The 72,089-nt window shown below is 29.5% G+C and overlaps 9 protein-coding genes and 1 non-coding gene across 13 annotated transcripts in view; 3 read left to right on the forward strand and 7 right to left on the reverse strand.

Moving 5' to 3' along the window:
* Positions 1–1,411: 1,411 nt before the first annotated feature.
* On the reverse strand, positions 1,412–5,453 carry Bma-hpr-17 (Uncharacterized protein; the record flags this gene model as incomplete). Of its 2 annotated transcripts, XM_043078354.1 has the most annotated exons (11): positions 1,412–1,595; positions 1,863–1,983; positions 2,159–2,206; positions 2,475–2,628; positions 2,775–2,913; positions 3,174–3,309; positions 3,644–3,915; positions 4,224–4,330; positions 4,654–4,893; positions 5,086–5,274; positions 5,379–5,453. In XM_043078354.1, the coding sequence occupies 11 exons, from the start codon at positions 5,451–5,453 to the stop codon at positions 1,412–1,414; spliced, it is 1,665 nt and encodes a 554-aa protein (XP_042934288.1). The 2 variants fall into 2 exon arrangements, with proteins under 2 accessions (XP_042934288.1, XP_001895538.2); XM_001895503.2 differs by lacking the exons at positions 1,412–1,595; positions 1,863–1,983; positions 2,159–2,206; ... (3 more) ...; positions 5,086–5,274; positions 5,379–5,453 and having other exon boundaries at positions 2,760–2,913; positions 3,644–3,845.
* Positions 5,022–5,072, forward strand: Bm16886. Its single transcript, XR_006228127.1, has one exon. It is a non-coding gene; the product is annotated as a small nucleolar RNA Bm16886 (small nucleolar RNA).
* A 2,017-nt stretch (positions 5,454–7,470) lies between the features above and the next one.
* On the reverse strand, positions 7,471–14,464 carry Bm11290 (Uncharacterized protein; the record flags this gene model as incomplete). Its single annotated transcript, XM_043078355.1, has 13 exons — positions 7,471–7,590; positions 8,060–8,232; positions 8,963–9,681; positions 10,119–10,210; positions 10,565–10,665; positions 10,906–11,115; positions 11,324–12,338; positions 12,452–12,766; positions 13,086–13,169; positions 13,390–13,506; positions 13,606–13,717; positions 14,016–14,084; positions 14,388–14,464. The coding sequence occupies 13 exons, from the start codon at positions 14,462–14,464 to the stop codon at positions 7,471–7,473; spliced, it is 3,204 nt and encodes a 1,067-aa protein (XP_042934289.1).
* A 6,580-nt stretch (positions 14,465–21,044) lies between these two features.
* On the reverse strand, positions 21,045–29,165 carry Bma-mnk-1 (Protein kinase domain containing protein; the record flags this gene model as incomplete). 3 transcript variants are annotated; one of them, XM_043078357.1, is made up of 15 exons in its annotated part: positions 21,045–21,101; positions 21,286–21,564; positions 21,723–21,890; positions 22,113–22,459; positions 22,882–22,976; positions 23,066–23,172; positions 23,261–23,385; positions 23,556–23,700; positions 23,860–24,050; positions 24,293–24,449; positions 24,716–24,918; positions 25,155–25,330; positions 25,442–25,523; positions 25,903–26,067; positions 29,126–29,165. In XM_043078357.1, 15 exons carry the CDS (start codon positions 29,163–29,165, stop codon positions 21,045–21,047), a joined length of 2,337 nt encoding a protein of 778 aa, XP_042934291.1. The 3 variants fall into 3 exon arrangements, with proteins under 3 accessions (XP_042934291.1, XP_042934290.1, XP_042934292.1); XM_043078356.1 differs by having other exon boundaries at positions 22,867–22,976; XM_043078358.1 differs by lacking the exons at positions 25,442–25,523; positions 25,903–26,067; positions 29,126–29,165 and having other exon boundaries at positions 22,867–22,976; positions 25,155–25,221.
* Positions 29,166–40,287: 11,122 nt separating this feature from the next.
* Bma-tph-1 (Uncharacterized protein) lies at positions 40,288–44,521 on the forward strand (the record flags this gene model as incomplete). The annotated part of the gene is made up of 12 exons (XM_043078359.1): positions 40,288–40,336; positions 40,635–40,695; positions 40,841–40,893; positions 41,345–41,457; positions 41,606–41,673; positions 42,079–42,129; positions 42,331–42,476; positions 43,019–43,154; positions 43,239–43,365; positions 43,484–43,600; positions 43,677–43,810; positions 44,431–44,521. The coding sequence occupies 12 exons, from the start codon at positions 40,288–40,290 to the stop codon at positions 44,519–44,521; spliced, it is 1,146 nt and encodes a 381-aa protein (XP_042934293.1).
* A 979-nt stretch (positions 44,522–45,500) lies between these two features.
* Bm8653 (Uncharacterized protein) lies at positions 45,501–48,752 on the forward strand (the record flags this gene model as incomplete). The annotated part of the gene is made up of 9 exons (XM_043078360.1): positions 45,501–45,564; positions 46,098–46,232; positions 46,471–46,546; positions 46,885–46,972; positions 47,100–47,177; positions 47,358–47,503; positions 48,028–48,198; positions 48,316–48,409; positions 48,567–48,752. 9 exons carry the CDS (start codon positions 45,501–45,503, stop codon positions 48,750–48,752), a joined length of 1,038 nt encoding a protein of 345 aa, XP_042934294.1.
* Positions 48,753–49,374: 622 nt separating this feature from the next.
* On the reverse strand, positions 49,375–53,258 carry Bma-lact-5 (beta-lactamase family protein; the record flags this gene model as incomplete). The annotated part of the gene is made up of 8 exons (XM_001896415.2): positions 49,375–49,475; positions 49,773–50,001; positions 50,248–50,484; positions 50,854–51,056; positions 51,274–51,499; positions 51,606–51,743; positions 51,903–52,059; positions 53,188–53,258. 8 exons carry the CDS (start codon positions 53,256–53,258, stop codon positions 49,375–49,377), a joined length of 1,362 nt encoding a protein of 453 aa, XP_001896450.1.
* A 6,485-nt stretch (positions 53,259–59,743) lies between these two features.
* Bma-ehs-1 (EF hand family protein) lies at positions 59,744–64,917 on the reverse strand (the record flags this gene model as incomplete). The annotated part of the gene is made up of 16 exons (XM_001896414.2): positions 59,744–59,837; positions 59,975–60,182; positions 60,314–60,374; positions 60,610–60,780; positions 61,070–61,195; positions 61,478–61,678; positions 61,951–62,100; positions 62,327–62,453; positions 62,543–62,694; positions 62,867–62,938; positions 63,018–63,148; positions 63,257–63,419; positions 63,704–63,781; positions 64,061–64,357; positions 64,517–64,606; positions 64,852–64,917. The coding sequence occupies 16 exons, from the start codon at positions 64,915–64,917 to the stop codon at positions 59,744–59,746; spliced, it is 2,187 nt and encodes a 728-aa protein (XP_001896449.1).
* Positions 64,918–66,652: 1,735 nt separating this feature from the next.
* Bm14126 (Uncharacterized protein) lies at positions 66,653–68,656 on the reverse strand (the record flags this gene model as incomplete). The annotated part of the gene is made up of 5 exons (XM_043078361.1): positions 66,653–66,769; positions 67,017–67,076; positions 67,196–67,305; positions 67,374–67,455; positions 68,549–68,656. 5 exons carry the CDS (start codon positions 68,654–68,656, stop codon positions 66,653–66,655), a joined length of 477 nt encoding a protein of 158 aa, XP_042934295.1.
* Positions 68,657–71,748: 3,092 nt separating this feature from the next.
* Positions 71,749–72,089, reverse strand: part of Bma-lec-2 (galectin, putative) — a gene marked incomplete at both ends in the record, with an annotated part of 4,602 nt that continues 4,261 nt past the window's right edge. Inside the window, one exon of the mRNA XM_001896413.2 lies at positions 71,749–71,862. Within this exon, the coding sequence (XP_001896448.1) occupies positions 71,749–71,862 (114 nt within the window). The remainder of the gene's footprint in view (positions 71,863–72,089) is intronic.

Consider the following 72,089-nt stretch of genomic DNA (forward strand, 5'->3'; position numbering starts at 1 on the left):
TGATCTTCAGTTTTCAAATAAATACTTTCTTTAGCTAAAGTAGTAGAAGATTCAACAGTTTGTTGTTGTAATTCCACTAACACTGAAATACCTTTATCTGTCTATCTTTTTTTTTTATGATATTGTAAAATTTTAAGGTTTATATTAGGAAAAAAACAAATATAAATAAATGTTAAATTGTGGTAACAGACTTCACTATCCATCTTTCTATTGAGTTGTTGCTTTTATGTTGAAATGTTCAATTGTTAAATTGCAGTCAAATCGACTATCTCGAATATCTTCGTACTCCGTTCATTGATTTTTTTTTTTAAATTTTAAGGCTTCTCCTCTTTTGGCAGTAAATTCCATCTTTCGAACAGCTTCTTTTACTGACTAAACGAACATATTACTGTAGTTTTACATGATTTTCTTTTTCTTTTTTGGTCAACGTTGCAATCAAAGCGTACCTGCAAAACATATTTACCCTCTCGACTTGTTGACGACCCCTTTAAAATTATTCACCAATTTGATCCCTTTAACATTTCTATACACAAATAATTACAATTTTTTAGCTTCGTGAATTTTTCAGCTTTCATGAGCACAATAAGCTGTGTCTGGCAATTCTAATTTATTCTAATAAAATTTTCATTTTATTCAAAAAAATTGAAATCTAATAATTGCAACTTATATGTAGCAATAAATGACTTACAGTGAATGAATCATATGCGAATTCATAAATGACAAAAAGAAGAAAAAAAACTTTGTCTTTCCCTTGAATCGATTTTTCTGAAATTGAAGTTGCTTTTTCTTTTGAAATGTTGTGTAACTTCTTGGATCTAATATTTTATTAAACTGATAGTGCTTGTTGAATATGAGTTTGATTTATATGTTTATTTTCAATTAGTTCATTCTTTCCTGATGTTTCTTTTTGAGAGTCTTCTGTGAAAATTCCAAGCATATTAACTTATATATATGAAAAAAGATGAATCTGCGGAAAGTTAAACACCTTGGAAAACTTTACAAAGTTATACAGGGAAGTGGGTAAGATACGTAGAAAAGGGACAAATTAGACGTATGAAACTCCCAATCACATTTTTGTTCTTTTACTGATGCGAACAGATGACATGTATGAATTTGATGAGTTTATAATAAAGTAAGTAACATTGCGGTGAAATACTTGATAGAACTGATTGTTATCTATTTGATAATCTAGCCAAGCGCATTTCAAGTTTCAAAGTTTTACATCAGTGATTTTTCTTATGGATTCTAATCAACTGAAAATGCTCTATTATTGTCCATAATAGGCTTTGATTTCTTCATTTTATCATCTTACTACTATGACATATATGAAATATGGAGGCATCTATAAAATAATAACAAGTATGAAGTAAGAACAATGGAAATTGATTCTAATGCAAGGGAAAGAGAAAAATTATGAAAGATCAATTTCTTCAATATCAAACTGATTTTCTTCATCATCTGTTACAGAATTCTTATTTGCTGGAGACTGATTTACAGTAAAATTCGTACATAGTGCAGAATTCATTGATACAAGCACTTGATACTGATAATTATTCAGCCTTCGTGGTTGTATAAGTCTAATTAATGGAAGTGTCCTGCAATCATCTGTAACTCTCTTTCTTTTCACTAAGAACCCAAAACTCATCTCTTCATCAGATTAATAATGGCAACTTATTTTTCATTGAAAATCATTCCAAATTATTAAACAGCAAATTTTTGAATATAACAATATGGAACAAGAATTTATAAATTTTTCATTGAAAATTATTTCTGATAAAGTTGAAATATTTAAAATCATATAAATTTTTATGCAAAGCCATGGACAAGATCCATTTTTTGAGAATATGAAAAAGATTTCTTACAGAGTTAAAACCTCTCCATAGATATGTGGAGGAAAAGCAGCATAAATTTCTTTTTCTTTACTGAATGCTTGAAAACCATTTTCAAAACAATGGGGTTTATAAAAGCGATACAATCCTCTACCTACAACAGAATACGTTTAATAATCAGAAATTTCAGTTCTTGAGAACTTAGAGAATGAAACGTGAGTCAGTGAGAGGAACTCAAAGCTGAATTAGCAAAGCAGTTTGTATTTTTCTCTACTTTGAACTTTTATTGAAAGAATCAACACTATTTGCAAATTGATCTGGAATCTCACCTTGCCTAGTCCTGCATCCGAAATTATAAAAAATGGTAGATCGAGCTGCTACCTGAAGTAAAACCAATTACTTCGTTAACAATGAAATTAGTAACTTTTTACTTTTCCTTGCTACAATTTTTCTGCTTCATAACAGAATATCAAACAACAGACTAACTATTGATGTTTTTTAGGGTTAAATGCGAATTTAGAAGTTCATTTTTAGAAAGACCGCTCTATTCTGCAAAATTTTCTGAATTTGAAACTAGTATACCTGATTCAAATGTGATTTAAAAATAGAAACCTCAGAAATTAAGAATTCGTAAATGAATTACACCTACTTCGCCTATATAAGAGCTTAGGACAGAATCCATTCGAACTTCCCAACGACTAAGCGCTGAATCGAAAAGACTTATATTATTGAGAATGCCCAAATATGATGACAAAGATGGAGCAAAATTCGGCTCATGTTCATGCAAGAACATCACCAGCTACAAAATACTTGAAAATTGAAGTTTATTAAAATTAACCACTTGACTTCCTCAAAAAGAAATGTTCCCAAATTACCTTAAAAAATTAAAATAGGACACATATCAATATTCAAATGCCTTTAAATGAAAATCTATAAGTCAGTAACCTTATCAGCATTCATACCACTTTTGTCAAGCACTTCACTGACATCATCCTTGGGAGGAAAATCTCTGGAGTAAATTTTTCTTAATGCAATTTTCAACTTTCCTTCAGCTTTCTTCCAGTCGCTATCAGCTTTGTCACACCTTCATGTATTAAACTTGAACAATTTTTTGCAACCATCAATTAAAGCAAAGATGGCAGTACAAGTACGACTACACTAATCCCTTAATAAGACGAAATCTTAATGTTTTTAACAATACCTGCTGACCTTTCCAACTTCTGCAGAGTTTTTCGTAATTCAATTTTTAACTTTCCTTAGGCTTTATTCCAGCCGCATTTCTGCATCTCTCAAGAAAACTCCAAAAGACTAAATATTATGTGAAAGAGAATTTTACAGAAATACCTTTTCGCATAAAGAAGCTTTCCTAAACTATGATATGGATCAACTAATGTTGAGGAGTGAAGAGGACAGATTTCATTAAATTTTTTGCGACCATCGATACATAACTGCAGATTGTGAATTGCTGTTCTTATGTCACCTGCAGTGAAATACATACATAAACCGGTTGCATGCAACTATATTTACTGCTTAATTACAGAGAGAAAAAATTAGAGATGAGAAGGCAAAGAAATGTCGAAAATTGAACATAAAGTACTAAAAATCTACTGAAAAAAAAAAAAATTTACATCTTAAATAAAATATCCTTCAATAAAAAGTTTCAATTTTATAAAAGGACCTTACGCAAAACGAAAACCTGAATATAAAGTGCAATATTTGTACGTTGTAACCTATTTCAAATTTGAATCCAGTTAGATCAACTGATAAATGTTATTAATCAAGACAAGTATAATAAAGCACACTTAGATACCAACCATTGGAATTCTCGGCAATTTTTTTAATTTGTGACGGTGATGCGTTAACCTTCAACAGCGAAGCAATCCTTCGTAATGCTTTCGATAAGAAAATGGTTGCAGAAGCATTGAAAGATAATTCATCAAAGCCTAGTTGAAAACGAATATTTGCAGGTAAAATACGTTTTGGACTTAAATACCAACAGGAATCAACATCACTCATGATAAATATATACATACAAACTGTGTTCTTGATGGTCTTCCCTAGTGTTGCATGCAGTATCGATGGATCTCTGTAATTTAAAAAAAAAAAAAAAAAAACATGAAATATATCTGTAGAGATTACCATAAATAAGAATAATGAATCATGCATCACTAATTCTCTTCACTGAAAAAAGAGACTTGCATTTAAAGTCATATTCCTTTTTTTATCTGACATCGAATTAAATTTGACTCTGAACTTTATTTAGAAAAAGCAATTAAAATAAGTCCGACTAAATGCAAATAAGTAAAAAAAAAAGCACGACATTGCTATAAACCTAAATAGAAAAAATCTAACAACATCCATAGTTCAGCACATTTTCTTTAGCAAAAGTATTACTGATAAAAAACATTCGGCAGTTGCTCGACAAGTATAACTTTCTGTGAAACTGATTTTTCAATAGATCCACGATCCGATGACTTCAAAAATTCAGTAAATTTCCTAACCTAAAAACAAATGAAGTATTATAACATTGAAGATGAAATTTAAAACTGCTGAACAACCTGAGCAATGATTTTAAAAAGAAGATTTTAAAAATTCCTATTTAGAACAAATTGTTATTACTTTGGGACAGTTTTCTTTCGAGCTCATCAAAATATATTTTAGACAACTGCATCATAATAGCTAAAAGGTAAACAACAAAATGCTAAAATTACAGTGTAAAAAAATTATGAGTTGGTTTTCATTCAACAGCTGTATTCTGTAAATTGTTGGATTATTTCACCACTTTTCACAAATACTTTTTACAGAAACTGCTAAACTCACTAACAATAAGTTCAGCAACATAAAAAATATGACTTGCCTGATTTTCCTCATAAACAATTTCTTCTCCTTCCGGATCATAAAACACATCGTAGGATTCGGAACAGTTCCATTCAATTAATTCAAGTTTCAGCTCGCGACATAATATTTTCACAGCTGTTGTTTTACCACTACCAGTGGGTCCGGTAAGCAGAAGTAATTTGCATGTACGACATCGTCCTTCTTTCTTTTGCATCCATCGTCTCAGCTAAAAAGCAACAGTAACAAACAGATATATACTATTGGGATGGAAAATATTCTGAAATTACAAAATACCGATTGTAATCATGTATGTAGCTTAATTCAATCATTATTGCTTATCTGATCAGATGTAAAAATTCTATTATCTTCAGCACCTGAGCAGAAGCAAAATTGATTGCAAAATATAAAATAAGAATACCTCATCAATCTTTTTCGGATTTACAGCTAATTGTTCAACATTTTGTAGAGGAAATCGATCGATTAGTGAACGAGTAGAGTCATCTTGATGTGAACTGCAAAGTGCTACTTCAGGATGCACCTTGATTTCTCCACAATTTACGGTCACGTTATCAACAGAAATACGTGAAGCACACTTTTTATTCTGAAGCTAAAATAAAATAGGCTTCGAATGAGCACGTTATCTTCCGCAATTTATTTCACGTTGAATAATCATAGTATTCCCATCAGTATTAAGTAGTAATTCTTGATTACCCTGTGATCCTTTATTGTTTGATTTGAATTGCTCGACGATTCAAACGATGAACAAAACCAAGTGACTGACATCATTTGTCTCTTCCCAAAATCTGCAATATGCGTATTTTCCCTCTTTACAAATTCTAAGCAAAAGTACTAAACTAAGATATCAAAACCTTTTTTCCTTTTTCTAATTTTTTTACTCTCCCCTAAAAAAAAAAAAAAAAAAAAAAAAAAAAAGTTAGAAATATAAGTCAAAGTTGAGCAGATATTCTAAAATTCCCACTTTCATTTCTATGCGCTTCACAAGCCACAACATATGAATTTGAGAGAAAGAGAAAGGAGCAAAGGAAATTCTATTCAAAATATGCATTTCTTTACAAATCTAATGTTACTAGATAGTAATAGATCAAAAAAAAAAAAAACAATAGACTAATTATGAAATACTTACAATTTTCAAAATATTTTAAATCGTTTCACAATCATAGTATACTATTCTGAGGTTTGCTACCAGCCAATATATATTTGAAAACACTGCAACACGAAACAACGAATTTCCTTTTTTTTTCTTTGTTACTTGTTCTCTATTAATCTCGTTTGTTGAAAATTTTAAATATAAGCAGAATAAATGGAAAGTAAGAGGTAAAAATTTGTGCATATCTTTTCAAAGAAATATCTATTATGCAATTTCATACGCTACCATTTGCAACTAACAATTACGAATAAATGAGGTAATAGGTTGATTAATTGATTACATTGTAACCTGAGTATGTATATCACATGTAAGCCTATGATTAAAGTGAAAATGTGCATGCATGAATGCATATTTTGGTATTTTAACTGATAAAATTTGTAATCTGATAAAATTTTGAAATAATATATGCCTAGCATATTTGAATGGAATTAGCAAAAACAATAAATACATACAAATAGCTCCTGTGAACATTAACATAACAACGTATAGAAAATCAAATCATTGAAATAAATGTGAAAATGCAAAAATAGAGTTAAACATCCTGGAGCCGTACATTTGCTCGTATCTTTTTTCAATATAAAATACCAGAGTTTTTGAAAAGGGAAAATGGTAATCAAAATGATCAATATAGAAATGAATCACAGCATGAATGTAACAAAATTCCTGGATTCTATAATGAACAATTCTTATAGAAATGATCATTTCTAATTCCATAATGGAAAGAAATTTAAAGCCTAAATCGTGAAGCTATAGAAAAGTGGAATATGCACTGAATTAAAACAAATTGCAAAAGATCTAAACTATTCATATTAGGGATTAGAGAAAAGAAATCCAGGAATTGTTAAAACAACAATCAAAACATCCTAATTTACGATTAAACTATGCTCTAAATATCATCATAATACTAAAACAATTTAAAAGATTTCACAAAAAAAAAAAAAAAAATGCCAGACTAGGCATTATCACAGTTTCGATAGCAAATAGTGGGACCGTTTGATGTTTGGCAAAATTCAATGCCATAATTAAGACATTTTTCATAATTAAGTAAAACTATAAGAAGTATCATTACCATATATACAAAAAAAGTTTCAGTCAACTGAAAATGTAATACCAATACAAAATCAGTGATAAAAAAGAATATTCATCGAATCACCGATATAAAAAACCTGTTGATTTTTCCCCTATCACTCTCACTTATGTGCTGACTTATTCAGAATAACTTTGAAAGGGGAGAGAGAAAAAAAAGACAAATTCATAAATTTGATGCCCAAGTTCAGAAGGTTAGAAGAGTTGGAAAGTTTGCCTATTCTTTCTTTTTTTACGAAAAGTAAAGTGGATGCAATTTAAACTAACTTAGAAATTTTAATTTGGACTGGATAAAAAAATAACATGACCTGCAAGATTGCGAATTTATAATTCATCAAAGGCCAGATATGTTTAGGAGATGAATAACAAATATAGATTAAACAACAAACGAGACCTAAGCAGAACTTGATATCATAACTAAATAACCCTTTGCAAATACCACTGAAATTGAAAATGCAAAAAGAAAAGAAAAAAAAAGAGAGAGAGAAGGGACATCAAAAACTGTTGCATGTAACAAACCATATATAGGAAGAAAATCGTTGCATATTATCAGCTTGTTTTGTTTAATTCCCTACAACCACAATTGAAATCATCAGAATTACCAACTGTTACACCATGTTCTGTTACACATTCCATATGATACCATCGGCAGCAATAATCACATTGCACCTATAGAATTATACCATCATTGTTGCAATACAACTAAATCAAATAAAATCGATCAACTGCAATTAAAATTTTCGATAAAAATTTTTTAAATTGATTTTTCGAAATGGTTAAAAGAAAAAAAAAACCACTAAATCTCCATTAACTATAACAGCAATATCTAAATATGATTGTTTAGTTCATAAAGCAGGACACGAAATGTTACTTTTAGTAAATCTTTTGATAACTAAAAATTCTTTGTAATGCTTTATGTTGCTTTTTTCTAGACTTTTAAATTACTCCCCGGCTCTGTGAATATAAATCCTTCACGTTATCTGGTAAGTGCTAATTCTGATTAAAATTCATTCAAATTTTGGTATGAATCAATTTTGGTAAATGTTCAAAGTTTAATTTTAAATATTGGAGGCAAATTCACACAAAATTACATATTAGAAATACAAATAATTTAATAAACTTAATAATTAATACATACCCAAACAACACTTTCACTTTGTGGTTTTTTACAACCTGACCTAGCATCACACTGTTTTTCTGGATCATGATATGTCCATTCATCAAATACTATTGGAGCATGTGCTGCTGGTAATGGAGTAACCACTGGTTTCATCTTTTCCCACTCAACACTACTCGTTTCCAATGACAATTCTGCAACAAGCAAACATTTCCTCTTTAAATAGGAATTGTTAGAAATTAGAATGAATCCAACCTGATTAATAAAATTAGAAATTACCTCAGTGACCCAATCTTCTGACATTAAAGAACTTCGTAACACAGACCTTTTTAAAAATTCCCCCCCCCCCCCCCCAAAAAAAAAAACCAAGCATTGATGATTTCGTTCCCATATGATATAAGCTTTTTTTTTTTAATAAATTCGAAACAAATATTTCGAAATAAAGACTTTCAAATCATTCAAATTTCGAAAAAAAAGTGGTAAATAATGAAAGAAAACAAAATTATGTGATTTGAACAAAAAAGAAATATGATTTAATTGAAAGCAATCATTTTGGTGCTTGACCTGGTTAACAGATTTGAACAAGTAAAGAAAACCCGAAGATAAAGTGTTTTATTTGTTTCTTTATTAAGTGCAGAAAAGAAAAAGAAAACAACACAACAATCGGCGACACGTACACCAATGGTATATCCATTATCCTATCGTAAATGTCAGTTTCAGATTTTCAAAAAAAAAAACACTTCCAGTTAGATTTAAAATTGCAACTATCATTTTACAATTTTAAAGCAAATCGTTACTAGTGAAAAAGAAATAAAATAAAATTCACCAATAATAAAAAGAGATGGATATTTGGATACACCACTGAAACACACAATCAATCACACATATAACTAAAAAAAAAAAATCACCCGCACTGTGACTTACCACTTTCGCTGGATGATGATCGCTTTTTCTTTTTACGTCCTTTCTTTCGAATATTTGCAGAAGAGGTAGCAATTCCTTTATGTGATTGCTTCCGTGGTATTTTGCTTAATGAACGTGATTGACGATTTGTTTTATTCATTTTTTTCTTGCTTACACCACCACCATCACCGGAAGTGTGTCCAATTTTGCGTTGTGATGTGGCACCCCACGTTCTTCGGATTGGAGAAGATGATGAAGAACTCATAAATGATGAATTGCTACTTTCATTATCAAACTCTGGTAATGCCTGTCTCTTCTTCATCATATTAAGAGCTCTTTCGATCTTTTCAGCTGCTGATATACCTGGTTGATCTTTTGGTAGAATTTGTAGTTTCTTTAAATCTTTTCTCCTTTCTTTTTTATCATTTTCAGAATCAGAACTACTGTTATCGCTACTAGAAGACTTCTTTTTCTTCTTTTTTACTGTTACTTTCTTCTTTGTAGTGGTTATATTTTCCGAACTTAGATAATCTTTTTTTGGTCGACCACGTTTCCGTCCAATACCACTATCAGAATCAATTGCTTTCGAAGAAGTTACGCTTTTTGTTAACGAAGCGTTCTTTGCTTTCGTAATATTCTTTTGTTGTTGCTTCTTTTTTGTAGGTTTTTCTGAGCCACTTGAATCACTTTTACAGCTTCTATTATCAATATCATCATCTTCATCATGTGTGTATACCTTCCTGAAATTAACACTTATATCTTCCTCTATTTCTTCATATATTCTTTTTATTAATCATATTATCCTAATCATTTCGAAATTTAATATATTGTAGTGAAAGTTAAGTCTCTTATGCACAATACAGTAACTGTGCTAAGAGGACTGATATTAGTTAAGTCAGACACACCATTAATTTTAATAATTTAATACCAGCAGAGGTAAGTTTTGACTGAAGTCGAAAGATTAATAAGGAGATTCAAAACATTTTTCGCCTTTATAATCCAATGTTATTAAGAAGAATCCTTAGAAGTCCATGCAAAGAGCAAAATTTTTTCTTTCTTTTTGGCTACAAAACTTAAATAGAAATCTGACATTCCCTGTTCAAGTAAATTGAAAAAGAAGCAAGATTATTTCAATGAACTGAATAAACCATATTTTTTATTAATTATTAAAAATGACCTTGTTTGTGTTGGCATTGTGATTTTGTTAGTACTCTTCCTTGCAAGATGATGCCATGCCACTTCAGTTAAATCATTCAATAACATAGCTACCTAAACAAAAAGAAAATGAAATGATTTATGGTTAGGAATTTCTTGCAAACAAATAATCTGTACAAGTTTTCTTGTCATATATTTTTCAGCCTCAAAATATAAATCATTCTCTCAGTTATAATTTACAAATTATTATCACTTTCACTCGGTATATCAAATGCACCTCTTTATGCTAAATATTCGGAATACATTTAATGATGAAATAAAAAAAAATACCAGTCAATTTATAATCTTAACTTTCTATTTGACTTTAAAACAATGCATCCACTAATCGTTACTGTGGATAGTTCTTTGTCATATTCATAATATGTAACATGAAAAATTCATCTATCATATCAATGGAAATATAGATACCTCATTATTTTTGCGTCGTCTTTTCGGTGCAACTTTTTGTTCCAATACAACAGGTGTTTGAGTGGGTGAACAGGATGAATCCGAATGACCATGCCCACGTCCTACAAACATTACTGTGACATGAACACATTAATATTTTACTAAAAGTATAAAATGAAATTCCGGAAAGAAAACATTTTACTTATATATATATATTAATTAAATCACGTGAATACCTAATCGAATAAGACTATTCCATCCCAAAAAAAAAAAAAAAGCATAACATACAGGTTTCAGCAGAAAATTTAATAATAAAAAAAATGTGAAGTTTTAGAGAAAAATAAATGAAGATGGTCACAAACTTTTTGGTGATTGATGGGGTGGTGAACATAATGTTTCAGATAGCTTTGGTTCCTCTGCAGTAAGAATGTCTTGCTTAACGGTTGATGCAGTGGGTAATTCAGAAGAACTGGATGCTGGTGTAGATACACGCCTTGGTGGGCCACAATCTTCTAACAAATCTTCCGTTAACTCTTCCAAACCAGACAATCGACTATTCCGTTCAGCATTTTCTAGAAGTCAGTTTAGTAATTAAAAATATGATAAAGCTATCCATATGTAGCCATTCAAAAAAAAAAAAAAAGAACATAATGTTGGATGGACATATCACATTTAAAATGTGGCGAATTATATCATACAAAAAAAAAATATTTGAAATTTCGTATTTTTAAAAAAAACAAGTTACTAGAGAATATTGATAAAAACCAATTACAAATGTACCTCTTTGTAACACTTCCATGGGTTTTTCTTGTGTCATAACTGAAGATGCTATAGGTGACACCGGCATTTGAGAAAGTGCAGTAGATGGTACAGATCCAGCTGCTGTTGAAGTTACTGCACCCATGTTCATAGCGGTCATGGAAGTTGGTGCGACATTTGAAACTGTGAAAATACCACTACAGGTGCTTACTGCAGCAGAAATTCTATTATTATTAAACCTTCTTTCGCTACCTGGTACTGCCGTTGCTGTTGATTTTGTTAGAGTTGGACCTTGAACTTGCGTTGCAGTTTGCGCCTGAATTTGGGTTGCAGTTTGAGCCTGAACTTGAGTTGGAGCATGAATAGCTGTTATTGATGATTGTGATAGTTGGGATGATACTGCTGCTGCTGCTGTTGTTGCTGCTCGTTGAATACCAACGGTTGATACAGCAGCACCAAACATAGCTGCTGCTGTTTGTTGTTGTTGATTTTTTGGTGGACTTGGCACCGAACTATCACATTCCATACGTTTTACACAATCAATAGCTGATGGAGTAGCAATTACCTGAGCCGGAGAACAATCTGTCGTTAATCTTGAAGTCCTTTGCGCATCGATTATTCGAGAATTTGTTGAATAATGATGTTGACGTGTAGCTGTTGTACCACTATTTCGAGTAGTCGGAATGTTTCCTGTAGCAGAAGCTGGAACTCTAGCTGAACGTGATACCGGTGCATGATGCGCTAAAGACTGTAATAATTGATTGCTCTGTGCATTGATATTTTGGTTAACAACTCCAGCTGATTGATCAATGATTGGCGCAATTGTGGTTGTCGATCGTTGAGAGCATGAACCTGTAACAGCAGCAGAAGCCGCCATTTGAAATGTAATGTTCGAAGTTATCCTTGGCGAAGATACTCTCTCTGATACAACAGCACGCAGTCGATTATCACCAGTTGTTCCCATAAAAGATGAATTGTCAGCAGTAATTTGCGCATTTGCACCCATCCATGCCGCATTGGTCAATTGACCATACTGCTGGAAAACATCTACTCTACATGATTTAATATATGAAAATATTTCAGTTACTTAAAATTCTACTGTTTTAAAAGTATTTGCTGAATATTAAATTTTAAAAATGATAAACTTACGGCAGCAGTAGCTGCAACAGCTTCTACTTGTTTCTGTTGTTCTAGTTGATGATGCTGAAAATGCTGAGCAGCTGTGGATGATTGCGATGGCCAAGGATTTTGAGGCCACAGTGAGTGTAAATATGCGGAACTGAGCTGAGGAAAAGCTGCTTGATAATAACCAGGAAACCTTTGCAAATTATAAAACGGAGCTGCTGCTGCTGCAGCACTAGCTGTAGCCGGATTCTGCCATGAAGTGGCCAATTCCATTGCTGGATTAGCCAAAGGTAATCGAGATGTTGCTGTATGCAAATTCTTTCCATCACCAACAAACATCTATAATGATGTAGAAGATGAAGATATCATTATTTCAGAAAAGAGTGAGGTAAACATGAAAAATTTGAATATAGAATATTTTACAATTTTAAAAAATTTCTTAGTATCTATTCCACTTAAACTTATGCACTTTAACCATAAAATAATTTTCATAAACATTGCCATCCATCTATAACTAACTATTTAAATCATCAACCACTTTATAGTAAATATCCATTGATGATAAAACTGATCTAAATTGAGCTTCTTTCTCTTCTACCTATGCTCTTTTCCACTAGACAAAAAGGAAATTGAGCAAAAGTAAATAGAAATAACTTACCTGGGATAAATCCTGTCGTGCATTGCCCATAATTGTTATAGGACGTCTACGATCATTCAATCGATGAGCTGGCGCTTCTTCAAACTAAAATCAGAAAACTCTAAAACTTTGAGCATAACATTTTAAGATAATTAGCATTTTGAAAAAATTATATCTCATCATTTTCCATTTACTGCAATATTTTTTTTCAAGATGATACGACATGATTTGCTAGTCTTAGAGCTTATTTTTAATTCATTAATTTTTCGTAAACAACACAATCAACTCATCATATTTGCTGAAATTAAAAAAGCAATAAACAAACAACAAATGTAAATTCTGCAGAAGTCTGCGGTCCATAGCAACCGGGTTTAATAGCTGCACCATTTACATGTCCAAATTTGATTACATCACCCTGCTGCAACTCAGCTTCACCTGATACCTGAAGATTTTTGAAATGAGCAAATAAAGTGTGATCTAATTATAATTATAAAAAAATAAATATCAATAAGAAATTACTACAATTATAAAAATTACTAACCCTAAAATCATTGACATAAGTGCCATTAAGGGAATGATCTTTTATAAAACATGCATAACGATCACGTTTTGCTTTTACAAATATTGTTGTATGTTCTCTTGAGATCATATTACTGAAAAATATATATTAATGCATTATCTATCTATATAAAATATTGTTGAAATATCTATAGTAAAGAACTCTTGTTAAAAGATTGAAATATGAATAAATTAACAACAATATTTTTAAGTCATAGAGTGATATGTCGGCATAAGAATCGGAATTATGTGATAAACAAAACTGATTCAGCATTAGTGAAATTTAAATTAGTTAATTTCCTAGGCTTTCTAAGAATGCTTTCTTAATTCAATTTTTTTTTTTTTGAAGCCTGAACAAACTATATTTTTTAAAAAATCTGAGTATTTGGATACCTATGCACTTGTGAAATTAGGACAACGTCAACTAAATCAGGATTCCTCCCAATTTTCGTCGTTTGGTACCTGAAATATTTGATATAAACACCTGATAAGTAGAAAATTGAAACAATCAAAGTGATATAGTGACAAACGACATTTTTTAAGTAATAATAATACAGTAAGAATATTAATAATGAAATAAAATTGTCACATAAGCTTTTTATCTCAATGTCATCGACTCGAAATCTGAGCTAAGACCATATCTAAATCATAAGTGCTTCATTTTATTTCTTCAAAAGAGAATGAAGCAATAAGTAGCGTTCTAGGTTCTAGATCAGAATTCATTCATAACAGCTTAAATACAAATGCAATGAAATTAAAACTTACAAAAGTACCGTATCATCTGGTAACAACGACTGCGAACTTTGACTGACATGTAAACGACGCAGTTGATAGATTGTCATTTTTACATAATTCTTCGATGGGATAATAGGAAATTATCTTACAAGGTAGTCCGATAAATTTCCTTTTTGCTAAAAAAAGATTCAAAATATTCAGAACACTTTCTTGCAATTCCAATACAATTCTTTTTTTTTTTTTGTAAATCAAATTCTTTATAATTTACAGTTATTTAGTGCAAGAATAATAATAATATATAATGAAGAATAATTGAAATAAAAATAATTGAATTTTTTCATTCCTATGCAATTAGCAGAAATAATTTTACCTCTAAAATTTTAAACAATATATCAGCCTATTTTGCACTTTCTATCTTCAAAAAGAAGAAAATATATCGCACTAGAAAAAAAAAAACAAAAACTTTAGAAATTTTGTGAACATTATAAGAATAATTCCTAGAAAAAAAAAAAAAAAAAAAACAGCAAAAAAATAAAAATATAATTTAAAAAAAGGTAAAATAACTTACTGCAAAAAAAAATGATGAGCTTTTATATTGTTTGCTGTTGAATCAGTTGACACAATAATGACAAAAAATAAAAATAAAATATACACTAGTAAGAGACGGTGCAAAATTATGTTGATAAATGAAACAATAAATGATGAAGGCGCATCACCAAATGCAAGCGCCCCACGTTATTGTTGTCGTCTTTTTCTTTTTTCCATTCGATGTACAAACAAATAAAGTGCTAACTGCTAACTGCTGCTGCTGCTGCTGCTGTTAGTCTGGAATTATTTTTCTTTTCTTTTTTTTATTTTTTTTAAATAATATATTTTACTTATATGAAAAAATGGACGAAATGATATATCAACAATGAAATATAGATGAGAACTGTCACTATCAAAATGAACCATTTATATATTATCGAAAGTCTTTCTAGTTATCAGCTTAGATAGTGTAAAAAACAAGTATTTCTTTGCAATACTTAAAAAAGAATAAATCTTTATTATTTTATATCTCAAACTTTTTATCATTTCTCATTTTATAATTTAACTCATTCATTCAACAATATACTTATGCTAATTCTCTTTTTTTTTTCATAATTAATTAATTAATTAATTTAAACTAATGAAGCAAATATAGAAGTGTTGCAGTAGGTACAATAAATTTCTAATCAATAACAGCTGTAAGTTAAGAGAAAGAAACCGTATATGAAAACAATGCTGATTTGAGCAAAGACCAATTTCATGATTTAAGTATCAACAATATGTATCAAATTATGCTCTTTTCCAATTATATAGATGTATGTAGCAAAAAAAAAAAAAAGAAAAAAATTTGATTTTAAGATTGAAAATTACATTTCTGGTTTAATTTTAAAATCAATTCAATTACAATAGTTTTCTCATTCATATCTTATTCGATCTAAAACCGAGAATGGTAGAAGGAGCGTTCCGAAATGACACTAACAACAATTCCAATTTTACACATTTAAGAGAATTAGCAAAAAAGAAAAATCAATTTTTAACACTTCCGCATTGTTAATTTTTTTTTCTTTGTTTTTAAAAGTAAAGGAAAAAATGTTAAAATAAATGAAAGTAAATTGAATTACAAAGTTACAAAATTCATTCAGTCAAATTTTATATGAATTGAAAAATTACAAGACAAATCAAAGAAGCATTTCAAGCAAAAAAAGCAAATGATATACTGAAAATTCAGGAACGATTGATATTTTCCCTATTGTTATGCTTTATTATCGTTTATAGCATGCGGTACCATTCATCATTCACTGTCTCTTCTAATAAATTGAATTTCATCTAATTTGAATTTCACCTATCCTACAAATACCACATGGTACCATATATCATTAGCAATTCCCAAGTACCACAATTACTGGAATGTAAAGTAGCGCATAGCTTACTTTAAGCAAATAAGAATTAAATGAGTAAGAAAAGAAGCACATGGCAATATAGGATTTGATTAATTATGTGCATTCAAACAAATTAAATAAAATGTAAATTGTTGACCTGTTATCTCTCACTCTTCCCGTTCAATTGTAAGCAAACAAAAAAAGATTGAAATTAGTGAAATTGTTAGTATTGTTCACTAATTTTAGACAGTATTATCAGTAGTAATTTAGCAATTTGTTTCGCTTTGCATTGCAAAAATTATAAACCGTTTTCAGAATGATCTAAAAATTGAATTCATTCCCAACAATCAATAAATTTTAGTTGCAATCAATAAATTTCAGCTGCATTATTGTTTTCTTTTTTTTATCAAATGAAAAAGTAAAATATAAATTGAAACAAAAAAAAAAAAAGCCAAGCAGAATAATACCTCCTCCCAATGATCGAGTGTATTCAAAAATGAAACTATAAAGTGACTGAAGAAATGAATAGCAATTTTGGTTTCATTAGCAGAAGTTATCATCAATAAGTAAGCAAATAAAATTATTGGGAAAAGTTTAAGTAATGAAATAATCAATTAGTATACTCATATACTCAAGAATGATATGATGAATAAGTATGGGTAAATGTAGGTGGGTAAATGTAAAGTGGGTAACAACAGTATCTGTAATGAAGGTCCTTTAAATTCATCCTATTTTCTTCCAAACCAACATTGAAATGCTGCTGTTGCTACCGCTGCAACGTTGAAAAATAATCAATACTTCAATGTGTCTCCTTGCTCTGTTTCACCTTCCCTTCTCTCCTTCTCTCCTTCTCCCTTTCTCTCTCTCTCTCCCTTTCAGAGTACAATTATCGGAAAAATGTTGAAGTGTTGGGTCGATCAATGCTCATAGATCACCGAGAATCGCAAATGTATACAATGCCGAAGTTATTTATTTGTTTATTTACTCTTTTATCAATTTATCTTGAAATTTCAAATTTTAAAATGGTAGGACAAAAGACAGAGATGGAACTCTTTCTTTCTTTCTTTCTCTCTCTCTCTCTCTCTCTCTCTCTCTTTCTGTATTTCTCTTCTTCCACTATACCTGAAGAATTGACGGAAAATGTGATAAGGTATACTGATTGCAGAAATTAAAAAAGTGATAGATGCGATAATTAGCATTCATCCTACTTCCATTCCCATAGCTATTCTTATTATCATATCATATCATGTAACCTTATCAGCACAAGATCATATGCATGTGACAACACTGCCACCCAGTATGTGACATGGATGTGTGTCCTTAGGCCAAGAGCAGATAATTTCTTGAATGTATGTGTTCTGACCATGTCATAGCTGGGAGATATGCTTCGACGAAGATTGAATGTAAATAGAAGTTAAAAAAAAAAATGAAATATTTTCTTATCGAAAATAAATTGTAAAACGAATGAAAATATTTTTTTAATTAAATTCAGTTATCATTTGTGAAAATTTCAGCAATACTTTTATGTAATAATGCAGAATAGATAATGAATTTTAGAAAATAACAGTTATTATTTTAGGAATTTTTATTTGATGCTTTAAATTTTCATCTTTATTGATCATATATTTTTCAAATCTGATTTTATGCATTCAATAGTTTAATTTCTTCAAATACAAATCTAACTTATTCGACTAATGAGTACATTAAATTAAACGTTCTAATATTCCACTAATCAAATAACCTAAATTTCCATTATACTGAATAAAGTACGCAAATGTATCTAATTATGAAGAACAAAGAAAAATTTTACTAAAGGTCAGGAAGAGAGGTCAAAAATTAGATAAACATACCGGATTCTAATTTGCTTATACAAAAATATTTTGGGTAGAAAGTTAATCTCTTCTTCTCTCGAATTTACCCTGTCCAATATTTGTTTAGAATTACTGAATCATCATCCATTTATTCATTCGCATACTGTTCATATTTCAGTTCAAATTCCTAAAAATTGTTCAATTCTGGATTGTGATGTTTTTATTCAGTGACAAGTGACAATTTTTAGCTTTCTTAAATTAAAATCTCTGTTTACATCTCCGACAGTATTTACTTACCTTTTTCCACTGTTCAAAAAAAAAAATTTTTGTCCAAATTATGCGTCCTTCGCCTCAAAAGAAAAAACTTTTTTACCCAAATTATGCACTTTGTTTATTCAAATTTTATTCCCGTTTTGTTTATCCAAATATGCACTCAATCAGCACTAACTTTAAATAACTTTTAAAAATTTTAACTGCACCAATTTGAGTCTGAAACATTATTTTCGTTTTCTATTTTTTCAATTTATTTTGCACTTCTTGTCTTTCCTTTTAAAAAAAAAAAACACAAGCAAATGAATATCGAGGATAAATCTAATCCAAGGCATATTTCAATTTCTCAAATCAATTCCCATGTACCTGAATGATGTTGCAAGTATGAATTAACAGGATTCTTTATCTATCCTGTCCCCTAATTCAGTTCTGAAAAATGAATGCAAAAAAAGTGTGAATGAAGCGATGCGATTTTCACATTCCTCTTCATTAATCTTTACTGCTTTTGCTTTAGTAAGGTCATATTAATACTTTTAATTTTTTAAAACACATGAAAACTTAGACACAAGACACCAAGAAATAAAATCCATTTATAAAATAACATAGAGACATAATATAGAGGAAACAAACCAAAGAAATAAAACAAATTACTAACAACCTAAACAAAAAAAAATGAATTAAAACACGCTGCGTCAATAGCTATAAATAAATATATAACAGAATGCAAGTTTTAAATTCATAAAAGACCGGAATCAAAAAAGAACACAAATTAAAAATAGTGATTTTGAAATCCACAAATACGAAAATGTGCGTTCTCCCATAGAAGAAGCAGTATTTTCTTTTCTTGCAAATACTTACAATCTAAATTGTTTGAAATTGTGCAAAATTTTCATAATAAAAACCAAAATTGATACTCAAGCGGGGCCCATAACATAGTAACCTACTTAAGTTTCAAAGCAGGATACAGATGAAACCACAAATTGAAGAGCTTCAAATAAACCCATAATGGATCAAATTAAAGCACCTAAAAAAAAGACATTCTCACCAAACAAAAATAATTATCAAATAAAAACAAAGTATTAATGGACTGTAGAGGTGACTACATTTACAAAGTCTTAACTTCATGGTAATGAAAGGAATCAAAAGAGTTAGAAAAAACCTGTGATGGAAAACATTTATTAACACTTCAGAGAAATATACTAACTTTAGAATAAAATATGATCCAGCAGTGATTGTCCCTATCATAAACCATCAGTAGTTAACAAAGCAAAACATACTCGAAAATAGCAAATGTAAAAATAGCATTGACAGGTTTTTTTTTCTTTTTGAATGAGAAATTATACATTTAACCATCAAGCGTTTTACATATATCACGAAAACATAATCTTTAATCTATTTACATAATATGATGCCTCTTCAATTATATAACATTGCTTGGGTTTATGTACACTAACAGTAATCAGATAACAAAAGAAATGTAACAATATATACAAGGAAGCTTGAAGCTTAAAATTGCTTTCCAAGTCAAGTATCTTTTTATCATAGCATTTGTAAATAAGAATATTAGATTAACATTTTTAAAGGAAAAATAATTTGCACGAAATATTTCGAAGAACTCTGAGTTCATAAATTTAATTTTTTTTTTTTTTAATTTTACAAGGAAAACGTCGATGCTCCCGTAAAAAAAAAAGAAATCTTATGTGGTAAAAAACAAAGAAGGAAAAAAACAATGGTAGGAAAAAGATTTCATTAAAAAATAATCTATATAGCACTGTTATGAACAAATCTGAACTCAATCACGTACCATCCCCTAAATACTTCAAAAAATAATACAATAATCAAAATCAAATGTCATATAAGAAGAGGAAAAGAAAGAAGGATATCTACTATTAAATAGAAACAAGTTAGTCAAACTTACCTTCACCCGTATTAAATTCACTTTCAAGGTAATAATAATGAATTTTACCATAAAAGCGATTTCAAAACGACTCTTCCAATTTCAAAAACGAAATTTAAAACGATTGTAAGAAATCAATAATTTTGTATCGTATTTCATCCACCAACCAATGGAAAATTGCTTCAAACAAACCCAACTTAAAAAAATGAATAAGATATGCACAAAATATGTAACATTCAATAACATTTTGTATACTTAAAGAGAGAAATTGTAACAAAAAAGGCCAATACATCAAGGCTAATAGTAAAAAAAAAAAAAAAAAAAAAAGTTCTTTCAGAATCATACAATCTTATCTACCACAATCCTTGTTTAACACCTATTTCCACAATTCTTAGTTTATCTAACAATAAAGAACATCTACCGAAGACAAGTGAATGTGAACTGAATTTTAAAAGGTCAAACAGTTATTTAAAAAAAGTCTAAATGAAATGAACCAAAATTAATTCTAGCAATTGCAGAGAAAATAATAAATATACAAATAATACAAAGTGTAGAATGAACAACAAGCAATGCAAAGGGATCGAATACTTACTCCAGCTTTAGTTTTGGTGCTCTCATCTCAATTCGAATGTGGGTTTTCTAAAGCTACAACGGTACGATATTTCATTGTCCTTGCGATTTACCGGACCGTTCTGAGTGGCAACTTGCGATCAACTTTCAAAAAAAAAAAAAAAAACTATTTAAAATGAACTGGAGAAGTACTACTGCCGGTCAATATTGAGTAATTCCCACAATCATCCCATTAGACATTGACCTGGGTTTCACGTGCCTGACACTGACGTAAGTCCGTTTTTGAATCCTAAACAAATGACACGTATGAAGTACAAATTTATCAAATCAATTCACAGATTCAATTTCGGTTCAGTAAATTAAATTTTTTGGAATTTCCAATTTCTAAAGAAGATTCCTTCAGTTTCTCAACTCGTTGATTTAAACTGCAATTATCCTAAAATTATTTCCTCTTCCCAATTATAAAAATATACCTGCTTGACCATAGCACCTTGACAAGTTTCCAGGTGTTCAGGTGGATGATTATCGCAGCAAGATGATCCAGACAGATTTGCAGCAGAACGTACAGTTACCATCATTCGTCTTACTTGCCCACCCATTGGCTGCTGTTGCTGAGTTCTTGTCATTATTCCGTTACACTGTAACTTTGATCTTCTGTCTACTTTATCGAAGATATTACTGCCACAAGTCGCCTGATATGGTGCCATACGAACATTGGCATTGGGAACATATGACGAAGAAACGACATGAAACTGGAAAATTTCTTTTTAGAAGTTTGACTAACTTATACAAATCTACAAAGAAGCTACATCAATTAATTATTTTGAACCTTAAACTTCGGCTTAATTCCAATGAATACGAGCACAAGCTTAATAACCTAACTCAGATGAAAGAAGTAGAAAAGCCATACCATTTGTTGTGGAGGATAGATCGGTTGGGGAAGCATGCGTGGATACAGAGCCATTCCATTCATGTTGACAATTTGACCTGGCGGTAGATGGAAAGGTGGTGGTATAACATGTGGAGTTTGTAATAACGGTACTCTATCTGTATACCGTAATGGGGAAGGTAATGGTATCTGAAAGTTTTTCGAAAACTAATTACTTTGTCTTGTTCTCAATTAAATTTCTAGAATCAAAATTAGGCAAATAAGTAGTTTCCTCAATCACAACAGTTACTTTAATCAGAAAAGAATTTTTAATATACGATGAAAAAAAGATGCAACTTTTTCCAGAACTATCAAATGACAACTTCTCATTTTTATGACACAGAAAAATCCATCTATCAGCAATGAACATACCTCCGATACGTGTAATGGATACTGATTACCACTGTTACTGACTCCATTCATGAAATGCATTACTGGAGCGGCACACTGTACGACACTATGCCCATAGCTCGGAGCTTTACGAATCACTAGTTTTTTGATATTATTCTGCTTCTCAACATTTCTTTTCGCTGTTTTTGGTACACTACCATTTGGACTTGATGATTGTTCCCGGAACGTTGCTTCAACTTTCGTTGTAACTACGTTGTATGGCTGCTTCGGGTATACCGATCTCGCTGGACTTTTATCTGCCGTAATATCTTCGAATATTTTATACTCTGGCGATCGTTTTAAGACTGCTCGCCCATCGATTGATTGATCTAAAATGACCACATTACTTCTTTAATAAGGTACATACATTAATAACATAAAAATAACAATAATTTCAGCATAACGTAAAATACCACTAACTTAATAAGCAAACGATTTAATATTCAAAAAACGTTGAAAATGTATATTTAGATTTAAGAGGAATATTAAATATTGATCTTGGAAAAAAATTGTCAACAGACGATATTCACGCAATACTAGATTTGAATTTATACAATTTAAACTAATGAATAATTAAACTGACATATATAATTAAACTAATGAATAAATACATTGTCTTGACCTCGAAAGGGAACGGGTAAAAATGAAAATCCATCAATTACAAGTATGATGGTTTCCTAGATCCGCTTTTCATTGCACTCAAAACAACCATAATCCTCTGACAGCAAAAATTTACCGGAATCATGTTCACCTTGTTCCATTCGAGCACTTAATCGTGCTGCAACGATACGATTCATCACATTGAAATGCTCCTGCATTTGATGAACATCACGAGTGCTGTCATTACTGAAACAAAAACCCACAGTTTGTATATAGTAGGTAAAAGAAAACTTTGGGATTTAAGAAATTCCGAAAAATCAAAGACAAAACCACACCGGAATAAATTTCCTGGAGTTTGCAGTTTGGTTTCCGGTGCACCGTTTTTCACCCATGGATGTTTTAATACTTCATCGGCAGTGAAACGCTGACGAACGTTTTTAACCTAAATAAAAAGGAATAACTGAAAACTTTGCGAAAAGAAATTTTGAATGATTAATATAAGAGTGACTATTCTTGTCCAAAAAGTCTACCAGTAAATGGCAAATGAGATCCTTCGCTTCCTCACTCACATTCTCCCATTCCGGAGCCGGAAAATCGAACTGCCCTTGTTGAATGCGTTTAAACAAATTTTCCTGACAGTCGTTACATGTTAGGCCTGAAATCAGCCATAATGTCAGTGGCCGAATTACAGCTGGCTATAACCTTGAAATCGATTGAAAATTTGAGATTATTCCTTGTCATTACATAAAATTATGGCTTTCCGATATTTTACCGGATCCGCAGAAAGTTTGAGACAAAATTTTAATAAATCCACATAAATCCAACCCTGATCCCAACCACAGTTTTCACGCCAGCATTCACCATAAAATGGCGGATAACCACATATCATGATGTAAACAATAACACCAAGTGACCACATATCACAACGCTTATCGTATTTAAGTGCATCGCCAACGAAAGCATCCACCACCTAAAATCAGAAAACTAATTTTTTCTAGATTCAGGAGTTACGAATAATTTCAGAAGAGTGATAAATAGAATTAATGTGAAAAATAGCTACTTAAAATTTCGAAATGATGACAGTAAAGTTTTTTGAGATTCCAAAATTCCAATAAAAACGTAATCAAACCTCCGGAGCCATAAATTCTGCACTTCCTACAGGGCTTGCTAAATCTGGCTCACTGTTGACATTGGTTAATCGTGGTGAAGACGGAGGACTCGCCTTACTTGCAAGGTCGAGATCACATAGTTTCACCGGGCTTACGCGATCGATATCTGAACATAACACATTTTCTGGCTTCACGTCGCGATGTGCAATTCCTAAAATCAAAACCAAACTTTAATTAGACGTTAAGATTGAAAATCAATAAAGCTAAAACTAGCCATATGCATCCCTCTAAAAGTTCTAGTTTAAGATTTAAGAAAATGTTTTTCATACGTTTTGTTACCACATATGCAACTCATCCCTATGTCAACCAGGATTTTATTAGCTCTACAAATAGGATCCGAAAACAAAGTCCATTATTTTGACCCTTAGATTAAACTGAAACTTGCAAATTTACCACGATCATGTAAAAATTTGAGCGCTGTGGCAATGTCTTTTGTTACTTTGCTTGCTTCTTGTTCGGTAAAAAATTTTTTGCGTTGGATATGATCGAGTAGAGGACCACCGCGCATTTTTTCGAACACCAAATAAAATCGGTCATGGTCTTCGAACCACTAAAAAATTTGAACATATGGGAGTTTAAAATTGGGTTATGTGAATTCAATATGAAGGAGCTTTGCATTAAATAAACTAGCAAGACATACAAATTGCACCGTTATGTCAAATAAATTGACATATTGAAACGGTATAAAAAATTCAACAAGGTATAAAAAATTTCGAATAACTAGTGACAATATTCTCAACTCTTTTTACATTTTTTAGTATTAAATTTCGTAGAAGCAATTTAATTCTTATCAACAGAGTCATAAAATCACAATACCTCATGTAGCTGCACGATATTTGGGTGATTTTTGCATAGATTAAATGTTTCAACTTCATGTATAACGCGTGAGCGTGTATGACCCGCTTTATGTTTATCAATCAGTTTAATAGCGAATTCTTTACCAGTTGCAAGTGAAATACCCGTTCTAACACTTGCATATGCTCCTGACCCAAGATGATCATCCACTAGCTTATAGAAATCTGAAACTATTGATTTTGGTTCTACTGATTATATTAAACATATAAAGGAACTCTGGCAAACTCTTTCATTTCCTTTTTTCTTTAAATAGGAGCAGAATGTGAAACATTAATAATCTATACGAAGTTTATTTTTGATTTTTGAAAATTTTTTCGACTGAACTAATGCTGAAAATTGTATTTTTTATATGATGTAATAAAGTGCCAAGAATTTTATTAAAAAAATAAGTGCAAAAAACCTGCAAAATGGCTTCGAGCCTTTTTATGATAACGTGATTTGCAACCGGATAAGCTGTAGGTACGCATGCCTAATGGAACGAGTTCAGCAGGCTGTTCTTCGGATTCTGATTCTCCATCACTTAGACCATCAAATTCACCCTCTATAGGATTATCCGAAAATCGACCCGAAATAAAGCTAAAAAAATTTATAAAAATGAAAACTGTGCTAAAATATTAACATAAAAAACTATGCAAATATGTTCTATTATCATTATGATTTCGAATTATAAAAAAATTTAGAATTTACTCGCGAGGCGAACTTCCTGTCGTTGTTTCCGAAGAACAACGACCACCGCCATAGCTTTCTGTGGATAATGTCGTTGTAGAACCTGAAAAAAGTTTCTATCAATAACTGCAATGTTGAACTTCATATTCTTTATATCTTCAAGGCTAAATAAGAAATGATCCGACGAAATACCTACAAATTCAATGCTTACAACATGATTAATAAAAAAAAAAAATGGATAAGTCTTCTCCAACCAACAAAAAAGCATCGCTCATTTTTATGCTTATGTTACTTTCTAACATTAGAAGGCATCAACTTCTCCAACTGCTCTATGTAATTGTAAAAAAAAAATATGAAGCGCAATTTAGGAAGACAATTTATTCAATATAATCGTATTCTGCTTCTAAAAGTTCTATACTTATAGAATGTAATGAAAAAAATCTTTTCAATCAGAAATTCTTCTACACTCTCTTTAATCTTACCAGAATTCTTTGCTCGCTGCCACTCTTTGCTATTTTGTGCACTCCCGTCAGTCGGTTTTTGCGCTTTAATCCTACTTTCAGTTTGCTCTTCCCGCCGCGGATTCTGCTTATGAGGTGCTTCGCCCACTCGATGTTCCTCCTCGTTATCTGATGCTAATGGAGCGTCTGAAACAAAAAATTAGTAAAAACTGATAGTTCTTTGCTAAATATGCCTACCAATTATAGTAGAAAAATTTTTATCTGAACTGCAAAAGTATGTTTTATTAGTAGAAAAAAAAAAAGCTTGGGATTTTCTTTCAGTTTTCATCTCAAGAAAAATCCAATATTTTGATTTCTAAAGAAGTCTTTGTTTCCCATTCTTTATCATTTTAAATGAAATAATCAGACAAAGTACTGCTTCAGAATAAATGCAGCATTATCAATAAATATACAAGGAAAATTGCCTAAATCAAAATTAATTTCGGAAGCTAAACTGGCTTTCAGTCATCAATAAATAACTAAACAAACAAAACATCGAGAATTATTTTTTAAAAAATTTTTTAAAGATATAAAAAGTTGATAAATGATTTTTTTTTTTAATCTAACCTTGTCTACTTTACCTCAAAATCGTTAACCAATTCTCTTCTTCAGAAGTTTTCCTCAAAAACACGTTATAACTTGCTGTTAAAAATGTTCAAAGTCAACTCCACCTATTCCTAATTTCCTCCTTCTACTTTTTATAGACCATATTAAGAAATCACATCCTGTAACAATTTACGCAAAAATTGCTTTGATCAATCAATAGAAAGGAAAAAAAAAAATTCTAAACAGGAATAAAACATAACGTGCAACATTTGATGACTGAAAGTGTCTGATTATAAACGCAGCAGTATAGAAAGGCGAGATAAAAGAAATTGCTGAATTGGTAAAAATGACGATTATCTGTACTAACCGTCACTAACATCATAAACATTTCAACGACAACCAGCTCGATCATTTCTCATAATGGCATCTTTTTCACTGTTCACACTCAACAATACTTTCCATAAATAATATCTCTGCCCTATTTTCTGTAGTTATTGATCCTTCTTTTTCACCATCACGAATTATCAAGAAGCAACAATCTGCACTGGATTTAAACAGTAAAAAGTTCATGCATTATCGTTTAATGATTAGACGAATGAATACATGAAATTTCAAGTTGAAATCATCATAAACTTTTTAAGTACTTTTATGTTGAAATAAAACTTTCAAATTTAGAAGAATGAAGTATTTTAAGCAAGTTTCACAAAAACAAAAGCTACACAGATGAAGTAAATTGAAGAAGACGCAGTGAACTGAAGATATTATTAGAGAGACAAGGGTGTAAAATATATTACTGTCAGTAAAATGAAAAAAAAAATTATGCCCTGGTACCTCTCTCCTACTGCAAATACTACTGTTGAAGTAACAGTATTATTTTACACATGATTCTTACAACCAGCTCCAAATGATCTAGTTTCACATTTGTCGCCATCTATAACTGTCATATGTACTACGTATGACATTTTTTTTAAGTTTATTCCATTAAACTTTTAAATTCAGGTCTTCACCCTATTATCTCTTAACTTCGCCATATATAAATATAATAATCTGATATATCATGCAGTTTTACGCATCTACGTTTTTTGCAAGTTTTTCTCGATAACTTTGTTGTAAATATAATCAATGTCTAAGGGAAAATGCGCAGTTTCTTAAATTCCAGAAAAAAAATTTTAACTCTGTAATGAGACAATTCTAAATGAGAGTTGTCTTTTCTTAAAACATTTTCATTCACCACCTTAAATGAAAATAAGTTCAAAGACCAGTACCTTGCAACCTGAAAGATTACGAAAATCCAAATATTCTATTACTATTCTCATTAACTTTCAAATACTTCCAGTAGTAGCCTACCTGAATGCTGAAGGTAAATAATCAATTATAATCTGTTTTCAATGAATCAGAACTTCAGAAATCTTTACTGACTTTAGCCAAAAATTGTGCCATTGAACTTTAAGACCGAAAGAACTTACATGATATAATTTTATGGTGGCAGAAAAATGATGAATGTAGCAGGAAGCTGCAGATAATACTGACACCAAAAGCGCTACATTCACTTTTTGACAATGAATTACGAGACGTTTTCGCATTTCTGTGGAAAAAGAAAACAGAGATTTTCAGCTACTCTCTCAACAAGAATTTTTGATGTGAGAACACGAAAGATTTTGTGTAAGTCTATAAAAAAATATTAGAACGGTTTGGGAAAAATAAAGCTTAAAATCGAATGAAACTGCAAAGCATCTACAGAGATTTTGTACAGAACAGCTCACCATATTATCTCCTTACAATAAAACTATTCTCACAAAAGTCAGCGATTATAAATTGGAATGCCGAAAAGAGTATAAAGATTGATAGGGCATCAGAAATTACAAAATGACACAAGAAAAATTCAACACAAATAGTTTCCGGACTGAGGAGTTTTCTAACAATATTTTCCTCCGATATTCCTGAATGCAAGACGACATGCAGTTACGATTCACCCGTTCAGCAGTATCATTAAATCTACCCACTATTCTCGGTCCTTTCTATTTCTCATTTTCTTTTATAAATATTCTCAAACGCTATGCTTGAAGTTGCTATCCTAATTACACGATATTCATGAGAGTTCTCTTCTTTTTCTCGCAGAATAGCATGAAGCGGCTACTCAGTCTTCTTAGAAACACTGCTCTTTCCCATTTCCCTCTTCGCTACCCTTTCTCTCTCCCCACTGCTTTAGACAATGATATATACATATATATATGTGTGTCATGTATGTGTGTGTGTAATTTTTTTTTTTTTGCTCGGTAGAGTTTGATGTTTGTATTAAAGATTAAGATACTACTTAAAGGTTGCAAAAATTATGTACAAATCTGTATGAAATCTGGCTGGCTGGGTGTAACTGATGATGAATATGCAAATAATGGTACAGAATATAGAATGCTAAGTAATACGTTGCTTTTGAGTTAAAAGGAAAAGGACACTGTATCGAATACGCTAATTAAAGAAATAATTGGATTCTTCTTAACAATTATTTACATACAAATAAGGCCATCAAATACTTCTGCCATAAAAGAAACATACAGTAACTTACAGTTGTACCTATCAATTATGCTTAGCAACTAAAATACAACAGAAATACCGCAAACACATTATTTATGGTGTCTCATTTTGAAAAAGATTATCTTACCAAAACCATTCTCCCTATGATCTTCGTCAAAATAGAACATTGCGTTGTTTGCAGCTTTTCAATCCAAAAATTCTGTTTCCTGATGTAAAACGCGTGAACAGATCTAATGGATGCTACGCGAGGTAGAGGACTGGAAAATAAACTGCTGTTGGCGATTTGATATCAATTTCACTGAATAATTGAGCAGGTTATATACCTGAAAATTGTAGTCCCTTAAAAAATTAAGCATTTCAATATTTCTTAGTATTAAGTATTTCAGTTTTTTTTTTTTTTTTTTCACATTTGGACTAAACTATATAAATGAAGAATCTTAGTAATAATGCACCTCCAAGATAATATCACACGTATTTCTGCTGCATACTGATTGGCAGCACTCGTACCAGGAACGCTAAAGCTCATCTCAAAGTTTTGAGCGCTACTAAGGCCTCGCAAACCGGACAGGACACAGCTTTCATCACTACCATCAATATCAACAACTGTGACTACAGCTGATCCACTTCTACTGCTGTTACAAGCACTGCTGTATCATTAATTCACGTTTTAAATAACAGACAAAACTTTTGAATTAGTTTTCCTGTTCCTTATCAAAAAAATTCCCATTGGACAACAGCAAAAAATAAAAAGAGAGATTTATGAAACGGCACTAGGCAGATTTTTCCACATCAATAAAAAATGTAAAATTTAGAGGGAATTCCTAGAACTTTCCATAATCTTTATATCTTTATACTCTACTCGATTCAGATCCACACATATGTCAAAAAAAAAAAAAAAAAATTGCATATTATACATGAACTACACTGCTTTTGCTGAAATTAGTGAATAAAAGAAATGAAACCTAATTAATCGAAAACCGAGTAAACAAATACAGCAAATAAACTAATGGCAAACTATCTATAATTCGATGCATCAATCAATCTTTTTGCAGGAAATAATCATCTTTTCAAGTATCAACCTCTACATTTACTGTTCGGAGTCAACATATATTTATATAATTTTTTGCCAAAAAATTGCATGCAACTGAGATGCATATGTGTCCTTTGCCTTTTGTTAGTTTTAAGATTTTAATTCTTACATAGCAATGAAAACTAACAAAACCCTCATTAATTTCCTCATTACTGTATGTAGCTAAATATGTTGCACATAAGACGTTGCATTCATTTTTCTTGTAAAATGACTGAGATATTCCCAAAAATCAACGACAGGAGCGGAAATTTTGTTACAAATAAAGAAAAATAATGCTAATGCAGTTCCTTGCAATTTCAATTTCATTGTAAAAAAAATTTCTTAACACCAGTGCACAGATCATCGGAAGGACGGAAAATCAAACAACGTCACCTTATGATCAAAAATTACCGGCAAACATTTCAAACTTCATGTGCTCATAATGTGCAAAGTTTTCTATCTATTTCTTCTTCGTTCCAATAATCAATCATTTTTTTAATCCATCCCCTTCTTTTGACAAAGTTTGAATAAAAATTACAATTCGTTGAAGTTTGTTTGTGGAATCTTTAAAAGTTGTTATTCAGTCACTTTCAAGATATCAAGTTAAGTAATTCCCAAGCATAATCTGTTGCAGAAAAAGCGAAACTGTAAGTCTCCGTAATCAGACACGTCTCATACAAGCGATTTTGAGGATTCATTGAATAGAGATAATGAAAACCAACAATAAAGTGTCAGAATATAAAGCAGGGAAGTCAACAAACAATGAAGCACTTTGTTATGTGTTCAGAAAAGCTTTTTTAGGTACGTATTGCGTTTCCTAGTGATCAGCTTAAAATAGAAATCAAATTTTCGGAACAAAAATATGGAAACAGAAAAATACAATAAAAGAACAGTTTGTCATTATTTTTCGTTATCGGAACAAGAGTTTTAGTAATGTATCTATTCTACATATCACTCAAACAACGAAACTTAAATTTTTCCGCGTCATAAACTATTTTAAAATTTTATTCTAAAATATTTAAATTTCAGTTACCGCTGCGAATTAAACCTCTTTTCAAATCATACTGAATCATCTGTTCTCGTTTCTCCTTCCAGCCTTCTTTACAAAACATCAGGTTTTCACTTCTAGACTCTTTTTTTTTCGTTGACTCTCAAGAAAAAAAAAAAAAAGATCTGAAATGTGAAGAAATTGCAGGAGCAGGTTTACCAGATCTTCCTCAGCATCCTAGTTTTCAGTGTACATAATTTAGGGACTGAAAACAATCGTATGAAAATTTTGAAATCTATAAAAATGATAACTTCCATGCAAACCTCGTAATGTTAATTTTGCCTGAACAGTTTGAGACGATAAGGCTAAATTATTTCAGTTTGAGTTGTTTGGTAACCAGATGAATTTCACTTTCACCAACTATTGCGTTTCTCAGCCAGTAGGATCGTAGTGACTAGTGCACACGAATTCCTTCCTTCGCTAACCGAACTCTGCAATAAAACGTTTAAAAAAAACAAATAACAATATAAGAAGACAATAGTGGTAAAATAGGAAAACAACTGTGATATAAATTTCTTTAAAAGACGTCGAGTTTCAAATGAAAGTGAACAAAATATTAAGTGATTTGAAGAAAAGTATGACTAATATCATCATGTTAATTAAAGCTTTGAAATGGTAAGAAGACAATAGTGGTAAAATATTAAAAAGTTCATGTAAATCAATAGCTCAACCATATACTTTGAAAATAGTATTCAAAACCTAAAGTTTAATCTATCATGGATCTTGTCATAACTGAAAACTTGGATGATAAAAAAACTGAGCTTTGCAAATTGCTCTCTCTAGGGATTATTTCACATTGCAGAGAAATGAAGAACTCGATAATTTTCTAAAAAGAAGATATGAATTTGCGAAAGTATTGTAGAATCTTAGAATATATAACTAGCGGTGATGAGAGGTTTTCTTTAACGAAGACGAAAGCAAAGCAAAAAAAAAAAAAAAAATGATTATCAAATGATAGGTATGACCCAGGATACCAATAGTCTGTTGCATGCAACTTCACCCATTGAAAAATTGCAGCTCATTTTACCAAAAAAATCTTCCATACAATCTAGCGGTATTTGTTATGTAAATTACATAAATAATAATCGGGCACAAAGGAAAAATGGGCAGTAGATTCGCTTATGCATGATATGGCGTCTTTTCGCATATATTTGTAAAAGTTGCCTTACAAAGTTAATAAATAAGCCTTTTTGAGTGCTTTTAAAAATGAAATCTTCTCTCAAGAATAACTGAATATGGGAAAGCGAAATTTTTTCATCAAGCCAAATAGTCAGCTTCAGAGGAAAATCACTGAATTACAATACTAGAAAGTAGAAATTATCAAGATAAAGGTTTAAATAATGCACAAAAAGTACCAATTCTCTTGTGGAAATTGAAATGACAAATTTTCGTTGCACTGTATTTTCAGTAAATATAAATTAGTAAAATACAAAACAAACTGCTATAAAATAACTTCCATAAGAGGTTAAATTTGCACATAATTGTTAAATTAACCGCGCAAGCTTCTAAAAAACTGTGACATGTAAGACTAAATAAGTGTATGTATCTACCTGCACAATTCATTTATTATACCCAATGATATACGTGATGAAAAAAGGAATACCACTGATAATAATGGAAGTCAAAACTTCACGTACCGAATGGATCGGAAATACAACTGTGAAGTAATTGCATTAAAAATCCTTGTAAGGAAAGAATAACTTCCGTATATTACCTTAGTTTTTTTTTTTTTTTTTTTTGTACGTTTTTTTTTACTTTTGGACAAACCTTTTACTAAATTTTATTTCATTAAATGCATTGAAGTGCGATCAAACGAAAAATAAATTAATGGTGCAGGTATATCCAACATTCTGTTGAAATTATCAAAGAGTAAGTCTTTTTTGTATTTGCAAAAAAAAAGCATAACGAAAGTATTCAAAAGCAAATTTTCAAAATCTCATTTTTAAATCCGAATGGAGGTCATAAATACGCCAAACTTATTAAAATCCATTGCCTTATTATCATTACATTAATTCTCTTCAAGTGTTTATAAAACGAAAAACAATAAATGAAGAGCGACCAGGTGAACAGATAAACAGGAATCGATCAGCATAGCATACATGTATGATTGTATTTCATCTATCAGAAACGAATAATGGGTAAATGATATTGTGCTCCTCTTGAAACGCAGGGAACGCAACGCAACGTAAGAAGGCAAGACGTGGAGCATTTATAATACATCCCAACGTGGTCAACCGGTTAAAGGCATTATGAGGAGAAACGGAGATGTGGGTCCTTATGTTCCTATGTCATCATGATGAGCAGAATGACCACCTGCTCATAATTAGGAGTAATGAAATGCCGAAAAGTCGGCAAAAATGAATTTGATTGATTTCGAATGAAATTATAGTTTATTAACGCTACAGTTAAGCATCTTTCCTCTAAGAAAGCAATTCAAAATGATACCATAGGGCGTGTGATACACGCACACGTATACACAACACGCACGCATACACGCACGCACATTAGCAAAATTTACAGCTGCTCTTTTAGACCAAGCCGATCAGTCATTTCAAATGTTTATGAGAAATGGAAAATGAGAACTGCGTGAGAGGGAATTAATCAATGAGTTGTCCAACAATATAAATGATGAACAGAAAGAAGTACAATTTCAATTTCGGATAAAATTTAATTCAAAATTTACCCATAATTTCAAAGGTAGGTGAAAAATAGGTAAATTACCGATTGAATATTGAATATGGGTTTCTTACTAGATAAATAATGGTTTTATCCAACATCGTCTAGAAAGGTAAGAATGAAAAAAGAAAACATAAAATAGGTCAAGAAAGAGAAAGGATAAGAAAGAAAGAATTGAAAGATTTTTGGAAAGCAATCATCGTCATCGTCATCATCAACATCATCCTCATCATCGTCGTCGTCGTCGTGGTCGTCATCTCATCTCATCTTCATCTCACAGCAACGTCTACAAAGCTTCCTTGTAACATCGAGAACCTTCCAGAAGCATTTCCCTTCACCGACCCAGAGCACCTCTCCAAACGGACAGCTATTGCATCAGACAGTTAGAGTATTCATCTCGTAACAATAATCTCTCGGCAAGAGATAATGCAGTTATGAGAGAACATCATTTATGAAGGAGAAAAAGAGAGACGTGTGAAACAACGTGTAACACTATGTCTGTCTGCTCATCATACATACTTTATGTGCATTAATAATAATATGCAAACAGCGCGATATTGCATTATTTTTCAGATAACATCAGACAGAAAAAGCAACAAAAAAGGAAGGTAACAAATAGGAGAGGAAAGCAGACTATAAAAGGAATAAAAAAACCTTTGTGACAAAGAATCAGATGATTTTCTAATCATAACACAAATTTGGAAACGAGAGAGTGTTAGAGTAGCTGAAAGAGACAAAGACGGACGACACGAACCAATCGACATGACAGGGGAGGTAATATGGAATAAGTGGGAAAGGTTTGTGCTAAAATTCGATTTACTCTTGTGATCCATTTATTGCTAAATACCAGTTTTGATCAAAGGTCAAGCAATTCGAGGTACCAATTTTGATCAAAGGTCAAGCAATTCGAGATAAAGTATCCATTTTGTTTACTACTTTTATAATCAAATTGCTTCCCGAAAATATTCTATTTGATAACTGTTTTTTTTTTTATAATTCGTAATCTTTTTTTGTAATACATATTCATAACTTATAATTTGAACTGATCTCTAATAAGCAAAACATTATTGCATTAAGTTTGATGGCTTGTATTGGAATATATTAATTATAGGGAAAATAAGTCAGCGCAATTGTATGTGGCGCAATTAGCTAAGTAGAAGTATGTCACTTAGATATAAAGTAATCAAAAGAAGGCTAAAAGATCGCATTGTGATTTGTCGAAGTTATCGAAAGTTTATTATTACTATACGACATTTTACTAACTGAAATATCCTTGTTGATATTAGTTGTTTAAATAGATTAAATGAAGTAACTAATTGTTTAACCAAAATTTTCTCAAAGTTTCATATAAAACATTTCATTCTGACTTTAAAATTCTCTCATAAGGTTATGATGATCGTTGTGCAGATATATTAAAAAGATTGAGTTGTAAAATAAACTGACTGAAATTTAAATTAAAAATTTTGTTAAATGTGATGCACAGTTGTTGAAAAGTTAAAGAATCGTAATTTTCGTTGAATGTTTGGGAAGAATGAAGAAAGATCCATCATATTCCCAAATGTGTTATCTATGATATGAGATAATGATGGAAAAAGTCTCTAAGCTTCTCTTTTACATATCTATTTGCTACTTATTGTAAACATTTACAATTAGAATTCCTCTCAATCACTTTGCTTTCAAAAAAAAAAAAAAAAAAAAAAATTAAATGAAGGAAAAAATTCTTTGTTAAAGTCAAATTTTCATTCAAGAATAAATTACTACTGATCGTTGTTCATTTTCATGCATTTATACAGTAACGAATTATATTTGCTAGTTAATAGTCCGAGCATAATTTGCTAAAAAAAACCTTTGATGGAATCACTGACAGTTCTTATCACTTTTCAATTAAATTTTATAAAAAAGAAAAGAAAAAAAAGGATGAGATGAAATTGAAGGGTAAAGGATAATTATGTATATATATATATTAAAAGAGGAAAGGATAGATTATGGCCTTCTTAGCATCATTTAAGCATATAATTAGACAATTTCCTTTTTTTTTAGTGTTAATTAGTTGAGAAATATATGCGATGCATTTGCTGCAAATTTTGAAATGTTTCGAAAACTTTTTTTTTTTTGAAATTCGGCCCATTCAATTGATGTTCAGTTCTTTGCTTGATTTCAGTATTCTGTATGTATTTATCAGATGTTTGAAAAATGAATCCATTTTGATTTATGAATTTAATTCATGTGCATGAAGAAAGAAGAGGAAGAGAACGAGAGTGAATCCTTTAGATTTGAAATAATTGTCAACCATTGTTGACATGGAAATAAGTGTTGATATATTTAGTGGTGTATAGATCAAAGATCGAGCAAACAAAAGTAATTGGCAAAAAAAAGAGAGAAAAAAAAGCGTTTAGAAGAAAGAGTAAAGAAGCGATAAGGAATGATTTTTTAAAAATTTCATTTTGATCTATGGAATAAGTTAATAGTATTTTTTTTTTTTTTTTTTGTAGTGGCATTTTGAGTTTTTTGAAGTCTGACGATTGTTAGGTGAATATTTTGCTGTTATGCAAATTAATTAAATGAAAGATAAACACTGCAATTAATAAGACATTAATTGAAAAAAAGCAAAACTTGTTTCCTCAGCAATTTGAAAAATCATTTCAAATTCAAATCAATAATGATATTTTTAACGGTATTTTTTATTCCGTTTTCTTTCCGAAATGTTAAAAAAAAATGGGCAGTAAGAGGAAGAAATAATAGAAAGAAGAGTTAAGTTTAGAAGATTTATCATCGATGAGGGCACTTAATTTTTACAAGGAAAACAATTATTTCTCGTACTGCTCAGGGTCAGCTATAGAAAATGAAATTCATTCACCGTGAAATGAAATGAAGTAGTAGTATGAAGAGAGAGAGAACAGTATTGCAAGCAATAAAAATTTCTTCTTTTTTTTTTTTCTTAAATTTAAAATTTTAAAGCTCAAATTCTCAATAATTTTGCCATTTCATAAAATTTGACAATTGCACTTTTTCTTGTTAAAAATTAGTGCTTTTTGGATTATATGCTTAATTGAACATTAACATTTCTTGTTTTTATGATCATTCATTTTGATTTAAGCAATAAAAAGTGCAAAGAACAGCTGAAATAATTTCCCGCATCTGTTTTGTTAATTTCAATTCATTTCTTATAATTACATATATACATTCATAATTAAAATAATAACTGCTAGAAATATCACAAAAAAAAAAAAAAAAAAAAAAAGGAAGAAAGAAAAAACGAAATAATTTGTTGTGAAAAAAGTAATACAATTACTTTAAATACTAACTCTGAAAGATATAATTTTTTTGAATGCTGAAAACACAAAAATGAATTATTATTGTACTTTTGTAGTGTGTGCCAATTTATAAACTTTTCTGATACTCAATACGTTTGCCACTTTTACTGTTGCTTTTATTTCAAAAAAATCATCGAATGAATTGCATTTTAAAAGACAATTCTTGAGTGTAAGAAAAAGGAGCATCATGTCTCGAGAAGTTTCAGAATCCTTTAAAAATTGTAAAATTTTTTGTAAAAAAAATGAACTTTGGAAATTAAATAGTGATATTCAGATAGTGGCAGATGTGGTTATGGTATATTTTGGAATTTTCAGTGAACTAAGAATGTACAATAATTTATTCTGAGATAATCAGACGTCTTCTTTATTATTATACAATTGATAGACAAAGTAAAAGATATTTATGAGTGACATTTCCGCATCTAACTTGTATATGTATGACAAGCATTTAGAAACATTTGTAATTAATTAATTAGGCTATAAAACAATTAAATTTTTTGTTTAATCTCTAAAAAAAAAAAAAAAAAAAATATCATCTCTGAGGTGTCTCTTAGTACCAGTTCAGCATTTTGCTATCAAAAATTTAAAGTTGTTCGTTTAAAAATAAGCTTTAAAATAATTGTAATTTTAAGTTTTAATAAATGAGTGTGTACTATCACTTATTGAATGATAAAAGATAAATTATTCTGGTCTATGTAATCTTTTGTACTTGTTGTTTACGTCTTTTTTGTTAACCTGAAGCTATCACACTATCATTTGCTCACAATCATATTGAACTGTTCTTATAGAACGTCGTTCTTTTTTTTTTGTTTTTAATTTTTTGTTTCCATTCCATCGACTATTTGAAGGAATGGTTATTTGAAGTGAACAGCTGAATATGCATAAATTACTAATTACAACACAGAGAATGAAAAGCGTGTAAAGCTTTACTCGTGTCCTCTCAATCCTCGACGTAAACGATCTTTACTGCATTTATCTTCACGTACGCCTACCATACTTTAACATTGATTTTCTCGTACGACTAACTACAATCGCTCTACAAATCTTTTACATATTTAAATTGAATTTCATTCTCTGTGTTGTAATTAATAATTTATGCATATTTCATTAATCATTGGCTTTTTTCTAAATAATTCTAATTAAAAGTGATGCAATAAATATGATGTAATTATGATACTTAACTGAAAAGTTTCTTGATCATATGTTTCGATGGTAAAATGACGAAGAAAAAGAAAAAAGTGAAGACTATCTGACCAAAACTTTCAAAATTTCGTCCAAATTTACAAACCTATTTTTTTAAAATAATCTGCTACCTAAAATTATTACTTCTATAGTGAGATATGGAACAACTTTTAAAACTTTTCGCATATACAGATTCTCACTTCATTTTAATTTAAAGTTAAGAATTCCAAATATAAACTGATACACATATTTCAAACATAAATATATTTATTTCAGAGCAAATATCCACTAAAAGTGCTTCAAATTAAAATTTGGAAATTAATAGTTAAGTAGATTTAAAAAAAAAAAAAAAAAAAAAAAAAAAAACAATTCGGAAGAGATCAATATGAATGGATATTTGATTTTAAAAACAACTGATATCAAGAATAAAGTTAAAAGAAATAATGAAATCTGATCCTGAAAAAAAAGGAAAAAGTGGAAAATGTTGGAACAAACACTCGGATCATTTTATAATTGAATTTTTGCAATATTTCCTTACATAAATCGTTTGTTAATAATATTTTTCGCATAACTAATCAGATGGAAATATGTCATACACATTTATTTTATCTATTTTGCAAATCAAAATTAAAATTCGGTCATCCAATGTTATACAAATTATTATTGAATTTTATTCCATCGTAAATAAGCATTTATTGATTTGTTTAAATATTAAGAAAGGAAATGAAATAATTTATGAGAAGTGATTAATAAAAAAGTAGCACATAAATCTTTTTTATTTTTTCTGCTTTTTTAAAATCATCATAACTCTTTTCAAGCTATTATAGTCTCAGTGAAGTTTAAATTTACTAAAATATTATTAGTTAAGTTTCTAACTTTATATATTTTGATAGTGACATGTAGTTCGATACTAAAATTTTTCGCATTTTTATTAAAAAAAATAAAAAAAAAATTGAAATTTAATGATATTATTGAAGAGAGAATTCCATTTTAGCAAATATAACGTAAACTAATTAATTAATGCTTACATCATAGATCTATTAAAAGTGAATAATAGCGCCGTGTTACGAATTGTAAGTCAGATAACATTTTCTACTGCTTTAAATTTTATAGAAGTAGAGAATAAACTGTTATGACTGTTTGATCTTTTTAAAAAGGATAAGAAACAAGATTTCGTATATTCCATCCAAAACATTAAAGATGGTTCTAAAAAAAAACTATGGTTGGCTTTTTCTATCATTTTGATGTATTATTTAAACATTTAATTTACCATTTAGTCAATGACTACAATTAATTATTATTTAACTCATTTAATTTTATTACTTAACTTTATTGTTTTTTTTTTTTTTCCCCCAACGAATAAATTGTTTAACAGATGATTTCCATTCCATATAGAATACTTATTAGAAATGCTGGAATATTGACAAGGCTATCTTTGTAAATAACTTTTATGGCATAATAATAGGATAATTGCGCCTGCCATAAATGCTCTAGCAGTTAGATCAGTGATGATAGATTGTTTATATAACTAACACATTTGCATCTATAAATGTAAACATTTTTGTTGTCATTCATGTTGAAAAAATATTCTAATTGTTGCTTACTTTCAACAACATTCACTAAAATAAATTTTAAAAATTAACCAATAGGATTCTTCGTGTCTATGTATGTATGTATGTATGTATGTATGTGTGTGTGTGTGTGTGTATGTGTGTATGTGTGTATGTGTATGTGTAATGACAAAATGGTTGAAAAAGATTGAAAAAATTTGTATTTATAAATGTTTGAATGAAGCATCCTAATTGTGCATTAGCGCACAATCATGTGATCACTTTTTCCCTTTTGCGCTTTATTAATGATGACATTGGCGTATGCACATTATCATTAATAAGTGAAGTTTCAAATTCGTCGAGAAATGATCTAAATTGTCGAGAAACAATGGTTTTGTTAAATTTACAGTAAAAATACTTCAGGTTATCGATCTTGACAATTTAAATGAAATGATGCGCTTATCAGCATTTAAAAGTTGGAACATAAAAAACTGCAGTTGTATGTACCTGAAATAGTAGCAAACTCTTTTTTTTTGTCATAAGAGTATTTTATCAAAGTGACTTAATTTTAGAACTCTTTAAAACTAATTTTTCTTACACTTCATTTTTTAAAAAAACAAAAAAAATTTTTTTTTTGATTTTAAAAAATGGAAATGAAATGAATTAATTGGTAGCATCAATGTTTATTCCAAATCAAACGTTAAAATTTTGATATGAAAATAAGTGAATACGAAATAAAATATCTTCACGCATTTTTTTTGTTCTTTTTTTGTTTTTTGGATTAGCGAATATTACAGGTCGATCGATTATTTATTTGAATGATTGCAATTATATTCTGTTATTTCGCAATTTCCGGCGGTAATTTTTGTTTTAGAAAAATTTAATTTTTTATTTTTTTATTTTTTTTTTTCATTTTCACTGATAACTGTTGCTATAATATATTTTGATTCATTTCTTTTAACTTTTCATATTTTTGTCATCATTAATGCAAAAATTATTGCAGAAAAAGGATTATCAATTTTCAGCACTCTTTTTACGTTACTTCATCTAATGAAGGTATACTTTTACTTAGCGAAATTAAGGTAATACATGCTAATTAATAATATTACTTTATCTTACAAAGGTATACTTTTATTTGGCAAAGTTAAGGTAATACTTACTAATTAGTAATATCACTTCATTTAACAAAGGTATACTTTTATTTAGCAAAGTTAATGTAATGCTTATTAATTAGCAGTATTACTTTATCTAACAAAGGCACACTTTATTTAACGAAATTAAGGTAATACTTACTAATTAGTAATGTTACTTTATCTAACAAAGATATACTTTATTTAATGAATTAAGGCAATATTTATTAACTAGTAATATTACTTCATCTAACAAAGGTATATTTTTATTTAGCAATGTTAAGGTAATACTTACTAATTAATAATATTCTATATACCATTTTAAAAGGTAACATATTTAAGGATCTTCTACTGCATAAGATAACTTACATTTGTAGACGTAAAGTCAGAGGAATGGTATCCGAAGCATGTCACCGACTTGGACCATATCTGTGACAAAGTCATTATGTACGACCCAAACAATTGCTGTGGATTGGATGCAAATCATCCTGTCAGTTTGACAATTTAACAAATATTTGTTTATAGAACTGATTAAGACTAATTAGTACTATGACGATCTTTTTATAATCCTAAATAGTAGGAGCATTATCTTAATTAAATGATTAAGTTTTGATGTTTTACTTTTAAAAATTTTACAGAGTTTTAAAGATAAGGAATATCGGAAGAGACGAGAATGGTTTTTGAAAATTTCGAATGATTATAAACAGTAGGTTGCATTGTTGAATCCTATTACTAAGTGTTAATTTGTAAGTTAGAATTATTTTCGAATTCATTTCTAACATAATAAATGGAGTTAATGGTTACTAATATATAAATGCAAATTTCATGATAACAGTGAAAGCATCTTTTCAAAGATTAAATTCATTTTGTTTAAATTTTCAACTATCATAAATTTAAGTTTTTCTGATAGTACAAACAAAGAAGTCAAATGATTTTTTTGTCAAATGAAATATTTAAAACTATTCCGCCTGCTGCCAAAAAAAGTGGTAAAAAACGAAATTTTTTGCATAGAAATATATATCTTTTTTAACATTTTTCATTAAATAAATTTTCAAAATTGATAAAATTAATAAGTCTAAATATTAATTTCATAAATTTTTTTTTTTACTAGTGGCACACCAATACCACGAATGGATTATACAACAGCTGAAACAAAAACATGGTATGTATCAGCTTTAAAATACTTTTCTAGAATGATGTTAATGAATTAGAATTTTAGTAAATAATAATAACATCAAAGTTTAAATATATTTTAATTTGCATTTGGATATTTCTGATGTTATTTAACTACTGAAAATTTTCATTTAACTCATTAAATAACTTAAATATTAATAAAATCTGATAGCTTATTAAAATTTCTCAGGTCTACAATTTATCGTGACTTGAAAATATTGCATAATAAATTTGCTTGCAAAGAATTTTTGGATAATTTTAAATTACTCGAGGAACAATGTGGTTATTCTGAGAAACAAATTCCACAACTGGAAGATATTTCAAAGTATCTCCAAAGTTTGCTTTTAAAATAATTTTACTATTTCGAATGCTTTTGATAACTTTTTGCCGTCATATTTTCAAGTAATTGAAAAATTTTCGCACTTTTGATAGTTCTTTTGTAGATTCATTGAAATAAAATGAAATATCTGAAATTGAATCCATCGTTCAGCTGCACTTTCCAGTCTTTCATCTAATACTACCATCAAAATTCCTGTTTATCTGGCGTTGAATGCAATTATTGAAAAATTAAATTTCAAATTGACAAAATTGTCCAATATTGAAATAATATCAGTGTTATTCTCTGATAGATATTTAATTCGAAAAAATCTAATTATATATGGTTTAAATTTGTAAAGAATTTCAGCATTGCAAGCTGGAAAAGTTCAAATTGCCACCAATTCTAATATAATTTAATTTAATCTCATATAGTAATGTTATCACATAGAATAATTCCTCAATTTTTTAATCTTTTCATTTTTCAAATTTCATTTTTTCAATTTAATTTCACATTATCATTTCTTCCTTTTTTTTTTTTTTTTTTTTTTTTTTTTTTTTAGCTAAAACTGGCTTTACCTTACGTCCATGCGGTGGTTACTTAACTCCTCGAAATTTTCTCACTTCATTAGCATTTCGTGTATTTTGTTGTACGCAGTATATACGTCATCATACTGATCCACATTATACACCTGAACCGTAAGTTTTGTTTGAAAAAAAGAAAAAAAAAATCAAGAAGAAATTATTTTTAAAAATGTTATTAAATTATTTTTAAAAGTTTAGTGATTTATGTCATGAATTACTCGGTCATATGGCAATGTTTTTGAATCCAACATATGCTCAACTTAGTCAAGAAATTGGTATTGCAAGTCTTAATTGTTCTGAAAAAGATTGTAATGCTTTGATACGGGTTTGTTTCATTCCATCTTAATTTTAATTTAAACATTCTTAATTTAACTTTTTCATATTTTCTTAAAATCATTACAATTAGTGAGTAAAGTTTTTTTTTTTTTTTTTTCTTTTTTCAGCTTTATTTTTTCACATTTGAGTTTGGTCTATTGGTTGAAGGTGAAACATTTGATGAAAAAAAACGAAATTTGAAGGCTTATGGTGCAGGATTGCTTTCATGTTTTGATGAATTAAAGGTATAATTGTTAAATGTTTAAATAGCGATCAATAATTATGCATTCAAAGTTTAAAAATAATTTTTTATTTTTTCAGTTTTCTGTTTCATCGGATGCTAAAATTTGTCGATTTGAACCAGATGATGTAATTGAAATAGAGCCTGAAGTTACCAAATTTCAAAAGTGTTATTTCTATTCGATGACCATTAATGAAGCATTTCATAAAATAAAGTATGTAATTATTGAAATATATGATTAAATTAAAAGAAAAATCTATCTCAGTTATGACCAACTTGAAACAAAAATTTTTTACTCCAATTAGTGTAAAAGTTTTTAATCCATCCTATTACTATATTTAGTCTTATTTCTACTTTACTGGCTCTTCATTTCAATCTGATTAAAAAAAAGCAAACGAAAAATCTTTTAAAAAAAATGCGCAGCAAAAATTCTGTTATTTGAAATTTAATTTCTAACACCTTCTAAGATCTAACAATCTGTAGAGATCTAAATTTCAAGCACTGCAAATTTTTGTGATTAATTTTAAGTAAATTAAAATTTCATAAATATCATTGTAAACTTTAGAAATAAGCTAAAGTTTAAATAAATGATTGTTATATAATTAAAAATCAACAAAAATTCGTGATATCAAAAAATTAGTGGAATAATTTTGACTTTTCTCTACTTTGAATTAATATTTTAAGAGTTAGCGATTAGATAAGAAATCAAATAAGCAAATGTTTTCAACCATTGGTTATGGTATGCTAAGTAATTCATAAAAATCTTTACGAAATGGATTCATTTTCAGTACTCCCAGAAATTATCATTATTGAATTAATTAAATTTAATTTTAGGTCTTATATTTCAACAATTAAAAGACCATATTCATTTCATTACGATCCGCTTACACAATCAATAAAAAAATTAACGAATGATTTACATTGATAAATGTGTTTTCAATTAGATATTTGTATACGAAGTGAAATTAACAATTACCATTTGATGCACAAATGATGGAATAATTTTGTAATTAATTTTTATTTTTATTTTCTAAGCCATTTCTGTTCTTTGTTTCAAATCTAAATAAGTAGTATTTGTGGTTGGGTGAAATTCATAATATTAATTTTTCATTCATGATATTGTTATATTTATTGCAATAAATTTGATTTTTGCTTTTTTTTACTCTTTATTTGTAAATTGTATCATTTGCAATGGTGTATAAAGGTTTGAACAAATTGAACAAGTTAAAGTAATATGGGATTAGGTAAAACTGTCAACTCTTAATTTAAGTAGTCCAATGAAACGAAGGACAAATTTCAGTGTCGGAATGTTACTGCCCGAATGTCGTATAAGTACCCTGTAAATTATTATTATTATTATTATTATTATTATTATTGTTATTATTATCACTATTATTGTTATTTGAAGTTTCAGAGAATATTTTCAACCTCTTAAAATTTTTTAGAAATTCCAAATTTAATGTTATTTTATAGATTCAGTGAGAAGTAAGTGAATCGTAGTGAGTGAAAATAAAAAGTTAAATTGACCAATGCATCAAAAGTGATTCAAATTTTAGATAAATATTTCGAAATTTTAACAATTGGTTACGATCAACTAATTACATTTGAATCGAAAATTCCATTCAGAAATGGTTTCTATGAAAAAAAAAAGCACTGAAATAATATCATAGATTACTTATTTCTGATTATCTGTTAACTGAAAAGGTTCAGTTATTATTCAAATTTCAATTATTAATTCATTTTATTTTTTTGTTTCATAATTTCCACTTCTTGACGTAACACAGCAATTTTTTTTTAGCAAATAGCGCCACTTAAAAGATATATAATATTATTTCATTAACATTTTATAAAACGATATCGTCGCGTTCGGTTGTATTTACGCTAATTAATTCGACGAAAAGACAATGTCAACTCTAAGTGAACATAATTATGATAAAGTGCAGTTGAACGATGATAATGTTAAATTAGGTTGTATAAAATTTTATTGAAGTAAAATGAAATACGCGAAGAGAAAAATATAATTATATTTTCTATTCTATTTGATGAATTTGAATTATTCATTAAACTGTAAAGTCCAGCAAATGTTGTTAATAATGATTTCTAAAATGTTTAATGCTTGAAGAACAATTTAAAATTTTTTAATTTTTTTTAATTAATAATTTTTTTAAAATTTAAATCAACAATTTAAAATGGTCTCTCCTTTTTCGTATCAGTTCTTAGTTTACATATCGATTTTTAACCTTCATCTTAAACTATAATCTGCCACAAAATTCAAAAAGTGTTCTAGAAATTGCGCTCATTTTCTCAGAATATATGATTTAGTTACTGTTAACAGAATAACAAAGTTAAGAAGATTCCTACTTTATCAGAATTCAATTTCAATTTTATCTCTTCCAAACACTCATTTAATTAATCTTTCTATGGCAAAATGGAATCTATCTTTTGATAATTTAACACGATGGAAAGAATTAATCTTTTTTTTTTAAAAAAAAAAAAAACAGATTCTTCTGCGGTGACAACGGATTTGCAAATAATTGATGCAGCATATGATTTTTGTCAACGATTGAAGACACGAAATTTGTTCTTCAGAAAATCTCAAGCGGAAGGTATTGAAGATCGAAAATATGTTCAGAGTGGTTTGTTTTCTTAGTTTTGTTTTTGTTTTTGTTTTTTTTTTTTTGTTTAAGAATAGAATTAAAAATTCTTAAACATAAGTTTGATTAAATAGAAATCATGAAAAATTAGTGCTGAAAGTATATGATAACTTATATTGTTATTATACTTATTGTATGAGAAAGTGATTACTTTGGAAAGTAAATAGATAAATGTATAAGACATTTGCTTCATTTAAATGAATAACTTTTTTTTATCAAGGCGAATTGTCTGCAAATCCAAAATTTCAAAAAATAAATGCGACAACAAATGATATGGATGAACTTGTCAAAGGATGGTAATAATTAATTTATAATAAATTTTAGTGAATAATTAATTTATAAATAATTCGCAAACAAAAAAAAAAAAAACTATTTTATTAGCTGTAAATAAGTTATTTTACAAATAGTTTACGAATGATTAATATTACAAAGATGAAAAAAGCACGTAAATTTCGGGAAAAATTTTTTCTTTATTATTAAATAACTTTTTGCTATAAAAGGTAACAATTCATTTGCGAGATTTTTGATTAATATTCATCTGATTGATATCGAAATATTTGCTTTTGTATATTTGACCAAATGAATTATAATTGATTTTCAATGATTTAAATTCATCTCAAATTATCCTTTATAGTGTTTATCCTGTATATTCAAAATCAGGTCGACGCTACATTGTCAAAGTTTCACCTGGTGGAGGCTTAGAAGCATCATTGCTTTTACAGGTTCATTCCTTTTTGAAATGTCAAATTTCAGAAACAAAAAAATAAACTTTATAAGTTTTATGATTTCATAAATATGAACCAAATTAAAATTAACGATAAATTCAACATTTTTTCCAACTAATTGCAGGCCAAAAAATTAAATGAAAATAATGCATCGAAGGATGTATGTTTGCCACTTCTTGTTGATCACTGTTATCATCATATGGTAAGAGATATGATATATTCATATCAGCCATAATTTTTTTTTTATCACAAAATAAAACGTAAACGAAGCTTTTATTGGCATTATTTTGATGATTAGAACCAATTCACATATAGTTTGAATAAAGCCAAGTTACACATATCCTGCACAGAGCCAAGTCATTATTCAAAGATCTAATTTCAGTCAAGTACCAATTTTTTCATACTTGAATTCTGCCAGTACGGTTCGTTGGAAAAGTTACTTGCAGAGAGTGGCGCAGTACCTATACATAAACAATATATCGCCAAAATTTTACGTGGAGTTACCACGGCACTTTATTTCTTGCACTCGTAACTTCTCACTTTTCTTTCTCCCTCTCTCTCTCTCTCTCTCTCTCTCTATCATGTTATGTTAAACAAAAAAAATTATTGTTCCTTTCTATTACAATATTTTCCTGAATTCATTTGCTTATCTTTCTGATAAATATTATCGATAGTTGTTAGATAACATCAAATAAAGACGAGAGATATACTCGAAAATATTTCTCATTTTTTAATTAATTCATCTACACTCAAATCAACAACCGTGTCACAATACTTTATTGTTAAATAAAGATTTATCTACTGAAATCTATCCGTATGTAATTATCGGATGAATTACAACGAAAATTTTAATTGTTACTATCTATTATAATCCTTAATACATCATCATCATTATGAATCACTTAACAACTTTGACATTTACAATATTTAAACTATTGTTACTATTTTCTACTTTTTTTTTTTTTTTTTTTTTTTAAATTGAATATTTAAAACTGAACAATGACCTTTATCATTGAATAAAATGATCTGTATCAAATAATATAAATTTATAGTCAGTGCATTTATCATGGAACAATTTGTACAGCTAATATTTTGGTTGATCATCAAATGATAGGTCGATTAACTGGTCTTACAGGAGCAAATGAAATTGTTGAAAATGTAAACAACAAAAACAAACATTTATGTTTACCTATGTATGCTGCACCAGAATCTATAAATCCTGAGTAAGTTCAATTATCACTAAATTTCATCAATTTTCATTACTATTGAAAACATTTTGCCGCTGTTGCTAATAATTTATGAAAGTAAAATTGATTATATTTAAATTATTGTCATAAAAGGGCTGAATTACTACCGCAAGATATGTTTGCAATGGGTGTTGTACTATATCGATGTCTCACTGGTCGTATGCCGAAAAGAAAACCGAACAGAACGGTAAACAAAAATACTTAAGCACATTTGTAGTTATTCTGAAATTTTTTGAATTAAATTAAATTTTATCTCTATGCATAATATTTCAATTCATTTCTTTAGATCTATACATACATTATCATTGATAATTGATAATTGAAGTTAGTTAATATTGTTGTAGATTGATTATCATGGAGTAAAATCATCAATCAATTTACCAATAGATTCAAAAATGTGGCACACCGCACAACTTCTAATGTCCGAACGTTTAGATATGAGATTGACCGCTGGTCAGTTACTGCATACCGACTGGATTGAGAATGCTGCAAACACTGTCATAACTCAGATTTTTAATTGGAATAATTGAAGTTTATGAATATCGCACTATACTGTAAATTTATTAAAATTAAAATATTATGTTGATGAATATATGCAACAAAAAAAAAAGAAAAAATTTTTTAATGGGATTTGATGAGAAATTTTAACGGTTCACACTGATAGGACCTCTTTCAACTCAATTAATTTTTCTTAAACAAAGGCAAAAATTAGCAAACTACATGTGATTCATGAAAGAGAGATTAATTTCATTTAATTATCTTCAAATTTAAGTTTTTGCATAAATACTTGACTTGTTTGCTCTCGAACTTCCAAAATATTCCATTAAAATTACAATAGACATGCAACTGGAAAGTTAGAATCATGCATATTTGTAATGAGCCACTGTAAAATTGAAACTGAATCCGGTCTAATTTTATTGATGCTGAATAAATATCAAATCAAGAAATCAATCGAATTTCAAATTTTAAAATTGTGCACTTCTAGCATGTAAAATATAAATTGCAGATATATCATGATAATATGCATAAGCATAGCATAAAATCTAAAAAAAAAATCAGCAAATAAATTTAGAATTTCTGCAAAATAAAAACAAATTAAAGAAGTGAGAAGCTTCAAAGAACATCAAAAGAGTTTTAGCTTTATTTAAATATTTATGTATCAGAAGCCAAAATCGTCTTATCATCAGCTTCAAGCGGCATTGGAGCTGTTTGATGAATATTTTTAGATGAAGTTTCTTGTAAGTTGTTTCCTTCTGCAATACAAAGGAGAATTTTAGATTAAAAATGAATTCCATTCCGAATCATAATTTAAAACTTAAATTAATTTCTGCCGATTGAAATGACTTAATTAACTGGAAGTTTCTAATACCAACAGTAACAATAACAGGCTAACAACAGTTTGATTGGTTGTAAAATGTCAGAAATATTACAGATTGACTGATACCTTATAAGGTGGAAAAATGAAACATTGTCATAGTACCTTACAAATTACTCAAAATTATATAGAGAGAATTTCAAATAATTTTGAATAATTTTAAGAAATGACTAACCTGTAACAGTTTTAGAGTTTTGCTCAGTTTTTTCTTCTGGAATTTCCTTCAACAAATTATTTTCACGAAGACATTCATAAAGTGCATTCTGTAATCGTATAAATGTTACCGTTAAATCAGAATGTCCAACTTTTAAACCATTGCAGAGATATGCAAATGCTATTTCATTTGTTAAATCCATTTTAACATTTTGACCACCTAATCCTGGATGACCAATTAACCATTGACCCTAAAAATGAACATTTTTTCCATATAAAAATTAATCATATAGATTCTATTTTTAATGAAGGTATTTTTTGAAGGTAGAAGGTGTTTTTTTTTAATGAATAATATTAAATTAATTATTTTATTCAATCATCAGAATGGAAATAAATGTTTTGAAAGTGATGAAATTAAGTGATAAATTATCTACAGCATAAAAATGGTTGATAAATATTTTGTTAGTATTTCTCAAATTAATATTAATCTATAATACCTGAGAATTCTTTGTATAGAAGAATCCTTTTCCAAATGATACATTACTTAATAACAATGAATCCATTTGATTCAAAACTATTGGATCGGAAAATAGCTTCTCTAAAATTTCTGCTTTCAAGAGTTTTCCATCCACAATCAATGCATGAAGTTTTGCAAGTGATCGAGCAGTACCCATACCAGTTGCTGACGGTATATCCAAAGATCGAATATCTGGATTGTTGAATATTGTTGCACTCTGGAAGCTGTTTGTTGAATGAATATTTGGTTAAGTGGTTTGGAGAAGCTTTCACATATATTCTGAAGTTAAAATATAATTAAACATCAACTAACATATCATTCCTAGAAGTAATTCATCAACAATTTTTATTCATTTACAATAAAAAACTTTCCTGTCATATAAATTAATGATGATTTATTTATTTATTATTTCTTTTTTTAAAGAAATAAAGCATTTTACATTACCTGTTCACAATTTAGCGTGAAAATATGAAAATGATCGAATGTAGATATTTGTATATACGAATAAGTGTACGTTTATGTTTTGTTTATTTGTTAGCAGTTACGTCAGAACTAGGTAATATTTATGAGAAACGTTAAAACTTACGCTTCCCATCCAAGCAACATTTTGCTGTACATTACGAAGCATTCGATTTCTCAAATTGATCGGTGTGAATGCTCCATTCCAAAACATTTTTAATAGAGTTGGATATTGAATTAACTCTCGAGCAGCTAAAAATTTTGGTGCCCAAGCTAATCGTGCTATCCTGTGCTCTAATTCTAATGGAGCACCAATGGTCAAATCGAGATCTGCAAGTATTAGTGAAAATACAAGCGAGAAATTCAACAAAAACCATCCAATAGTAATGGATGAGAGTAATCACATAAACATTTATGATTACAATAATTTTTAGGAATGTTTTCCCTCTTAATTTATTAATTTTAATTTTCTCTATTAATTTATTAAATCAAAAAATTCAAATAAAATCTCTACTAATTTATTAGTTTAATTCAAATAGGTGTTTACTATGTGGCTCAGCTATTTCTTCCTTGAAAAATTGTGACAATGAACGTTTGCCAGGATCAATCCTTCGTATCAGCTGATCGATCAACCAACCAAATGTCATTGCATGATAAGCAACCTCTTGTCCTGGTGTCCAATTTGGTTTTTGATCTTCAAAAATTTTCGACATTCGTCTCCAATCCATAATATCTGCTTCTTCAATCATTTTATCAACGTAAGCCAATCCACCCTGTAATTTGATTTTCTTTCGTTTCTTTTTTTTTTTTTTCTTGACCGGATTTTTCTAATTTAATCAAATAGAAAGTAACTACGAAACAAAAAAAAAAACTTCATACCTGATGTGAAAGTAATATTTCGATTGTAATTTTTTCCTTATCATTTTGTCCAAATTCAGGCCAATATTTGGTAACTAAATCATCGTACGCAACCAGGCCACGATCAACCAATATTGCAAAACATATTGCACATATGCTCTGAATCATAAATTTTTTTTTTTTTGTTCTTAAATTCAAACAAAAAGCACTATTTATGATGATGACTCATCAACATCAAATGTTCTAATTAACTTTTAGCAATTTTTCCTGGATGATTTTTGTAAAATTTAAAAAAAAAAACTTTTTTAATATATTAACCTTAGTAGAACTGAAAAGCATTGTCATTGTATCATTTTTCCATTTTCGATGAGATGTTGAATCTGCATATCCACCCCATAAATCAACCACTTTTTCACCTTTGAAATATGCCGCGAATGCTGCACCTTCACTTTCCCATCGTTGTGTGAAATTATTGCTAAAAGATAATTTTTAACTTTAGAAAGAATATATCAGTTTTATTTTCCACTTTGAAATCAGAAAACTATCGATTCGTTATCGTTTAATTCCAAATCAACTTTTAAAATGTGCAATAGTTTTTTTTTTTTTTTTTTTTTTTCATCTTTCTTCAATTTGTTTTGTTTTCAAGATTTTGTTTATGGAATTCTGCGCTGTGTATTTTGAGGCTAAATAAAATTTAAAATACAGTAGTTAGTTCATTTTTAACTATTTGAAGTAGAATTTTTCATAGGAGAATAAAACGCTCATTGTTAATGTGATGTAAATTGCTTTTTGGACTTTGACTAAATATAATAAAATTTGTTACTAATTTTTTTAAAAAAAAAAATTACATGCTATTTACACGGTCTTATTTGATTAGTATTGCATTTCACTTAGCTTTTTTCTCCTGTGTTCGAAATTTTTCTGATTTCACCAAAATTTAGAATGTTGATGATTAAAAACAGAGCGCATATCCTATTTTGGTTCCAAGAAAGAGGAGGATGATGCTACGAAACCTAGAAATTTTTAATTCAATTCATAGCTACTTGTCGCAAAAAACGATACACTTAAATTACATCCAAATTTTAATACTTTTGCCACATTCTGATAAGTCATTCACCAAATAATTTCGCATTTGCTTTAAGCCATTATGCTAATTCCTTTTTCTCACACCATAAAAAACCTTTCGTTAGCAATCTTTGTTTCACATCATTTAAATGTCCTTTGCCGGATATCTGGTTGTCAGTTCAGTTCTGTATGTAAACCAACCATCTTCCATTACGGTTATTCATTCCATATTTTGGGATGGTTTTTGATATTATTTTAGTGTTTTATAATCATATTATATCTTTCGCTACGGGTTGTTATAGTGTTGATTTGTCGGTTTAATTACCCAATTTTGAGGCAAAATAAAATATCTGGCAGTCAATACATTCCACGACACTACTTTGAATTTTCATTTGTACCTTTAAGTTTAAAATCACATTTAATAAATTTGTTAAAATTGGATTAGACTAAATCCGAAATGCAATACAAATTGGTTTTACATATGCAATTATTATTATTACTATTTTTTATAAATTATTGAATGGAATAAATAACTTACTGAAAAACTTGTTTAACTCTATCGAATCGTGAATCGCAATCACCATCTACAATAATTGGAAGTCGAGGCATCTAACTTTTCAATTTTGCTTGGATTTCTATTATTTGAGAAGCAGTAAAACTGATGATGGCTTTATACCAGAATGTCTGCAATTATAAAATGCCACTTGCTTCTTAATCGATATTCCTAAAATTGTTCTTTTGTTAAATTTTCTTCTAAAATTATAAATTTATTATTCTGAACATTTCAATCGTTTAGCATAACGGATCATTCATTCAGTAAAAAGTTTAAAAAATGAAAATGAATTTAATTAATCTTAGCTAAAATCTTTATTAGTTTACACTAAAATATTTAAGATATCATTGTTAGATATAAAAGATAAACAATTAATCACTACTTCAAACTTTCTTCTTCCATAATTTTTCACATATTTTGGATAGAATAAGTGTAAACTGCAACACTAAACCCTCCTTTTCACATTTAAATGTACCGAAACAAATTAATGAATCATGCAGCAAACAACAGAGCAAAAATTTATTTCATTCCCTCTCTCTCTCTCTCTCTCATACACCTTTCTCCTCTTAGATTAGTAAAGTTTTTAAATTGGTTCTCATAGAATGAATTTTTACCAAGTATGACAGATGAAGAGCTCCCAGACAAGTTATACGTCATTTTTACCGCAAAATCTATTTCAAATTGCTATTGTTGAAATAAAATTTGATCAACTAGACTGAAATAAATAGTACACTTTTCATTTTTAACTCACTTTATTCATTATAATAAATTATTTTATATGACATTTCTTAATATTTCTAATTTATCTGCTCTGCTTTTTTTTTTTTTTTTTTTTTTTTTTTCACATTATAATTATGCTACGTTTCCGGATATGTTTCCGGAATTAATTTGCTTATATAATACTATCCAGATTAGAGATTGAATAGCATTAATGCTTTCCGTTCTATACTTTTTCCGGGATATTTGATGCGATCATTCAGGTCTGTGATAAAGTTTGTTGATACTTTAAAGATATTTTGTAGTGAATTCTCTTCATTTCAAAATAGAATAACAAGCAGAAATGTTTCAAATGACGAAAGATAGAAATTAAAAATTAAGAAATTATAAGAAAATAAAAAAAGAAAAGAATAGAAAAAGAAAGAGAAAAGCAGAAAAAAGCAAAAATTCAGGCAGTAATTTCAATCTGATTCGCAATGAATTGTTTACTGATTTCATTTCCTATTACTGATAATTGCATCTCTTAAACACTTCTTACTTTTAATAATTAACCTACAATAAGCTTGCATAATAAACTCGAATAGGCATTCTCATTAGTTAAAATTACCTAATGCAATAGATAAACCGACAAACAGACACACATACATACATATACAGGTACAGGCACAGGTGCACACATAGGCACAAATGTTTTGTGTTTATATATTATAAGTTGATTTGCTGTTAATTATTGTAAAAGTATAGAAATTTAGAGAAATTATATAGAAATTATAAATTAATAAAATTGAAAATATAGAAATTATAAATTTACAGAAATGAAAATGTAGAAATTTATAGAAACTTCGTATGTTTTTATTAAATTTTGGGAAGTTTCAACAAGAGAAATCAGTTAGCTTTTCAAGAAATATTAATTAACTGGGAAAAAAGGAAAAATATACCATTCATTCAGATTTGCTACGATGAGAATAAGCGATGCATAAGTTGAAGAAGCGAAGTTAGGAAAAAATGAAAAAAAGTGGATTAGAAGCAAAGTAGATGGAAAGTCTTTCCCTTTCTTCATGGAATCCTCTGTAAACAGTTAGTAGGTAAATGAGAATAATAAGTAGGATAGGCCTTTACTGCAAACACTAAGGATGTATGGATGATAAATAAATAAGGTGTGAAAGGTCATCGAGAGGGTAATTCTCGGGTGTTAGAGAAGTGTACAGTTGCACAACAATATGAAAATCAAACGGTTGTTATGAAGTCAGCTTTGGATATGGGTGACAGCAAGAAAAGGGGGACAATAATCACAACTGCATGTGTGTGTCTGTCTGTTTGTATGTGTATGTCTGTTTATGTGTATACGTGTGTGTGTGTGTATGTATGTATGTATGTGTGTGTTAATGAGTGTGTGAATGCATGTGTCTACCACATCAGTATCTCTATAAAATTTAATTATTTAATCAATCTATATTCTACCTTGAACAAAAATGGAATATTTCCCTCAGTGGTAAGTAAGGTAGGCTCGTGAACTTTGCTGACCACTGTCCACAACCAACTTCTCATACTTTTATTACTGACATTCAAGACACTAATAGATTATTAAGTAAATAATGACATCTAAACTATGCAAGGAATCATGTAAACAAGTAGAGATGCCATTATAGCGACTAAGGAAATGTGTGGAGAAGCCAAGATGAATCGATTTATGACTAGGCTATAAACTAATAGGCTAAGGACATTCAAATATAAGCTAGCTAAGTCTGTCCCACTTCATCCTATCCAACTCTTAATTAGTCTTGTATGAGTGTTGTTTAATCAGTAATCTTTATATAATTAGCAAAAAAAAAAAAACTTTTCATCTATTTGGCAATTTCATTTCGATCATCTCTCTCTCTGTCCCTCTCTCTCTCTCTCTCTCTTTCTCTCTGTCTTGTATAAATGAATAGACGGAAAAATCTATCCCAAAATGATTCATCTAGACAAAAAAAAAAGTACATCTATTGATGTAAATAGAGCATCGATCTTCCCTCCTTCAATATATGTATGAAAAAAGTTTGCAAGCAATTTCAGCAAACTTTTAAAAAATTACATTTCGCAAAAACTGCTGAGCAATCACTGAGTAATTCTGTTTACCGGCATATTATTGAGTAATTTTTACAAAGTAGCATTAGCATAATGACCTCTATATTTGACCCCTAACAATGATAAACTATATCGAAAACTAAGCCTACTTAAGATAGTTTTTTTTTTTTTTTTAATTTTGCACTTTAAAGACAATATTATATGGTATTTGCACTCCCACGCTTTTTTTTTCTTGAAGAGTTGTCAAGTGGTCATTTTTTGTTCCATTTTTCTTTCATTTTTCACTTTCATACATGAGATTTGAATTATTCAAAAATTTTCCTTTCACTTCTAGTGCAATTTTTGGCCTATTTTTGGAACTGCATTTGGAAATAAGTTAATTTCTAGAATTTAAATTTTGCAAATAGCTTTATTTGCATATGAGGAAAAAAATGCGGTAATGATGAGATGCATTCATTAGATTAATTTGCTACACAGAAAAAATGATTCATGTCACAGTGAATTTTTAAAAGACGAATTATTGAAATGCATTCTCGAAATGCTAAGTGAATTATTGAATGAAATTTTTTTGCAGAGCCAATAAATTATCCATCGATGCATATTTGATTTGTTGCATTTAGTATGGAATCAAAAAGAAACAAATAGAAAATTTATATGCATTGTTGGATAGTTTAATTTACTAATTTATTTTAATTTACTAATGATTGTTTTCTTCGATTACTAAAATTCATAATAAGAAGTGAGACTTTTTGTCTCATTTCTCATTATTTGTCGTCGTCATAGTAAGCAAAAAAAAAAAAAAATGCTTTTTGAATTATTTTGTGCATAGCAAAACGAATATAAACAAAAGTTGTGAAATCTAACTCTAAATTACTCTTTGATTACTTATCTAAAAGTAAATTTTTAGTGTTTGAGTATTAATAGTTTATCCCTTTTTTTTTTTTTTTTTTGTATGTCTTGCAAATGCAAAGAAATATTATCTCAAATTTAAATAATAAAGTCTTTGATTCATTTTTTTTTTTTATTTAACTATGTAACTCGTTCAAATTAAAAAGACAAAAAGATTGTAAAAATTTTTGATAATAAAAAAGTTGCACCATTTAAATTATCCTACAAAAAAGGCTCTTCTACTATATTAGTTTTATACGATACTACGCTTATACAATGATAGAAATGAATAATAGGAATTAAATACTGCTTTAGACTATTAAACATTAAACATTAGTCAGTAAATAAGAAATCTAACTTAGTGAAAGTTTTTGAAATGAATTTTTAACTAACATCGAACATTTCGATCATGTAGTAGATAATAGGAATAGGAATTAAATACTAGTAAGAATAGGTTGGTGCGCATAATGTGGAACAATCGAACCGTCTAGCATCTTTTTCACTGCTTTATACGCAACGTACGTCACGTGACATTCGTGCCACATCATACCTCGCAACGCGTAGCATCCAATGGTACTATGACTTAACGTGACGTGACGTGGTATTAGTTTGCAGCATACAATTTTGCGTGTAACACGCGTAGGAATAAATAATAGAATTATTATACGTACATGTCTTAAATGACATGTTTGGAAGAACTAAGCGACCAATTTCAAAATATGTCACTTTCCATAATAACTGTTCACAGGAGTCAAAGGTCAAGCAACAATGTCAGTGATAAGAACGTTTTACTTACTTACTACTTACTTTCTGGTAATCTTCCCAAGGTAACTCTCAGTATAATATCGAAGGGTGAGGAAACATTTTGAAATGTTTTGCTATAATTCGAGATGAATTTTCATTTATGTTTTATATTATACGATAGCAATGATTCAGCATGAATAGTATTACTTTCAAATGGATAACATTTTTAGAGAAAAATTCAACAATAGAATGAACACTTTCGAATTATATTTTTAATAATTGAAAGGAAATCTTATTTCAAAATTAATTGAAAAGTAATTGAAAGGAAATCTGAATTTCTTCATTAACATATCCACTAATTATACTAATGACAAATAATTCATACACATTAAGTTTATAAAAATTTCACATTCGAATCACGTACATTTATAAACTTTTTAATTATTATTCAATTTTTTTGAAAACAAAAACTTTCTTTGTCATTTTTTATTGGCACATTGAAATTATAACTTTCTCGGAGCAGTTACTAAAATCCTGTTTATTATACCTTACTTCAATAATGATTTCTTTACTAAACAATTTAAAAATTTAAGATTATTGTTTTCAATTCTATGGACATGAAGATGGATGAGAAATTTCTTGAAGAAATCAATTTGAAATTTTGTTTCACTGTACAAGAGATACTATCTTCTTTTTTGTTTACTTCAAATTCGTATGAAATTATACGCTGATTTTTATTATCTTGATAATATATATATATATATATATATTACTTTGATTAAAATATATTTCACCAAAACATTTTTTTTTTTGAAATTCTTTTTTTGAAATTCTCGAAAATTAACGAAATAGATATTTTGTTTCATGTTTCAATTGCAATTTTGTTTTTAAAGTATGAAATATAGCCGTTGATTTTTTTTTTTTTTTTTTATTTACTTTTGTTTTGAACTGAAAATACTAAAAGTAGCTTTCTTAACTACCAAGAAATTAATTCTGTTTCGAAAAAAAAAGTTGTTTTAGAGAATAATTGGATACTTTTAAGCTGTTCTTCATCTGAACACAAAATCTTCTAAAATGTCTTACTTTACTGTCTGCAAAAAATTTCTAAAATCTTTCCATGATACTTTTGAAAAATATCACTTCCGATTTCTAATGCACTTTTTCCTTCCTATCTTCAATTTGAAACAACTTTCGTCATAATGACAACTCCTAATCGCTTGTTTCTTTTTTTTTGTAATTTTTCGAAAAAATAAGTTTTACTTCTTATAGATTAGAGATTTCAATTCAATTCAGTCACCGTTCGCTTCATTTCTTGATTAGCTTAAGATTTGTCCTTTGTTCATGGATCCATCATTGTAGGACATTCTGTTTCTGTACTATGACCTCATCACTCAAAGTTCCTTTTTGGCCAATTTTCAAAACGTTCGAAAGCTTTTCAAATCTCGGAATGGTTTCAAAAAAAAAAAAAAAACAGTTGTTAAACACTTCTTCGATTGTTTCATTATAAGTTCTTTCTTTTTTTTTATTTTCCACTTCAAAATCAAAATCGCTGTGTCCTAGCACGACATCCTCTGTGTTATTATCAATCATATAGTACATATCGATGCAATTATGCCATCTTTACACTGCTAGTGAGGAAAAATGTTCGATTATATACCAACTCAAGTTTTTTTAAATTCCACTCCAAGACTTGAAGAATTCGGACTTCTAAAAGTTAAGAGGCAGAGTAACTTTTTCTAACTATAATCAATATGCAATCTAAAACAAAATTGACATGTGTAGTAAAATACATGTAGCAAAATACAAAATGCTGAGACAATATCAATGAAAGTAATTTAAATAAAGCAAGTAGAAGCTGTAAAGTATGGAACAATGGCAATATTATTTCTGGATTCCAAGTATTCTGATATCAATTTGTCTCCAGTGAAACTGAAGGAGTTGTTTCACTGATGGATAAACATATTGCTGCCAACTTTGACGCTATTTTGAAGCTTACAAAAAGAAAGTGAAATTAGTAAAATAAAATTTAAATGACAGGTAGACTGCTGAAATTTACAAGTAATCATCAGAAGTGATGTAGCAGTTATAAAATAATAAATGCACAATAACGTATCAGTCAAAAAATTCAAGACTTCGCAAAGGCATCAAAGTTGGCGAAATCTGCGAACTGGTCTGTTGTTGCAGCAGTAGCTGTTACTCCACTTTCAGCAAATGGATCTCTGAAAAAAAAAAGAAGTGTAGAACAGAATGAAAAGAGTAACTTCTTTACCTAAGAGTGTACAAAAGAAAAAAAGAAAAAAATCTGAGATTGAAAATAAGTCATATTTTCCATTATTTTCATTCAGGATACACCTACACGCCAGAAAAAGGATCCGATTCCACAGTTTTTAGTGATTTCGGTGGTGCAGGTCGAGGTGGTGGTGTTTTTGTTGATGTGGCGATAGCTGATGGAGATTTCGTATTACTTATATCTGAACCGAATGGGTCCTTGCCCGAAAAAGCATCAAAATTCGTAAATGACGAGTTAGTTGTGCTCGCGAATGGATCGGTTTCAAATCCAATGCCTGTAAAATACACTTAAAGAATGAATAACTATTCTAAACTTTCAATCATTTTATTATAATTATTATATCATGTTCACTTCACATGTTGGAATAATTGATAAAAAAAAACAGAAAAAAACAGAAAATAAAACCTGGTCGAACAGCTGTTACGAAAGGATCTGTAGCGATGCCAGCATCTTGATTTTCAACAATCTGAAAAAATGTGCTAATGTGGTCCACTTAACGACTCCTTACTTGATTGCATTGTCAACAAACCCTACCTCTTAAATCTTTTTCATTTTAATCAATTATCCTAACCTATAACACCACGACCTGCTGATAGAAAAAGAATCAAAAAATCTGCAAGTTTTAGTTAGCATTCTCATTTCCAGCATCCTCATTTGGAAACCTTATCTGTATTAAAAAAAAAAGAAAAAACCAGAATTACCGGAGAGATTTCCACGAGTAAACCAAAAAGCTCATCCTTTTCTTTATTAAGTGTTTCGATATCGTTACTTTCTAATAACTGATTGAGACGTTCTGCCGCTTTCTTCAATTTCTCATTTTCATTTTCAATACGTTTTGCTAACTCTTCTATATTTGCACACCTCCTTTCAAACTGAAAATAAAACTCGCCAGTCAAACAGAGATTTACTGACTCCCAAAAAGTATATATCTTTATATTTCTAGAAAGTAAACCGAATGTTTAAGCCATAGGAGACAAATAATCATAATCAACACAAATTTGCAATTAAATGTGCAAAAGAAAGCATTCAACAGCAAAATTTTGAAAAAAAAATTCTATTGGAAAAAATAAAAGAAATAAAAAGAAAATCTACTCAGGAAAGAGCTTTAAAAGCAATGATACAACTACAAAAAAAAAAAAAAAAAAAAAAAATACAACAAACTTTCGTAAGTTCCAGTGATGTTTTTTCGATAGCAGCATTATGTTGTGAAAGAGTAACAGATAGCGTTTTCTTTTCTCCTTCCAAAGACTGAACTTCTCGTTGTACATGTGTCAGTTCTTCATTTATCTAAAAAAATAAATTAATAAAATTAAAGATTTCCAAAAAACTTATAGATACTGATATTTCTTGATAACACAAACTGCAGACCATGATCGTTACAGGAATCCTGCTCTTGATATTATTCATGTGTGATCGCTACCATTTATTAGAAAAAACAGTGATTTATTTTTTGATTCGTCAGGAATCATCCAATTAACTATTTAAACTATGCATATTAAAATAATCATTCCTTATAGGAATCTTGCTCTTGATATTTATATGTAAACACCTGGATTAAACAATGCTTACACTCTTATCTTCTCCATCTTGAGTGTTTTGTGAATGAAATTCGCTAAGCCTTTTTTCCTCCTCCTTTACTTTTTCTTTGGATTGTTCTACACTTCGTCCCAGTTGTATAATCTGTGAATCAAGTGCTTCAAGCCGTTTTTCTGCTTCACTTTTCTGTTTTTCCAACTGTGTTACCGTATTTTCCAGTGTTGTTAGTTCAATCTATAATTTAGAATATGTTCCCATGATATTCCCTTTTTCTCTTCCCACATTCAATTTACAGGTATGTTCAAATATCTCGTCAAAACTGTCAAACTGGATATACAGTGAATTATGCAGAATTTCCATGACCTAATCTAGTGTGAGATAAGAAGAATTCTCTTAGTATAATGGAAACAAATACCTGCTAAAGTAGTTCACAAAGAGTTTACAAAATAAAACCATTGATAAAACAATCTCGTAAATATTAGTTGAATTCACTTCCAATCAAAAACCTTTAAATTTTTGATTTCGCTGTTCTTCACGGTCATGTCAGCTTCAAGTTGGACGATTTCTTGATCAGCTTCTCGACGATCCAGAATCAGTTTTTCAACTTCGCGCAACAGCGCATCCAGTTCCTCGTTTCCGGTTGGTACTGTATTCTGCTACAATTTAAAACAGCTCTTCCGCAATATTACAGATAAGTTTAATGCATGGATGTGACTTTTCTCATGACTGAAATCATTAAGAGAGGAACATCGTTATATTATCCAATTTTGAAGACATACTTTTGATTGATAATAAGTTCCATAAGTTATACAAATTTATCAAATTAATTCGAAGAGATAGTAAAGCAAGTCATATTGGAAACAACTGTAGAAAATGAATTACCATAGTATAACCACTAGCTACATTGGTTGCAGGAGCTTCAACTTTTCGAAAAGAAGGTGGTATCAAATTCCGTGGTAATGTAAACGGTATCGCTTTTCCTCGTTTATGATTTTCAATCAGGTACATGCTAAAAACAGTTTCTACAAAATTCATCAAAGTATATACAGCGATTTTTTTCTGCATTTCTTTAGATCAATAAATTAAAAAAGAAATTACATCAAAGAAAATTGCTCCAAATTAAGCATTCCATTCTTCTTCAGATCTACAAGCGACCAAAGCAACGCCAATGTGTTCTGCTGTATACCTGTTGCGAGCAAAATATCACGAACATCCGTACCCGAGACAAACCCATCCTGATCAGTATCCGCCTGCAATGTCCAAGTTGAATAAAAACAATTGTATAACGATCACTTCAAGGAAGACCACTACCAGAATAGAGTTCGACTTAAAAAGGCAGCGGTTGAAATTAAATCCATAAGAATTGAAGTACTGAAAATGAAACTAGAACGTCCATGTTATAATGTAAACCATAAAAAGTACCTGTTGAAAACTAGCTTCATAACATGTTGATTGCACAGGCCATGCTGCAGTAGGTGATAATGAAAGTGTTGGCTGAAAAGAGGAATAAAAATTACAAACGATTCACTTATAAATTTGTGCTCAGAAAGTTTTCCAAGAAAAAAAAACTAACAAAAATGGTTGGTGTGGTAACGGCTGTTGGTTGGACGCTTTGTGGTCGCACCCTTTCTGATTCTGATGTTGGATGTTCAGGACCTTCCAAGGACACTACTGAGCTGGTTCTTTGACGACCACCACTCCATTCTCAAGAAAAAAAAATCACAAAAACCAAAAACATTCTGTTATAATTTTTTATGAATTCAAACAATGATAATGCTAGCACACATTGTTTTAATACTAAAAGAAACTTACGAGATGTTAGAACCGGAGGAACACTCGATGAAAACTGTACAAGTTCACGTTTTGTTGGATGAATTAGAGATGGTGGTAGGACATCTGGTACTGGTTCTCCTTGCAGGGCGCAATAAACCAAATGCAGTGCAACAGACATTTCAATTCGATCAAGCTTGCCATCCTAAAAATAAAATAATTTTAAAATACTTGCTACATGTGCGTACATTTTAGCATTAGAATTAGATAACAGTGGATAAACTGACAGATGCAACTGAATCAAAAAATTTCTTAAAGAACAATAATGAATGGTTAAATGCAGTACCAATATAAATCCGATTTCATGTACTCTCTTTATTGTACTGACCTCAAAGTGAGACATTAATGTAACCAGCAAATATGTAAATGTTGAGAGAATATCAAGTTAACTACATGCAATCATTTTTTTAAAATATGTAATCAGTTAACCTTATCCATATCTGCCAGCTCCCATATTCTTGCTAATGCTGTACTTGGAAGTCCTGAATTTAATAGCACAGGACGTACCTGCAAACAGCTTAAATAGTTAAGTAGTGGGTGAAATTTTGTATAAAGTTTGATGAAAAGTATACATCCCGTGTAAAAAAGGGAGGTTAATAACAATATTACGTAAGTTATATGTCAATATAAAGCTAGAATATTAAATAACTTTGCTACAACAACTTATATCGAAAAATGCACCGTGCAAACATATAAACTTGAATTTTTCCAGCGAGAAAAGTGTGCATTAAAAATTCTGCAATAACTACATTAATATTTACTTCCTGCCAAATACATATGCATCACCTTACTACCGGGCACTTTTCCTTGAACTGGATTCAAACCATCAAAGATTGAGTCGTATTTAGCTTGATCAGCCGGATTGATTGCCCAGTTCTCATTAAAACTAGCTGATATGGCACCAAAATTAGGTATCGATGGCGTAGCGGATCTCGATGCAAAGGACGGAGGTTCTAGTTTAAGCATCAAAGAATTCCATGCGATAGGTTGTCCTTGTTGAACAGCTGCTACCAGTTTGAACGCAATAAAAGCACCGGTTTTATCCAAGTAACCCTTTCGACTATAATCAGCCAATTCCCAGATCTGAATAACTGTTTCTGAGCTTCAAAGCTATTGTTTTAGATGATATTCAAAATTCTAATTTAAAAATGTCAAGATTTCTACTCAGTTCTGACTAGAGCTTCGAGTTTTTAACTACTTTTGTAATAAAAAACTTTCAAATTGGTTCAAAAAATAAAATACCTGACCCAAAGTCGTAGCATTCAAGTTCGATCGTTTTAAAAATGCTGCTGCTTCTTGTGCAGGTACCACATCCTTCCCTCTTACATTCATCTGAAACAGTACTTAAAAGATGAAATACGACAGAAAAACTACTATCACTTTGAAATTTATCAGCACAAGATATTTTCAGGTGGTTAATTAACTGCATGAGAGACATAAATTAAAGTACATTTCCAAGGAAAATCACAAGATGTTGGCTGACAGAATCTTGTTTTGATCATCTGATAATTAACATCTCTACGTTAGACTTCATAACTCTACATTGAACTTATAATCAACTAAAAATCAAGACAAACCTCTTTGTACAAATTTTCATAAATATAAGTATGTGGTTGTGAGATCGTAGCCGTGGAGATATTCATAATTTAGTGCCTAGATAGTTGGGACAAATTTGTTTAAAGCACCTGAAAAATGATTAGTTTATTACGTATGATACTTTTTTTCTTTCTTTTCAATTTTCTAATCTTTTTTTTTTTCGAAAATTTCTCAAAACATTTAGTTCATACTTGATCTAATAATCTTTATATGTAACCCTTAGTGTACGATATATAAACTTTACAAATAACACAACAACCACATCAATACCACTCTTACGCATCTCACGCACATACGTCACTACTAACCCGTCATCTCACTCTTGAAAATAAGCACGTTGCATTTCCGTTGCATGCTTTCATCCTTCATTATTCAAAATCGTTTGATCAATATGTGGCTGTGTGGCTGAAAAAGATGTTGTGGGAATGTTCAGTCGTTTATTTCACGTTCATTTCGTATAACAAATACACGTAGCTCTTGACGTAACTACCGGAAAGGAATGAAGCATATTTGGGCTAAGTGTAGCAATAAATCTGAATAATTCAGCCGGTGATTACGTGTTTTGTTTACTTTATCATTTAATAAATAATATGCACTGTCATAGTTTGCAATCTTAATTGCTTTTCACGTACTTTTCACGTGGATTGTTCAGTTCTGTTTTTTTTTTTTTCCTTTCTTTTCTTTCATAATTTTTCAAAAAAAAAAAAAGACTTTTTTTTTTTTGAAATCCAATAGCGCAACACTTCTTTCATAAAAATTCACAATCCCAATGACAAAAGTATAAAATCAATAAATTTGTAATACCAGAAAACTCATTATGAGGCTACATGAATTGATATGAATGCAGCGGAAATGAACGTTGTGTGCTGCTTGCATGGATGTCATTTTGCATGCAAGTTTGTACTGCTGCATATGCATGCATCTCGTTGCATGCATATGCAGTGTCAAATGACTTATAGGAGATATCATATGTTGACATGTTGTTATCAGAAATGGTGTTTTCACATACATTTCCTTACAGCACAGCGTGAGATACGTTTTGTGAGTGTGGGAAGTGTACGACAGTAAAACGTGAATGTTTTTTTCTGATATTTGAAAAGCTTCACGTAACTTTTATAGATTTAATTGTCCTGGAAACGCCAGATTATAAGTACAACATTTACTTGGTATATATAGCATTATGTCTTTGTTAAGCTACACAAAAATACTTAGATGGCATACGAAGTGACTTTTATTTCTTTAATCTATATCCACAACCGATATTTTATGCTTCTTACTATTTTGATAAAACTGACAACGTGTGATTTTACTTGAAATATCTTTTTTTTGACTTCACGTGAATTCAAAAAGAGTGGGAGAAGGGAAAAAGCGGTGTTAAAATTTCCACACATGAACTAAAAAAAAACTCCAGCATAGGATGACATCTAATCGCTATGTTTTAAAATTTTCATTCAACATTTTTTAAAATAAGTTTCAGATGATGAAGCAAAATTAGTGCTTTATAGAATTCGACAATTTTTATTATTTTGCGGTAATTTTCATTGCGTATTTTGTTCTTTCGCTTAATGACAGATTTGGTGACAGGTACTAAGCGCTAGCGAAATAGTGACACTGGAATCCACGGTGTTTATTTTTTCGAAAATATACGTCAAAACTTATATCTTCCTGCACAATAAAACAAAATACTTTTATAGAAATGCTAAGAAAATATACTAAGAAATAATATTTAACGTTGTTCTTTTCATTATTAGCAAAAGTTTTCAGTTGTTTCTCTGCTGCATATTAGTAATTTTGTGCTGATTTCATTTGATTTCTTATTATCGATCTAATATCGCATGTGCCTTCGATCTCTGTTGTCGACCATTCATTTTCAGTCCATGCAAACACTATGTTGCATTCCTGTTTATAAAGTTTAGTATATATGTATATATATTCATATTCAAGAATTATAAGCGTGAAAAGATGAAAATGTAAGAGGATTAAACTTATTAAAGAGAATTTAAGGTCATGAGCTAAAGATCATTGCAATTTTCAGGTCTGATATCTGAAAAACTACCAACTCAATTGCCAAAAACTTGATAGAGATGAGGAATAAATGCATCAGTTCTTACTCTTACTTCTTTGAATTTATACGATATCAAATAACCTGCTGCTGCGTTATTGGAGTTTCCAACTGACAAATTTTCAAACTGCTTAATGCCACTGTCTGTAAAAAGAAAAGTGGAGAACCACTTCTTGTGAATTTATTTTCGTTGTCATATAATTAATATAAAAAGAGTAAGGCATGAAAAACTTAAAGAAGAAAAGACACTTTGATTAACACACATTTTTGTTGCATAAGCTCCTTGCGTTTGTTTGAAAAAAATTATAAGTAGCATAGTACTTTCCTGTTTGTCTGTTATAAGTTCGTACTACTGTTGCTTTTAGTGATTGACCTGGAAATTCATAATAATAGAAAAGTGCCTCAAAATTGATATTGCAGGCAATGGTTAAAGTTCCAAACCTGGTATTGGTATCCACCAGTTAGTTTCGGAATTAGGTAACTTTGAATTCGTATATAGCGTTCCCGACCTATATAGTATTTGCTGAAATGATTTTATAAATTATGACAAATTAGAAGTTTAACTAATTTATTGTTGAGATTCAAAAACTACAGTTATATATTCTGTACAAGCCATTGACATAACATTAATGATAGAATCAAATTATAGTGATAACACTTTTTCGACGCTGTTTTTATCTTTTTTATGATTAGCTATTTCTATGTTAGGAAGTTGCCCACAGATAATTTGTGTCATTTGATAAATATCACACAAAGTGATGTGTGATGCAGTTCCTATTTAATAAACTATTACTGAAAATCCAGTTTTTTCATTTCTTTTTTTTAAATTTACAGAAACTATTTGGTCTTCGGTAACCTTTCAGATCAAAGTATTCGAAAATCAGAGGATTTATGTGGTATTCAATCCAAATTCAAGCTCTGTTAAACATGTATACATATAAAGCAAGCAAATATATATATGAGTAAATAATGAGTAGTCGTTTCAATATGGTCAGGCTTGGAAAACAGAGTAGAGAGATATCATAAATTGTTTAAGTAGAAATACAGAGCTTGATTGATTGGAGAACTCGAGAGTAACTTGTTACTGCTTTATGAGTATCAGAATGCAATATTCTTATTCTCAGTCATCAAACTAATTATCTGATATTGTAGTTATTCTATTCGTCTTTCGGCAAAATGTTCCATACTCCAAATTATTGTTTATTTCATTCTCATATTCCCCTTTCTAGTCTTGATTTCATTGAATCAATCCCAAAAAATCTTTTCATCATATTCTCTCATCAAAGATGACTACTACTAAAGATCATCCAATCATATCACATATTTTGTATCAGTCCGATCGCAAACTGTGAGCAGATGCAATAACCTTAATCAAGTCATTTGCGGAAGGCACCAACGTATAATGTCATCAGCAGTATTGCCAGTATTTGTATATCAAAGATGACATCAACAAAACTGGCTAATTGTTTGATATTTGTTGTGAATGATGTATTTGGTGCTTTCCTTCAAGAATTAAAAAGAATTTACTTTTTTAAGCATACGAAACAAATTAAATTAGCACGGAAATAATTAAAAGAAAGAAGAAACAGTCGAAAAAGACACAAATTTCGGGATACCTGCAGTGTTTTATCATTATCGGGCACAGGAACTTTTCTATTCAGAATTTTTCCGATCGATTGTTTGATAAGAAGTAGATAAAGTGTAGAAAATAAGTATAACCACATCATATAACGCATCGGTTTTGTTTTGAATCAGGAAAGTTTAAATTCGGAAGAAAGCCGAGACAAAAGCCACCAGTTGAAAAGTTGTACTGGAATAAGATAATTTGAAGTATTTAATTCCTTCATACTACTTTCGCATTACGAATCGGATTTTTTATTCTTAATCTTCAGTTAGCAAACTCCCAGTATAGGTTAAGTAAAATATTTACTGTTTTATTTATTTGTTTATTGTGATTAATTCTACAGCAAATTCGTTTTGCAAATGAATGATAATCGTGAAATACAAATGAAGTCTAGAATATCCAACCATCTATTGGTTGGTTAATTTCAGTCTATCATGGTTACTTAGTACTTTCATGTAATTTCGAGAATTCTTAAAATTGATCCCTCTCCAGTGTAGAGAGTTTTCTCTTGTTACTGCTTGGTACAGTCCTTCTTAAAGGAAGATAAAGAAAGAGAAGAAAAATAGCAATTGAATGAAGGAAAGTTATTGCAAAGACATTACAAATAGGTTAGCTAGCTTATTTTTTTGAAGTGACAGTTTAATTTATGAAGAGCTAATTAATTGTCATCATTATAGGGTCAAATTTATGAGATTAATTTCCAAAAGCTATTTAAATTCAATACTCAAGAATTTTCATGTCTGTATCGATTTAGAGCGATCTTCTCTGAAAGAGTAGGAAGCAAAGATTTAATTTTTGCTCACTACAGCACCCAATATTTGTGTGAATTATAATATTGTTTTCTCGAAAAGTCTGCAAATGCCAGCTTGTTTGTTCTTTAGAATTAGACAGAATAATCTTAGCCCAATTTTGCAAATAACTTTGCAGTCCCATTTTCTGAAAATTTAATTATTTCTCTTCTAGTAGCCAGTAATCTGAGCTAAAAAAATTGAATTGCATTTAAGAAAACTGAAATTGCGAAAATGATCAGGAATACAAACACTTTCTAGTCACTGAATCCCATAGAATTTTTATAGGAAATAATTGGAAAAGAAATAATAAAGGGATAAACACCAAATAGGTCTAAATTTTTCGAGAAACAAACAATGAGGAAATACCCCCATTCGCTTTCCGTATCGTGTTAATTCGGGAAGGGAGTTCTGAATTCTTTCAGGATTCAGAATTCTTCCAGGATCCAAAAGCAACAGAAGATTTGCAAAGAAAGCGGTAAAACTTCCTTTGCTGTTAATTAATAAAATTGTATTTTATTAAAAAGGAAAATAAAACGAATATCTAAAAGCACTGTTTACTAGATAATTCCCATATAAAATTCCCTGCTATCACCCGGAGAGGTTGCTATTATTTCATATTATTCCACCCATCACTTAAAATATGAATTTTTCTCATCATAATGGTTCCTCTCATCAATCATCACTGAGATGGTATTTAAAAAGCAAAAAAATACAGCAGGTAGCCAATTTACAAAATATATTGAAAATATATTTCGCTTAAACTTTATCCAACTTGAAAAAGTGTAAAATATTTCGAGGTATTTTCGTTGAGTGACCCTATGGTCATATTTGAAAATATGTCACTAAAATGACCTCAAAAATTAGAAAGTTAATAATAGACCTCGAATATGATCAGATATTACTTTACAAATATTACTATGAATTACTTTACAGATGAAAAGAGAGAATGCTCTCTAGTTCTAATCTTCCATTTCAGGAATACTTTCTGTTTGTTTCTTTTTTTATTGCACTACATCTATTTTGATTTGCACCATTTTAAAAGCATCTCTACTTTATATATTAATCATAACGTACAGCGACATTTCTCGAATTGACAATTTAATAACCAAACTCTGAAGCAGATAATCAGGAAATTATCTTTTTTTGTTGTTGCAAAAGCAGCGCCAAATGTGCAAAAAAAGAAAAATGTCAAATCAAAGTTCATTTATTAAATAACCTTCAATTAAAGAATATAGAAAGAGACAGAGAAGGAAAGATCAGGATATAATAGATCGGAAGAGACGACAGTATTCATCGTATATCCGATAATCACAAATATAACGCCCAGTGCAAAAAAAAATTATAAATATGACACAATGTTGAAAAAGAAACCATTTCCTTTTTATGAAAGATTTTGTCAAGTTTTAGTGCTATATTGTAAATCAATTCAATTGATTATGACTATTTTATATAGGAGATTCGGCGATTAAACTTAAGAAATTTTCGTCATATTTTTATTAAGGGAATATTGATAAAAATGTCGAATAAATTTCCTCCTGTTTATATGAAATGCAGTGATAAGAGAAGCTGATATCAGCAAATGCTGCTGCTGCTTATCCAAGCAAAAAGACTAAAGAGCAGGAAAGCAAGCAAAGCTGATAAGAAATGAAGCAAACTACAGAAATAGCAACTGGAAATCTTTTAGTGGTTGCATCAAAGGGATTAACAACGTCTAGCTGGTAATGACATAACGACGATGTGTAAGTGGCAATCTGTTAACGGATGAAAAAAGCAATTTCTTTCGTTTAAATATATCAATTGTTTGGCCTAGTGATATAATCAGTACATTACAAAATAGAGGAAACAGTAAAGATGAGCTAAAGAATTATCATATCATCCATTCAACTTAGGGAAGTTAACGGTTAGCAGAAAAATCTTTAGTATCTTAAAAATTAGACAGTTAACCTTATCATCAATACGAGATAAAATGAGACTAATTTATGTCGAGAAGTTAACTTGATCAGCAGAATGATGAAGTTGCTATTAATACAACAAATGTTACTGTGATAAACAGAACAATTATAGGATCAGCTTCTATATTTTGTGCGTAGTTTTATTATCATTAAATATGTTATTAATGTTACTGTGATAAACAAAACAATTATAGGATCAGCTTCTATATTTTGTGCGTAGTTTTATTATCATTAAATATGTTATTAAAGTATTGCAGAGTGTGAAATAAAATGAAGAGCAAAGCTAAATTTCAATGAACATCAAAAAGAAAACCGGAAAATTGACATTTCCACCATATTCAGAGAAAATCACTCTAACTTTTTCTTGAGAAATTTTTACTCAAGGAAAAATTAGGGAGATTTTAACTTTAAAATATTGGAAAAGAAAAAAATCTGCCGTTGTGAATCATTTAGCGCATCTGGATACCGCTTACTTCTAAATCGCCACCAATTTGAAGACCATTGATTTCATGAGGATCCACGCGGTGAGCGTATGTTGCATATCGTTCGCTGTTGATAAATATCTGGAAATTTTAGAAATTAATTCAAAGTCCATTATTCACAGATACTTATTACCTGGAAATCAAAAAATTCTGACAATTTGAAAATTCAAGATCAAACACTACATTCTTTTTGCCTTCCAGTTTACATACAATATTTTACATAAACATTTAAAATGGCAATGTCCAAGACTTTATAAGATATTATTTTAATCAGTTTTGTCCGTGACTTCAAATGACAGTGTTAATTG

This window comes from Brugia malayi (assembly GCF_000002995.4).
Source record: "Brugia malayi strain FR3 genome assembly, contig: Bm_v4_Chr2_contig_001, whole genome shotgun sequence".
Classification (NCBI taxonomy): domain Eukaryota; kingdom Metazoa; phylum Nematoda; class Chromadorea; order Rhabditida; family Onchocercidae; genus Brugia; species Brugia malayi.